At 39.6% G+C, this 72,089-nt stretch overlaps 2 protein-coding genes across 3 annotated transcripts; both read right to left on the bottom strand.

Annotated features, from left to right (window-relative positions):
• Nucleotides 1-12,384: 12,384 nt before the first annotated feature.
• tfap2b (transcription factor AP-2 beta) lies at nt 12,385-27,658 on the bottom strand. Of its 2 annotated transcripts, none has more exons than XM_074685892.1 (7): nt 27,587-27,658; nt 25,020-25,481; nt 23,592-23,646; nt 22,394-22,613; nt 21,903-22,021; nt 20,761-20,902; nt 12,385-14,241 (listed from the first exon to the last, which is right to left on the bottom strand). In XM_074685892.1, the coding sequence occupies exons 1-7, from the start codon at nt 27,632-27,634 to the stop codon at nt 13,950-13,952; spliced, it is 1,338 nt and encodes a 445-aa protein (XP_074541993.1). In that variant the 5' UTR covers nt 27,635-27,658; the 3' UTR covers nt 12,385-13,949. The 2 variants fall into 2 exon arrangements, with proteins under 2 accessions (XP_074541993.1, XP_074541994.1); XM_074685893.1 differs by lacking the exon at nt 27,587-27,658 and adding an exon at nt 25,764-26,211.
• A 14,781-nt stretch (nt 27,659-42,439) lies between these two features.
• tfap2d (transcription factor AP-2 delta (activating enhancer binding protein 2 delta)) lies at nt 42,440-65,107 on the bottom strand. Its single transcript, XM_074684605.1, has 8 exons — nt 64,906-65,107; nt 63,727-64,245; nt 60,254-60,314; nt 52,434-52,599; nt 49,442-49,560; nt 49,202-49,343; nt 48,361-48,474; nt 42,440-45,957 (listed from the first exon to the last, which is right to left on the bottom strand). Exons 1-8 carry the CDS (start codon nt 64,942-64,944, stop codon nt 45,741-45,743), a joined length of 1,377 nt encoding a protein of 458 aa, XP_074540706.1. The 5' UTR covers nt 64,945-65,107; the 3' UTR covers nt 42,440-45,740.
• Nucleotides 65,108-72,089: the final 6,982 nt, after the last annotated feature.

Genomic DNA, 72,089 nt, shown 5'->3' with positions numbered 1-72,089 from the left:
TAATAATAATAATAATAATAATAATAATAAATATAAATATAAAAGAATAAAATGATTTAAAAAAAAATATTAAAATTAAAGAAATTTAAACTCAGGATTATGAGGCAAAAAAGGCTGAATACTGTCTCTCTCTCCCCCCCCCCCAAAAAAAAAAAAAAAAAAAACCCTAAGGATTCTTAGTAAGGGTACTTGCCATAGTTTTCAGAATTATCCCTGAGAATAAAGTCATGTATTTCTAACTATTTCACAGAAAAATTACTCAAATACCAGAAATATGTGAGAAAAGAAAGAATTTTTCCTTTTTTTTCTTTTATTTTGTCAAAGTACACTGAGTTTCTCAAAAAAAAACAAAGTATCTTAGAAGTCTAAATCGTGACTTTTCCTCAGGACTCTAATTTTACAGTCAGGACACATCTCAGAACTCCTCTCAGAATTGTCAGATTGATCTTGGAGTTATTTCTTTTTTCCCCTCATTCTTTTAACGTGAAAGTTAGAAAAATAAATACCTGCCACTATCCTTACCTCCAAAGAAAGTTTTGCTTTTTTCTTTTTTTTTTTCCACTTGGCATTTTCCTCTTTTGTCTAGAAGTGCTTCTCAGCTCAAAGACTGTTCTCTACACTTTAAAGCAATCTGCAAATAACTTTATGTATTGGCTCAAGAATGCGTTTCAATCTCCTGAGAGACTCAAATAAGACACATGCAGAGGTCTACAGGTTTATTATCCTCTGTTTGCAATGAGACTGTACAGCACAGCGAGGTCATGTGACAGGCTCGGAGGTCAAACCCTGAGCAGATGCAGCAGCTACGTAAAGGCCACACGTCCCCTTATGGCAGCAGAGAGGGCGCGGGTCATCCAGTGGCGTGGAAGTGTCAATCAACATAAACCGTCAAGGTGGTGAAAGTCAAATGACTGAAACACTTCAGACACTTTCGAATAGCTCACCGCCACCTTTGGATGTAGAGATGTTCAAAGTAAACACATCTGAACCAATGCTCAGTGAAAATAAAGAGCTCGTTTTTTAGACCTTAGAGCCTTTGGAAACATTTATTTCTCTGTCGTCTTCAGTTTGTGTGTGTGTTAGTGTGTGTGTGTGAGTGTGTGTGTGTGTGTGTGTGAAAGAAGCTCTGCAGCTGAAGTGTGTCCTCCTCTGTGTAACCTTGACCCGTCTGGAGCGGCAGCCTTGCCTCAGCAGCAGCAGCAGCAGCTGTGTCACTTCAGCTCAGCATCTTCAGACCAACCTTAAGGGACCAGGACTGCCCGTGTCCCTGCCCGCACATCCAAGGCCCCCCCTCCCCTCCTCCTCCTGATACAGCAACCAGCCAGACCCCCCCTCCTCCTCCTTTTCCCTCCTCCTGCCCTGAGCAAGCAGCAAACACACGTTCACACACAGTGTCCGTCATGCATACTGATAAACGCGCTCGCTATCGACAGCAGCAGACAGCGGCCTGGCTGCTCGGCTGCTCGGCTGCTGACAAAGCCCAGACTCAGCCCGCACACCCGCCCGCCTTCTTGGCCCCGTAGACACAAGAACAGCGGTGGAGACAAACACTGGCCCCCAGCCACTTCCAGTCAGCTCTACATATGTCACATGTTAATGACATCAAGTCCGTGGCCACCCACAGACTGCGGTGGAGAGATGAAGCACTTTCTCTGCAGTCTTATCCTTTCGCTGTGGCATTCAGCGCCAACACCGGGGGCCTTAACCCTTCACTGTCCTGCAGGTTTCTGTCGAGCCTCCATTCACCTTTCTGCACCTTCTCCAGCCACAAGTCGCTCTTATATCATCACAGTGCTAATCCTGAAGAATCTTGACTGCAAATACTACAGTTTTTACCCACAATCCTTTGACATTATTACAGTTTTTAACGCTGAAATCAGATATTATAACTATCATTGTCCCACCTATTATCATCAATCATGTATATTATCATACACCTGTTTATTAGGTGCCCCTTTCAGCTTCTAATCTTTTCATATATTACATGTGAATTTTTATTTGAAGAGCAGTTATAAACAAACAGTATCACGGAGCACAGATCATTGGTGTCCTGTTGGCCAAAAAGTTTTGGTAACTTTTTCCACAACTAGTAAGAAGAATAATTTATTGTTTTACACATAAAAATATATTATTTTCAGGAGTCAAGACATTTGCCAAAATGACCTAAAGTGCAGTCGCAGGATGCCCTCACCCTGTAACTTATATAACTTACTGATCAAATAAATAAATAAATAAATAAAAAATAAAAAGCATTAAAAAATAAATAAATAATAAAAAAAATAATAATAAAATAATAAAAGAAAAGAGAAAAAGGGAGAAAAAAACAACCAAAAAAAAAACAAAAAAAACCAGAAAAAGCAGACCTTATCCCAAAATTCTGATTTAAAGCTTTGGATTATGAGGCAAAAAAGTCTGAATACTGATCAAACAGCAGTGGTCCCTCAGGATGGTTCAGTCCACAGGTGAACACACGCTTATGTTGATTTGACGCAGACATTCCTGCTCATAAAAGGCTTGATGATTCTTGAGTTTGTTTCTCAAAAGCTTTTCTTCTCTCTTAAAGTGCTCTGCTAGTTTTGTGATGCGGCTGCACCTGTATGCTTAGTTCGTAGGTGGTAGCTCAAACTTAAAGTTCTATTGTGATATTTCAATTTTGTTTGTGCTATCAGCACACACTGTACAATGATTTTTTTTCCTCACTCTGTGGTTTAGAAGATATTAGGATTGTCTGCTGTCCAATCAGAGGCACATCTCAGCTCACGTGACTGATGTGTGCTTGATAGCTTTTAAAAAAGTAGCTCTTAGTCCATGTCATATTCAATGTGGCTGTGTCTGTGGATTGGCTACATCAACACGCATTCAGTAACCCTTTGATATTCAGTATACTAGCAATAACCTGGTTGCGTTTACAGCCCTGTAAACACCAATTTCCATTTTTAAAAACCAGAATAAGCTCATGCTCTGTTTTTAAAAACTGGGAAATCTCTCCTGGATTACTCCTTGTCTAACCTGAATACTTGGTCATATGTATCCTCATCCAAAGTAACATTAATTTGTGTTCTGTGTGTGTTTTATCTGCAAGGCATCTTGGTCCTTTGAGTACAGGAAGTCCACCATGCTGCTGCTGCTGTTGTTGCTGTTGCTGCTGTGATGTGCATTGGGTCATGATATTGTCCGTGCGTCACTGTTTCCATGGAGATACCATGTAAACAGGAATTACCATGTTTGGTTATTCCAAATGTTTCAGAAACTAGAATATTGACCTTAACCTGGATATTGACTGCATGTAAACGTAGCCACTGTTTCAGAGTCAGATGGGTGATGGCACATAGACTACTTCCATATTTAAAGTGATGCTCCGGGATGCAATGAGTTGGGTCCTATCACAAGGTTTAGGGCAGAAATTACCCCTACAGCAGTGATTTTGTGCAGCAGACGCCCAGGGCGCTCGCACCAAACACCCCCCCCCCTGCTCCTCTGCCGGTTTCCTCTGCACTCAGACGGGGCCATATTTTACTTGACCAAAAACACAAATAAACGGACTCCCACTGAAAAACTCTGATATCGGTCTGCATTCACGCTTTATTTAGAGAATTTTCAGCGCGTTACTGGCTCTCATAATCACACATCTTTACGTTGTTATTGCATAATTCGTCCTGGCAGAATACCTGCGTTTGTTCATATCTGGCAAGCCGCGCGCAGACTGATACACTAAGCAGCGAGCGCCTTGTAGTCAGCTGTGGCTCTGCAGCGGAGGTAGCGCCGTTTTACGACACGATGAGATCTAGAGCCTTATTTAGCGGTGTTTTTGTGTGAAAGTAACACGCTGAAAATTCTCTAAATAAAGCGTGAATGCAGACCGATATCAGAGTTTTTTGGTGGGAGTCCGTTTATTTGTGTTTTTGGTCAAGTAAAATATGGCCCCGTCTGAATGCAGAGGAAACCTGCAGAGGAGCAGGGAGGGGGTGTTTGGTGCGAGCGCTCTGGGCTTCTGCTGCACAAAAACACTGCTGTAGGGGTAATTTCTGCCCTAAACTTTGTGATAGGACCCAACTTGTTCCATCCTGGAGTATCACTTTAAATACAGTCCATAGGCGGGCCGCTAGTCTTGCCTGGAAGTCAAGTCAGCTGTGTCCTTATAAGGGCAAAACTTATACTTCAAAAAAAAAAAAAAAAAAATCAAATTTACCATTGATTAGCACAATGGTGCTATTAGCAGGATGGAACTGCAAGGGCTCAACTACAGTGTGCTGAAAGGGACAAAAAAAAGCATGAGATTGAAAATAATCAGAATAAGAAATGCCAAGTATCTTCAAAAATAAATAACTAAAACAGAGATCAAATGATTTAAAAAAAAGAATTAAAAATCGTTTGTACAGAAACTATACAAAAATATAACTCAAGAAGTCAACATTAAAAAATGTGCAATGACAAAAAAGTGCAAACAAGAAAAATAGACAAACTGACTGGAGTTGTTAATGAGGTGCATGAATCATGTAATGTTAGTAATGTGTGAATTATATTAATTAATTACACTGCAAATAAATGCGTTATGAAAATTAACTTAAGATTAGCTAATTAGCTGACAGCCATTTTCAGAGCATCTTGAACAATCGTTTAAGACCCAAATAATCTTGTTTTCTCTGACTTTGTAAACACCGAAACCACCTAGGAAAGGTGGACTCTCTTCTTTTATGTCTCTCTTCCTGTTTTTGATCCAAAAAAACAGACAAAGTGTACTTTATTTGATCATATTCATCTCAAGCGCTCCATCCTTTGATTCTCTCCATGATCTCCGTCGTCTTTTCTCACGATGGCGCCGCTCTTTCTCTCTGAACTCCCTCGACACATCCTCAGTTGTAGCGTGAGCTGCCTGAACTTTTCTGACTTGCAGCGTCTCACTATGGCTGTGTCCGAAATGGCATACTAACGTACTACATACTACATGGTCGTTGTGTATATACTGTATACTACATACTATAAGTATGATTAGAGTGCCAACCGTTTACACTGTAGTATACTACTCGGTTTCCCATGATGCATTTCAAAACCTCCGACGACAAATATTGGAAGCACACATAAGTCTATGGAAGCACACCAGGCTATCAAATATCTCAGTTGATTCGCCATATTTGAAAGTTTTAAGAATATTTTAGGCGAGAAAGTCATCATGTAGAAAACCAAAATGTGGTCATTTGGGCCACAAATCGCACGGATACAAATTTAATTTCGACATTTCGGACATTCTGTTAAGAGCGCAAATATGCTATCGAAGAAACTTCCGGTCCGCTCCAAAACAAGAGCCCAATTTACAAAAGCGTTAAAGAACTTAAAGGAGATAAACGGGTGCTTTTATTTTGAAAACGGGAAGTTCGCTAGTGGTTTTTAGCTAACACCGGTCTCAAGACAAATTCATCTCTCTTCAAAAAATTGAAAAATGTTTACTGCTCGCAGACACCGAAGACGATCCGTCCATCGCCTCAGGCACTTTATTTCTATGTACTTACGTTTAGGTTTCCCTGTAGAGCTAAGTCCATTTCAGTTGCTTCTCATCTTGTCATCTCATTCTGTATTTACGTTTATAAATACAAGGCTCGCAATGCATTATGGGGCGTGTCAGTGCGACTAGTATGCCCACCTCCCATACTCACAATTTTTACCGATATAGTAAACATCCGGGTATTTCTCGCGCACACAATCATTTCATACTATTTAATGTGAATGCACTACATACTATTTTTGACGTCACACTTAGTATGAGTAGTACGTTAGTATGCCATTTCGGACCCAGCCTATGTCTCTGTCATCTCTCATCTTCTCCTCATATCCATCCTGAGCTCTCGTCCAAAGAGTGCACCGCTCTCACCCACAGTAGATTGAGAGTAGGATTTTGATTGAAAATCTCCTCCAGACCCAGCTTCCCCTGATGAAAAACACAGTTTACTGCTATAGAAACGGTCAACCATTGCAATCAAATTTCTGTCCGTAGACGGCATTGGCGGCGAACACGGACATTTAACTTTTGGCCAGTTGAAAAAATGTGGATTTTAGTTGTGGTCATGCTCTACAATTTTGTAATGTCCCAGAATTCAAATTCTTTATTTGGGGACCTTAAGCAGATATGAGATTAAAATTTGATTAATTAGATAAACTAATGTCAGCCATATTTGTATGCAGTCTGAGGCATCTAATTATCTGTCTCCATTGCTCCCTCTGTCCCACTTACTCAGCCAACCCAGGTGAGGCAGAAAACTCTTCAAACAGTCTGGTCCTGCTCGAAGTTTCTGCCTGTGCCTCTGTAGTCAGTGTTTCCTAGTGTTTGCACCTTGTGGGTTTACAGGTTTTTGTAAATGTTTTACTAAAAACAGTCTCAACTTGCTCTTGTTGAAAAAATTCCTGCATGTGTCAATTTAGTTTTTCAATCACTATGATTAACTGATGGATGGAAACCGTGGAAACTGTCATGGTAGCTTTACAAGCAGACTGCTTCAGAGGAGAATTTATCCCAACAACACAAATAAATCATTATAATATTTATGATACATGTTTTTCTTCCTGTGAAATAATGAATATTTGCAGCCTGGAGGCTTCCACTGCTAATTAATTAAGTGAACTAGACTGAAAAGGGAAAGTAAAAGTCATTATTCTAGAGTGTGAGTTCCTTATTTTCTACAAATTCGACTGTTTCATGCAAAAACTGGGGTAGATATTGCTTTTGTTGTTGCAGGGATTTGAGCCAAAAACAAGCATGCATGAGCCAGAAACATATTCACAGCTCTAATCCTGATCCCATTAGTGGACTCAGGAGTGAAAACAGTAAACAGAAGCTAAACTCCTCCATGTGCGAGGAAAGGAAACAGCGCGGCGTCTTTTGTCAAACATGACTGATTCACTCTCTTCTTTTGTGTGTGTGGGAGCGTTTGCCTTTCATATCGATCACATTTGTGCCAACTGTTTGTTTTGTCTTTTCATATAATGAACCCTGGGCCCTGGGTGAGGCCCCGGCGGAGCCTTCCCTCTGCGCTAAAGGGCTTTTTGTGAGACGGTGTCACGCTCCCTCGTTCCGGCGAGGCTCCGCGTTTCTTATTATTCATGGCTCTCTCCCCGTTTGTTGAGGAGGCCGGGATCAAACAGGCCGATTTGCCACGCCTGACACCCACTGCTGTGAGTGTGTGTTTTGTGTACGTGTGTGTATATGTGTGTGTATGCATGTGTGCGCTGGGCTCGGGCTCTCAGTAATGACAGGATTTGTTAAACAGTAAATTAATGAATAATGAAATATCCAGCACGCGCCTGCATCGCCTGGAGCACAGTGCCCTGAGCAGGAATTACTCCCGACCGGCACTCTGCTGTCTGCATGCTGGATAACCTGTGTGTGTGTGAGTGTGTGTGTGTGTGTGTGTGTGTGTGTGTGTGTGTTGGATAAGCATTTTTACAGCCCATTGCGTGACAGAGCGCTCTGGGGCTTTTGCTGATGGGGGCCGGCTCACTCACTTTCTGGCAGGAAGACGGACGGAGTGACAGAAACACAGACATAACCCAACACAGAACAGACTGTCTCCTGGAGTTTGAGCTTCACACGTTAGCCGCGCCTTCATTAGCTCAGTCCATGCTCATAACTGCATTACCCTGCTCCGCTCCTCTTATTAAAGTAACACTGTGTGACGTTTTCATAAAGACACATTTCGCTTCCCTTTATCAACAATTCATCAAACACGTAATTCATATTGTGCCCAGCTTGTGAATGTCCATTTGTCTTTTTTTTTAACTCTGCACAGTTGTTGGATCTTCCCCAGGATGTGATGCATTTTAGCATGTTTAGCATTAGCTCTGACCCCCAAAACTGTAAATAAGTTCAGTCAATCAAAAGGGGAACAGAGGCTAAATGTTGCTAACTGCTTAGCTATGTGGTGCTTTGAAGGTTTTAACACTTCCTGTTTAACTCCTCGTCCTTCTGTTATGTTTTATAACTTTTACTACTTGTGTTTTTGCCAAAACTTTAACAAGTTCGTTATCTATTTTTGTTCGTTTTTGCTGCCTTTGTTTTTGTTGTGCTAGCTGCCCTGCTAGCTATTGTCATGTGACTGTCTTTGCTTGCCTTACGATGTGTTTTCCTTTTAGTTTCTTCTGGTTGGAAGTTCATGGTTAGCGGTGAATACATGCTAACATGTATACAACACATCTGTTATTGGAATGTAGTACAGAAAACAGAACAGATTCAGTGGGAAATTCTTGTTATGGTTAAGTAATATGGTGCTATAAGGTGTTTTTATTGACCTATTATTGTTAAAAAGCACGTTTTTTAGGATTTGTAGACTGATGTATCACTTTTTTCTTGCCTTATCAGATTTTAGATTTGGTGGCCTGCACTGACCGGTGGAACTGGTATTGACCATAGACTGTATATAGAGTGGACAGTTTCTCACCATTGTACAGTTTTGAAGCCAAAATACCCCCGTTACAGGATCAGCCAGAGTTGGCGCAGTAGAAACTGAGGGATTCTGGGAGAATCTGAGTGGAGCCAGGTGAAAAAAATATTTATTTTTTCTTGACAATTCCCGAAAAAAACTACCCAAGAACGTCAGCTTTCAATTATCATGAAACATGACGTAAAACCTTGTTTTTAACCTCTTTTGATTAACGAAAACGAAACTTTTCAGAAAAAAAGAGGACTTTAATACAAGGCAGCCAAATGATATCTTCAAATCACCACAACAATCGGACGTGAGAAACATTTTTACGAGGTGTGTTGACCACAGTCCGTCTGGAATGACTGGAGAGCTGGAATTTTTTGACCTATACTGCAGCCAGCCACCAGGGGGAGCAGTTTTTGTGGCGACCTCATCGAGCCAAGCAAATGGACGTCCATTTTTTTTAACAGTTAATGCCTGGTACTTTAAAGGTTTTAACACTTCCTGTTTAACTCCTCTTCCTTATGTTACATTTTCCAGGCCATCACTTATGTTGCCAAAAGTTTAACAAGTTTGTTCTCTATTTTTGACGTTAATGCTTTATTTTCCCTCTCGCTGCCTTTCTGTTTGTTGTGCTAGCTTCCACACAAGCTATTGTTGCATGATTGGCTCTGATAGTCTTACTGTTTGTTTCCCCTTTAGTAGCAAATTTAAATCATTGTCTTCTGGTCGGACGTTGATGGTTAGCAGTGGATACATGCTAACATGCTAATATGCATACAACACATCTGCCATAAGAATGCAGTAAGGAGAACAGAATTGTTTCAGTGGGAAAGTCTTGTTATGATTGAGTACTATGGTGCTACAAGGTGTTTTTATTGGCTTGATATTGTTAAAAGCTTTTTTTTTTTAGGGTTTGTAGACAGAGCAGGTGATCACCCATTTATTACTGTTCAAAATTCCATTTTGCTTCCACACTTTTTTCTTGCCTTGTTGGGTGGCATCTTGCCTGGTGGATTTGATGGTGGTGGTATTGATTGACCAGTTTTATGGTTTTAAACTTTTGTATCTGTTTACCACACTAAAACAAAACAAAACAAAAAGTTTCAAAGCTTCTGCGAAGAACTTTTTTGTATCGTTTTTGGCGCCCCCTGTGGTCAAAGTTACACCTCCTGTCAGTTGTCTTCATGCACAAGGATGCAGCTCTATGAGCCGATGTTTTCTGATGAATCAGATAAGTCTACTCCCATAAAGTGAGAGCAGGCTTCCAACTTTTTTCCTTTTGTTTCTCACCTCTGCTCATGGCAGAACTTTGTTTTGATTAACAGCATGGCAGCCATGCAGCCAATCACATATGAGGATACAGGATCAAACCATTATGTGATAGCTGGGAGGGGGATGCCCCTAAATCATTCATATTTGCAAGATTAAGCTAAAATATGAGGCTAGAAATAATTATAAATAAGGAACCGTTCTGGAGCCTGGAGAGCTGACTCTTTTTAAGGAGCTGTGCCAAAAGAACGGGATCACTTGTTTTTTCTGACCCCTCACAATGGTTCAAAGGCTTTATTTGTTCCTTACAAATTGTCTGTCTAGTTTATGAGGGTCTTGTTCACTTTTGTAGGCCATAAAGAGGCATTACTTTAAGTTTCATAACCAGCAAAAAAATCACCACAGGAGCTTTAAAGTGCAACCCATGTGAGTTGTTTTTTTTTTTGTTGTTGTTGTTGTTTTTTGTTTTTAAGGAATGTAAAGATATAACTTCACCCCAATGACATCACCTGTCATTGGAGCTGGTGCAGTCATTTGCATCACATTTTGACAGATGCTGAGTGTTGGAAAATCAGAAAGACAGTTGTGCAAAACTAAAAATTCCTCCTTTGAAAAATAAACACTGATTTTTAGCAGAATTTGAAGTCACAATCTGTGTACCAGAAGTTTTAATAGTTCTCAGATAAATTATTGAAGTGCAGTAGAAGTTTTTCCTTCAAAAAGAAAATCAAAAAATTGCACTCACAACAAAATCAATGGATGATCTTTTTATCCTGCATGAATGAGAGAAATATTTATGAGCAGACTATTGAAATCTGCCTGCCCGGCATGCTGACTCACCTTTAACACCTGTTTTTTTTCCCTTTTATCAATTAGCACTTTATTTTAAAAGCCTTAATTCACACAATCAAATTCAATGGCAATGTTTTCCTTATGCTGAAAGAATACATTTTAACCATGCATAATTTTCTTTTTTTTTTTTTTTTTTTAACATATGAACTATATTTTTTCATTGGTTGTCCCTCTTTTGTGTTGAATATAAGAAATCATCCAAAACTACGACCCCTTTAGTAATGACTGTATTTACAGGCCAAGTCTCTTGAATTTTTTAATAAATATATTTTATTTAGTAAGTGTATTAAGTGTTATTTATATATATTTTTAAGTAAGTTTCGTAATAAGTTGAGTAATTTCTTGACCCTGTAGGCCTCTCAAGCTGTGTTGGCAGACTGGAGTAGAAAATAATTTTTCCTGTCCATGATAGAAGCAGATATAGCCTACATTTTTATGGCTAACAACCAATAAAACATAGAAATGACATTAAGCAATGAAGAAAAGTCAATTCATCTGCTATTTTACAAAAAATCATCCGTTTTAAGAATCTGTATTAAAAATACTTAACACTGACTCAATAATTACTTTTTCTGAATTTGAAAAATTAAGGATTACGTTTAAATTCAATCAAGTTTAAAAGCTGTAAGGTGTAAATGTCACCTGTCCTCGTGCTGATCGGTTCCTGTCATCCGTTTACAGAGACGCCATGTTTTTCTCCTGTGTGTTGTTTTGTTTTGTTTCCGTGTTTGTTTAACGCTGCAGCCAACCTGTCGTCGTTGTTGCAGCCGCTGATGCTCAGCAGCTTCCTGTCTTTGTTGCGCGCTGAATCGCTCGCGGACATGCGGGTGCTGAACTCTGCACCTGCGTCACGCGGCGTTCCACTCCACGGGTCACGCTGAGCCCGCGGGACACTTTCCCCCCTCTATCTCCCTCTTTCTGAGCTCCACATTTTCTTTCCCTCTGCCTCCCTTTCTCATTAGCTTTCTTTCACTGTCTCCCTCCACTTTTTTTCTCTCTGTGTGTCTCGCGCTCTGCCGTCATTAGCACACCGGCGGTAGATCCCCACCGCAGAAGCGGGCCCGCGAGGCACGATTCTATTCCCCGTGCGCGCGTGCGAGAGAGGGAAGGCTCTCTGAGTGTAGGGCCTCACTGTCCGGAAAATAGAGCCAATTATCTCTCTGGAATAAGACCGTATCCATCATGGTGTGTGTGTGTGTGTGAGTGTGTGTGAGTGTGTGTTCTCATCTCAGAGGTTTTGCAATATATAGACGGAAGGAATACTGATATTTCAAACCTTAAAAATCTGTTAAAGCACATTTCTTTTCACATTTCAACCCTCTACTTTAAGATTTTTTCAACAATTTCAGACTTTTAAATCTTCTTGTACATAAAAGCTATTTAACTTGACTGTTGGGCAATTTTATTGCAAGAGGAAAACTTGAAACACACTCATGGATAATAGCTTTATAGGAGATTTTTTCACTTGTACCTCACTCTGAGGGTTCATATCTGTTTTGCTAGCCTGTTAGCATTGCTTTAGTTGTCGTTGATGTTATTATTAGCTGAAGCTTTTGGCTTTTTTTGTTAAAGCTAAAAAGAAAGAATGAAAAAGCAGCAAATTTCCCTGAATCCCTTACTTTACCAGCTTTTGCTTCTGAATATATCTATCAAACCCTTCATAGCCCAAGCGTTTTCCTCACAGGTGTTCATTAATATTTAATGAGTTAACTCAAGTTAAACACCCTCAGCTAATGAATACAATATTTTACATTTCAAATTGATTGAACTGAAAGTGACTCTGACCTCTGACCCTGACAGCAGGACTCTTTTCCCCGCAGGAGGAAAAAGGCTCAGGCGTGCACACCTCTCATAATAAAACACATGGTTTATTATCAATGTGATAGAAATGAAATCACTGGACAATTAGAAGCATGTCTACCCATCATCATCATCATCTTTATCATCAACATGACAACAGCTCTATAAGAACAGAAAAACACTGGATGAGTCCTGCCCTCCCCCCACCCGCTGGTCGAATCACAGATAAATAGGCCTACTCCTCCAAAAGTAGCTGGTGCACCTATTTACACAACCATCCATTTTAAATTAATATAAATAAATATTTACACACATAAATTAACATCCTCCAGCTGCGATTTTGTGACAAGTAACCAGACAAACCTGTTTTACAGATATAACACTCATCACCCAAAAGTCAAACCCACAATGCTTTTCTGTGTGAGGACCTTTGACTGCATAAATGATGGACGGCGTGCCTCTGATGCTGCAGTACAAAAGTGAAGCCAAAATTTATTGCTGTTTGGAGCCGGAGTAATGGCGTCCTGCTCTCTCATTAAAAAAAAAACACAAACTTGATGAACAAAAAAAGTTGCAAAAAAGACGCTTGGGGTGATGGACTGTGATTGGCTGCTGATGTCATCACTTGGAGGTTGGAAACTGCGACCTAAAACAAACATTTACTTCCTGTAAAACTGGCAAAGACTCCTCACATCAGCAAAATCAGCTTCTAACACGTAATTCATTGTCTTTTTAAACTCCACTAAGTTGTTGGAGGTGTAGCATGGTTAGCATTAGCCTCATAGAAGCTACAAAACCCTGACAGTTATCAAAGAGCGGCGCAGCTCTGACCCCCAAAACTGTGAATTAGTTTAGCCAATCGAAAGAGGAACAACATTTGTAATAGGAAGGGGCTAAATGTTGCTAACTGCTTAGCTTTTAACACTTCCTGTTTGAATCCTCTCCCAAGTTTATTCTCTATTTTTGACCTTAACGCTTCACTTTTCTATAAACACACAGAAAAGTTTCTCGTAAAGGGGTTTAAGCAACATTTTACGACTTTTGTTGGTGTTTGTTTTGTTTCCTCTCTACTCTAATAATCCGTTACAAATCATTTTGTCGATAGCCGTCGTCAGAATACAAACCAAACTTTTCAGAAGAAAACAAAACTTCGCCATACAACTTGGATTTTGGCTTAAAAGTTTTGCCCAAGTCTCATCTGTTAACTCTGACGAGGCAAGCTTTAAGATCTAAACTGCAGCCAGGCATTAGGATGTTTTGGCTTCACTTCTGTGCAGCGGTTCCGTCATCCATCTTTTACACAGTCTTGTGAGGACAAACACAAGCACACACTCACACAGGGCACTCTCACACACAACGTCATTTGCTGGCTGCTCACAGAGTCTCAGTTTCACAGGATGCAGGCAGGGGGAGCGAAATGGATGTAACACGGTAACCATGTCCTCAGGGGAATGAAAAGAACGTAACACAGATGAAAAATCCCTCTGTGCTCTCTGACACTGGCCCACGGGTGTCTTCCTCCTCCTCCTCCTCCTCGGCCCTGTGTGTGTGGCAGGTCAGTGGCAGTGGTGTAAAGCTAGAAGTATCGCTGTAACGCCTCTTCATCCCCCTGCTTCATTTCCTCTGCTTCTCGTCTTTGTCGCCGGCCTTGCTGCCGTTGTCGCCGTGCCTGTTGTTGGATGGGTTGTTGAGAAACATCTTGTCGAGTCCTTTGAGAGCCTCGGTGAGGTAGTTCTGGAGGGTGGTGAGTGCGGCGCAGATGGCGGGCGAGCCGAAGCCGTGCGTGATGAAGGAGAAGTGGGACAGGCAGCTCTGGATGCCGGGCTCCAGGATGGGGCTGGGCCGGGAGTTGCCCAGGGGAGTCCGGTCCTGGGCCAGCAGGTCTGTGAACTCCTTACACAGCTGTCTGCAGAGGAGGACACAAAAAGAGACGTGAAGAGGGAGCTCAGAAATTAGCAAATGAAAACATGAAACTTTGATCCACCGACAAAACAAAGTTCAACTATCTATCTTCAGGTTTAAACTTGGCTTACATTTCACCTCTGCTTTCAGGACTGCTTTTATCTATAAAGTAAAATGATAATATCCCAAAGAAGTATAATTTTTGTAGAATGACAGAAAGTTCAAGAGAAGTTTCTCTTTTTTATGATACTGTAATTATCTTATTTATCCAACCCCAGTGAATGTTAAAAGCAAAAGTGAAGATTCAGCATATTGACACCAAACCGTCTAAAAACCAACAATCCCAGTCCCTTTGCAGATAACGCAACAAGCAAAGTAAGTTTTCATAATATCAATAACTTAAAAAGCCCTCGTAAGCTGTATCAAAATCAGACTTTTTCAAAATCTAAATGCAAAGGATCTTTACTGAAATCAACGGTCAATTGTCAGATTATTTTGAAGCACTGGTAGGTGTATCTTATCTCCTGCTCAGATTCATCTGATTTATCTGACACAGGGCGGGGTTAAGTGCACTTAAGGCTTTCTATAGATAAAGACATGTCTACTACTGATGTTGATAGATCTAAATTTGGTGACTTCAGTGGATCATGGACTTGGTTTTTGCTCAAAAAATGTCAAAAGTTGTGACTATAACCTTTGCCAAGGTGGTTATGTCTTTGGGAGAGTTTGTGTGTTCAGCTGTGAACAACATAACTCAAAAAGTAACAAACTGATCTTGATGAAATTTTCAGAAAATGTTCAAAATGGGATAAGGAAGAAGTGATTTCATTTTGGAGGTGATCTGGGTCACTGTCTGGATCCAGGACTTGTTTAAAGGATTCTTTATCATTGTGAGATAGGGCTGTTTCACCATATGTGTATATAACTCCACCATAAATGGTCGGATTGCTTTGCAAAACAATACAAGACAAGGTCACCATAATTTCTGACATATGTTAAAGTACGATCCAGATCCTGGCAATATTCTGGATACTAAGATCCAGAATATGAAATATGTACAGGGTCATCATAATTTTCAACACTGTCAGGAAACAAATTATCGTACAAACCTGCAACTAACACCAAAATGTAGCAGACAGTGTTGCGTGACAATCACAATATGCTTGGCGAAGGTTTGCGCTCTCTGAGGGCTTTTCCAGTTGGAGGCCAGGAATCTATGAACCACATGAACTGGTATTTACAACTAGCAACCAGTTTGTTTAAGCTAACTGCTGAGCCTCAAGTATTGATACTCTGATTAGACAGAGGGATCAAACTTCTTTTACTTCTATTTTATGAAGCCAAAGGAAAAACTGAGACGTTGCAGTGAGAAGATGTCAGAGAAGCTGTATTACAGTCGAACAAAATTCACTTTCAACTACATCACATCTGTGCCAGTAATGGTACGATACTTAAAGGTATTACAAACACACTACAGGGGGTACATGGAAAGATTTAATAATTTATCTCCAACTCAGTAGTAGCCTACTTCAGACTTCACCATGCGTCATCTGATTGCTAATCCTCCTCCTTCTCATGTAGGAGTCACCTTTCTGCTCTCTTTGGGACAGAAGTTGCAGTATGACGATCTTTGCTCTCATTCTCTAAAGTCAACAGAGGAGTTTTCCTCCAGGTTTTGTTTAACAAACCTCAGATGACCAATGACAAAAAAAATCTGGTGTTTTGTTCCTGATTTTTTAAAGTTTAAAGTCTTTTCAAAGGGGACTTATTCAACATTTTGTGGTAAGCGTGGCAAGAGTCAGGTTTATTATTTTAAGTTTTTGTTTCTTTATATTAACTTTTTATTTTTAAGGCAACATATCTTTAATTTCTCTGCTTTAGGTTAAAAAGAAGAAAATGCCAGAGAATCAAATCTTCCAATTAAAGAGATAAAACAAGATGATTTTCATTGGATAATCAGTTGTGTTACGTTCTGCTTTTAGAGAATCATTAACACAAGATTAAAAAGGTTGGAAACCACTGCTCTAAAACTAAATAATCCACAAATAAACTAATATGTCATTGCTGCAGATGAGTCAATACAAAGTGTGGGCAAGATTAAATCCAGAGTAGACAACATAAGATACCTGGTAAAGAATTTTAATGGTGGGAAATCTTGGAGCAAGAATAAATCCACTTCCTGTATCAGTCTGTATGATATAATCTAACCCAGGGCAAAAAAAACCTGCAACCCTGAGAGTTTCTATCATACACCTTGCAGGGGTTTTATTTCTAATTATTCAAAGGCCTTTTTGTTTTTACTCTCACTATTTTTCCCAAAACTGTATTAGCTTTTGTTTCATGGAAGCAACATGATGCACCCAAACAAAATACAAACAAAACAATATAATACAAAGTAATCACAGTGATAATAAAAATAGAAGCAGTGCAAATTGCAAATTATGCGTATATATAATCAAATTAATGATAAATGGAATTCAAAAAGAAGTAAATGTGAGAAAATAAATAATGATGATAACAATAAAGAAAAACTAACAAATAAAAAATAAAAAAGGGGTAAAACACCAGCTCCTTTAGACGAAAAAAAGGGTCCCACCTCCTATGAAATTCCCTCAGGGAGCCTCTTACTAACTGTCTGACCCTCTCCAGCTTCGCAAAGTGAACAACGTCCTCTACCCACAACACATAGGAGGGAGCAATGTTAGGCGTCAGGCTAGAAGAGTAGCAAAAGCTACAAAAGTTGTTTCTCCTGAAGAAAGCCAGTGTCATAGCATTCGGTTTAACTATTCAAATCCATTTTCTTGTGTTTCCCAGAATGCATTTGGGGTACAAAAAGGGAAAAGTTGCATGAAGTTGATGCAATCATTGGCTACAGTACATCTATACCTGAGTGCCAGCTTTGAGGGAGAGCAGGAGTTTTCAATTTGAGAGTGTATAATCCCCCTAAAAATGCCCTCTGGCTGAAGTACGCTCTGGTACAGTGAAGCTGCTGTCTGTGGGTAAGTTTTAAGACTCTGGTCAGTTTTTCTTCTTCTTTTTTTTTTTTTGGTAAATTTGCTTTTAAGAAATGAAGCTTTTTGTTCAGTTTAGAGGCCTGGTTCTTAAAACGCATTTCTGTCCTCATTTACAGACCCCAAAGACACTTAATGTAACGTGGAAGTGTAACGTATTCACATCTGTTATTCAAGTAGAAGTATCAATAGTAGGGTTTAAAAAGACTTTAGTTTAAGCTGAAGTATCAATTCTACTTTTTATTTAAGTAAAAGTGTAAAATCACTGGTTTTAAAACTAATTAAAACATGGGTCCCCAAACTTTTTCCCATCAGGGCCAAACAACTTTTCCCTTCTCTGATGGGAAAAGTGTGACGATCGCAGAGGTGTCCAAACGTAAATATGTATTGCTTCCCAGAACCAAATATCATTAACCCTTTCTGGGATCTTGACAGGAAAAAAATTAGAAAATAAAGAATCATACTATTAATGAAATATATAACACTATTTATGAAATAAATGATAACTAAATAACCCTTTACAAGTTTTTCACAGAAAAAAAGACCATGAAATATTAACTTTCTTGTAGACTCCACTGTTTGCAGCTCTCTCTCGTTAACTTCACTGTGAAAACCAGAAAGCAAGCAGGCTAAGAAACACCTTTCAGCACAATACATTTCACGATCAGTATGGTTTTATAACAAGATTTTTTTTTCTTTAAGGGAGGGGTTTCAGAAGGGTGGAATAGAAAGTTACGTTCTATGCATGTGTAAGTCTCGATCATGTGACCTGACTGAAAAATTAAAATCACAATGCGCCTCTGGTATTGTTCAGGGGGCCAGGCAAAATGTGGAGGCTGGCCGAATCCGGCCCTCGGGCCATAGTTTGGGGACCACTGACTTAAAGTATAAAAGTAAAACTAATGTAAGGGACACAAATGACATTAAGGAACAAAGCTTGGGACTAGATCGCTTTGAGCTAATCGAGCTAGCCAAAATGTTTGATTCCTTTATTTAGACACTATCACAACACCTGCAGTGTTTCCCCCCATGTAATTTTATTTTCCACTTAGATCCTGACCAAAGCATTGGTGATTTAAGGTTACTGTGGATTATTTTCTGAATTATTATGTTTTTCCCTTGAAAGCCACCGTACTTAGTATGTGCTGTGTCTTGTTTTGCGCCCGCAGAGTGCGGCACTGGATCTTCTTCATGTTACATGACTATTATTCTGGCTCGTGCTCAGACAGTGTTATGTTTGATGACAATCAAATTCACTCTATCCAAATTGTTTTTTATTTTTTGTGTGTGTTTGTGTTTATTTTTGTGATGACAGGCTGGAATGAAAACAAGCCGAAATGAAACAGGAGTGACGAGGCTATTTTTAAAATGTAGGGAGTAGAAAGTACAGATATTTGTTGTTCTTTGTTACTTGACACCTCTGTTAGTAAATGATTCATAAAACAAGTAAAATGCAAAACATACTACTAAAACCCTAGTGTGTTATACCTTATAGTTAACTAATGACAGTGCATGATAATTGTACGTTGTGTGGCCTTCACATCCTACATTTTCTGCAGCTTCACTGCAGGTTTGAAATAAAAAATGCACAGTCTTCACCTCGCTGTCCTTGTTAAATTTCAGCAAATCATCCTCTGGTTTTAGGCCCACATTTTATATTCAGGAGACCTCTCTCTGTCTCCCAGATTTGCACATCTCTCCCACACACACACACACATTCACTCACACTCACACACACCCTGTCGGAGGCCTAAGGGCAGAGCTGCAGCAAATGAGTGACAGGCTGTGCGGGCCGAGCCCAGCTGGGGTTAGGGGAGTAGAGAGGAGAAGCCGCGTCCCCGGGCTACACTCGCGGCCCTCGCTGTTGTTTTCTGACGACTTGAAACACTTCACTGCTAAATAATGAATTTCTAACAGGCAGCACCGACACGCAGTATTGGAACAGGTTTGAATCTGAGCATCAAACATCCACCACCAAACACACCGTACATACTGAGTACATCAGGGTGCAAACACACACCCTGACACACACATACACACACAGATAGGCAGATGGTTTATGCAGTGCAGGCCAGCAGAAAGCACTATTTATGCAAGCTAAAAATACAAGCCTCCTGAAGGGCTCTTTGGTAGACGATGGGACGGCTTAGTGCAACCTTTCAGCCCAGGAAACTTAACATCAGGGGAAACAATGGACACAGAACAGGACTGCCAATTAAAGGTGGAAGTTTGGCTTTTTTAAGGTAAAATTAGCTTTTTAATCAAGATTTAGATCCAGCCTGGTTTCTCTGTATTTCTTGGTTGCCAATTCGTCAAGAAAATCATCATTCAGGTGAAAAAATGGACACTGAAAATGCAAAATCCATAGTGCTTCCTGTTTTTTTTTTTTAGATAAAAAGGCAAAAATCCTCCTTAATTCTTCATTTTGAACCCACACTACCTCCTCTCCCTATCCTTCTTTGAAGAAATCTCCATTTCTCGGTTGCTTCACCTAATCAGCCGATCCTTGATTCAATCCCACAGTTAAAGGCCCATAAAATGGATTAATAAAAGTTACTTTACGAGGAGTAAAATGTAAAATGGATCGCTTTTAGGGCCAGAAGCAGAGGTCAAACATACAGTAGCTACCTCATGTTTTATAATGTCTGTGAGCTGTGTAAGGCAACATAAGATTCATTCATACATGAGCTAAAGGTTATTCTGTGCAATGAACCGCCTGTAAAGATGCTAAGCTGTGCACTTGCATACAAAGTGATATTTCATTGCATGCATTTTACATCTTCTCCTGAGATATGAAAATAAAATCTAAAGCATGAGGTGAAATTAACACCCTGCGACTCCTTGACTGTCGAGTGAATTTTTACTCAATTTAAATTAATTTAACCCCCTAATATCTCTGTATATCTCACTGCAGGTCAGATCCATATCAAGTTTGATGCCTTTTATTTAAAAAAAAAAATCTCTCTCTTTTTATAAATGTCACAGCATGTTCACTATGTATTCTGGGTTTGATATAGAGAGGTGGATATGGGAGGTTTGAAGCCTGAGGGAGAGGCCCTGAGAGGGGCTGCAGAGGCTCCAGGAAAATGAGAGGAGTGTAATTTCACGATAATTTCTTCCATGAGAAATGTACTCACATTCAGAGGATGACTGCCTTTTTTAACCCATGTGTGTAACCATTTAGTATTTTTAAAAACTTGAATACTTGGAAGTTTTAACCCACCAAAAGAGGATATTTAGAACCATACGTTTCTATCTTGTTTTGTAAATTTGTATTTTAACTTCTACCGTCGTCTCTTGAGCGTTTGACTTCTTTTTTTTCCTTTTAAGGAGTCGAAATACTTAAATTTCTTCTTGCAACGATTCAACAACAGTTAGTTTTATGGTTTCATCTCATTCCACCTGTCTCCTCCTCGATATTAAACTGAAGCCGTGTATTGTATTTCCTCTCTGACAGACCTTATAGAGACAATGAACGAACAGGATCTAATCAAACGCTCCATCACACTCACTTTGTCGCCAGCAGCATGTTTTTCCGCGTGTGCAGCTCGTTGGGGTCCGAGTGCTGCCGGTTGAGGTACTCGCTAACGGCTTTGGTGGGGAACTCCGTCTCGCAGATGTAACCGAAATCCCGGGCCAGGTGGACTGCTTCACCTTAGGGGGAGAAAAAGAAGCGAAGTCAGAGTAAAAATCATATTTTTTAGGCGGAAAACAACAGAGTGATTAAAAAAAAGTCTCTCCAACATTTTTCAAACCATCGATACACGTCAGTTTAATGAGACGTTATGAATCCATCCGCTAGTATCCCTCCGCTGCCATCCTATCATTCGACGGAAAACGTCGTTATAAATTTATTTAGCTATCTTATTCAGTTATTGAGAAAGATAGACATTAATGAAATTTTAGTTTAACGTTGTTTTAAATCGTGTGAGGTCTCTTCTGAATATTTAACTGACAGCTCACAAGAAAGTAGTCCCCAAAATCTGCAGTGACCCATAACTAGCAAGTTATGCTAGCTGGATGAGACGTCACAAAATAAACACGACGTAATATTACATTAGCCGAATTTTTGAGGTAAACGACTTATTTGGTTTTATTAAACGTGTTTAGCTTTAATAATTTTACTGTTACAGGGTTATAACTGAGGGTAGGCTCAATTAGCAGTTATTATTTCCAAAAGTGGAACTATTTTATTACACCTCTTGTTGACTAGTGGAAAAGAGCTTCAGGACAAACAAAAAATAAAAAAAATAATTTCTTAAAAACTGAGCTTCAAACTTGATTACAAAAGCCTTTTTGGTTTTAAAATATGTAAACTCTATGTCATCTTTTTGAATTTTCTTTATTAGCAAAATCTTTTGCACTTTAATTCAAATGAGCAGATATTTAGAGTGTTAAACTGGGCTACAAATCTAGAAAATATAGCTAAAATACTTATTATAGCCTCATTCTTGAAACATATTAATTTTGCATCCTAAAGCTGTTGATAAAGACAAGCATAAGTCAGTAAGGTCATGACCTTTGGAGTTATGAAGATGAAAACTAAACATGGTCAGGTAATCCTTTGACATAGCAAAAAAAAAAAAAAAAAAAAGAAAAAAAAAAGGAAAGTTTTCTTCTGGATTTATGGAGGTTAAACTTTAAACTCAGTCACCTTCTACTAAAGATGTTAATAATGTGACGTTTGCAGCCTTGCGTCTTCCAGCAGGTAAATTCAGTCCAATTTTCTCCAGCTTTTCTCGCAGACACTTTCCTCCATTTTTGGACTTTGCTCTGCAGAAACAAAGAAATTGTTAAATATGACACTCATTTTTCAGAATAAAGCAAATTAATTTAGGAATGCTTTCATAATATTCAACAACTCCCTCTTACGGAGAGTTATATTTAGCCTAATAAATGACCAATATTCTCTCCAGAGTTTGGAAACTTTATTAACCAGAAGTCATCAGCCTGTGCTCCAATTTGTCTCCAGAGGTTTATTCAATGTTAAGTAGGATCTGAGCTTTAAATGGCGCAGATACTGAGCCTTTAAAGCTTAGACCTTAATTAAAACATCCCCTGCATATTTAACGAGCCACGGGCTTTCTTGTTAACACATCCACAGTTCTTCTTCAGCGTCAACATGTTCTCAGGCTGCAGTCGTACCTTCTCAACACGCCCCCCAACAGGGAGGCGTTGAGGCACTCGGGCGGGGACAGTCTCCTCTGCACCTCCCCTACGGTCACTTTGTACTTGGAGGTGGAGCTGAGCAGGGACAGGCGGCCCGGTACCGAGCAGAACACCTCGTTAATGTTGACTGTCACTCCACCGATCAGGCCGTCCTTCCCGAGCATCAGGGAGCCCATGTTCTTGGGAGGCATGGGGACTGAAAGAGACGAAATTAGCATTGGTGAAAATCATTTTTACATCTCAAAACGTCACTTTTCCTTCTGCTTTGTCAAACTTTATAAGTGTGTTGAGACCTCGCGCGCTCAGAGGGCGGCCCTGGCCTAATGAAGCCCCCACGCGCTGGGCATTTGCTGTTATTTAATGTCGCGCGACATTCTCATTACAATATTATCGATTGTTGATTGGCTCGCGCTCCTAAATCGCATTAACCACCTCCCTGTCTTTTCTCCACGGCCGGTTTAACTCCCACCAGCCAACACTGGATGCTCCTTCATCCTGCGCGTTAATGCTCGCACTAATGGCGTTAAAAAAATAAATAACAAGATGAAGCCAGCCAGCCTCGTGCATGCATGCGTAGGGGCCAGTGTGAGGGGGTTTTGATGGCTCCACGGGGGATAATACCGCAGATTAGCTCTAAACGAGCTCACGAGATCTCCGTGAGCGGTGCCATTTATTACATCAGCGGCTTAAATGCCCCGCGGGGAGCTCAGTCACTCAACATCCCGTAACTAAATCACCGCACATCATCAGAGCGGCAGCGTGGCAGCCTGTCAGCGACACACTGCCTGCCAGTCAATACCCCGGGATCGTTAACCCGTCTTTCAACTTCTCGACCTGGGCGCCCAAAAACACAATTAGCTGCCATATATGAGGCGATATGATGCTCTTCCTCCAGTTTAACCACAAGAAATACACAGATTTACCCTTTAATTTCATATGGTTGTAGTTCTACTTCCGGGAATAATCCAAATTTCCAAGCAAGGAGAAAAATAACTTATTTTGACGAACAGAAAAACTTAACTTTATCGACTTTTCTACACTTTTCCAACCTGATTTTTTTATTTGACAATATTATTTTAGATATTTTATAAAATTCAATCATTTTAAATATTTTCATTAAATGTATGAATAATTGAACGATGACAGATATACATAAAAATTAGTATGCTCCTACCTTTCTTTATGACTGACTGATCCAGGATGTTTGTTCCATTCGTGTCTTCAATTGTCTGTTAAAACATGATAAAAACAAAACATTTACAGTTTGCTTTAAGAATATCCACACTTAAAAAAAACACTTCATTTTAATACAACAAACTCCAACAAGACAAATAAATACTCCAGGATTTGCTCCTTGTTTCTGCAGCGCAAACAAATCTGCCTGATAATCACTCCAGTCTTTTATTGGTAATAATGTGGCTCATAGAGAAAAATCTGCTCTTGCAATTTCACAGCTTACATCCATCACTCTCATTCATCATCCTGCGAGATCAACTCCCTGCTAAACAGACCTGATGTCGCCATAATTGCTGCACGCTCGTGCAAAACAGAGAAAACAAAGAATTTGTTCAAACAAATTTCTGTGGGGTTAATAAATGCATGACACAAGACAAAGAGCCAGGAATGAGAATCTATTGTGGAGGTTAAATGGCAAACAATTCATGATGGAGGAGCCCTGAGGGGGGACGAGGAGGAGATGAAATCCTACACAGCTGAATTTAGTCCTCTCTTCACCCAGCCTGTGCTATAGCTTACTGCACCTTGCAATGATGCTCAAAAAAATCACATTTTTTGTGTTTTTTTTTTTAACTATTTGAACCACATATTAGCATAAATAAAACATCAGAAATAAAAAAGCTGTAAATAATAACACAAAATTTTAGAATAAAAAAAATCAAAATAAAAAATGTAGAAGTATTTCAGCATATTTAAAACTTTTTTATGGTGCGTAGTAACTATAAATGTAACCTGATTTATACATAGCTTATAAGTTGAATTTTGCATTATTTTTCCTCATTATTTTCCACATATCAGCATCTTCTCATCAAAGAAGAAATCTCAGGTCCCTGCAGACATTGAGTTTAGCTGTGGGCCATTTGTGTTCAGGCTACAGCAGCGTAGAGTCCAGCCCTAAGGGAATTGCTCTAAGTTCACTGACCTTTACTCTGAAGGACCGGAAACATGCCGAGACGACGAAGAGGACAACTGTCAACAATAACCAATCCGTTCCTTAGTTTTTATTTATTTATTCATTATATTTGATTTAATAAAAATGTAAAGAAAGCTGCATATTTGGTATGTTTGGTCATGTAGGGTCAATATTTCTGTAATCTGAGCAAAAGAAAGGGTCCTTAGTGTCAGTATGAGTATTTAAAATGAATATATTTTCACTGCAATAAACAAACCAATCAGGTAGTGAGAAACAAAATTAATATGCGACACCTTTTCTGTAAAAAAAAAAAAAAAAAACGGTTTTCCCACCAAAATAAGACAAAACACACAAAAAATTATTATTATTATTTTTATAATAATAATAATAATAATAATAATAATAATAATAATAATAATAATAATAATAATAATAATTTTGACTCTGACTTACCTGAACATCCTCCAAGCCGTGCAGCCCGTGCAGCAGTCCGTCCCCCATCCCGGGATCCAGTCCCGGATGAGCGGAGTGCAGCAGCACATCAGGCCGCCTCACACTCCCGTAGTCCCGCCGTGGGTCCAGCCCGGATAGCTGCGGCAGCGAAGCCCGGGGCTGAGCAAGCAAACCGGACCCCTCCATCCGATCTCCGGTCACATCCTGACGCTGCCGAGCCCCCCACGCGCCCTGCTGGCTCTGGTGCAGGGAGTTCAGGGAGTACGGGTCGCTGACGTGGGAGTACGGGTCCTGGCTCTGGTAGTGAGCGAGCGGCTGGTACGGTGGCGGGAAGTACGGAGGCTGGAAGTCCGAGGAGGGCGCGTGAGACAGCGGCGGGGCACTGGAGTAGGGTCCCGCGTGCGATACCGAGCCCAGCTGGGACAGGCGCGAGCTGTGGCTCGAGACACCGTCATGCCGGTCCTTGAAGAAGAAAGAAAAGAAGAAATTTAAAGCAGCTCGTTTCTGAATTAGAAACTGAGGAAGTTTAACGAAATTACACAAACTGGAGGCCTGAGTCCAGACGCGTTTGTTAGAGAACTTCGCCTCTGGTGATGTAGCCAAAGTAGCCAAACAGGCTCTTAATTTCCTGAATAAAATTACAGCCCGGAGGAAAAATATTACACTCGTATTCAGAATGTATCAGAACGACACTTCCGTGCAACATCCACCTCTTGTGAAATAGACTAGGGGAGGAAAACTCACCGCAGTGGAGTATGAATGAACCAACATCTGTAAACCGTCTGCTGCTGTCAGGAGCAGGCTCAGGGTGAAACAGCAGGGCAGTAAAGACCGTGTTAACCCGGGAAAACCAAACTCATTCCAAGTGAAAGCAGCTTGTTTGTATCTTGAGGCTCGGGTCGGTCTAAAGCTCCACAGAACCTTCCTCCCCCCGGAGCTGCCGCCTCTCTGACTGTGAGCACCGAGCGCCCGCCTCTACCCCCGGTACTCGCTGTAATTGTTATTCATGACTGAGACTTACAGGAATATTAATGTGCGCGAGGCAGGGGACTGGGCGACACATGGAGCGTGAAGCCTCTCGCGCAACCGTGAGTGACGTTTAAATTCCGTGGAGAGCCCAATCGAGGCGCGAGCAGCAGGAGATAGAAAGAGGAGTCTCTCACTGGCAGGAGAAAGCGAAACAGGGTGACAAGACCCGTGAGGAATTCCCTCCATCACAAAAAATACACACTTTGGGGTCTTTTTATGAGCGGAATCTGACACAGGGAGAGTACACTGCGCTGCCTTTGGAGACACCTCAGCGTGAAGAGACTCTGGCGCCATAAAAAGCAGTCAAAGTCAAGTTTGTGTGTAACAATACCACTGGGAAATACTTTAAGAGCTCTGGGTCAACAATGACACTTCAAGACCAGGGTTTAAAGACGTTTTCCCCAGATGCAAACAGTCGCGTGGAGCTGAAGAGATGCAATAAAAGGTTTTACGCACAACAAATCATCATGGACTGAAAAATAAAAGTCACATTTCTACAGATTTGTAGACATTTTACAACAAAATCAAAATAAAAGGTGTCTCATGTCTCATGTTGTGTCGCAGCTGTCTTTTATTAGCCGGCTAAACACACACGAGACACACAACAGGGCGCACGCGGGGCTCGTGTGAACGGTGTCACGAGTCAAAAGAAGCGATTAAACTTTATATTGTAGCCCTCTTTGCCCTCTTGCTTGACTTGTTTAACAACATCACACAGCCTCCCCTCCCTCGCGCCGTGGGAGAAAAGCCATGTGCGGCACGAGACAAGGGGCTTCCCACCGGGCTGAGCCGAGGGGCCTCGCGAGCTGCCCTTTTCTCTCCTCGTGTGCTTTGTGCTCGAGCCCATTCAGCGCGAGCCGGAGCAGGACTTCGCCCCTGCGCGCGCGGTGGTATTCCTCGCTTCCTTTCGCTCGTTTTGAAAATTATTGTTCTGGGATGAAAGCCAAACGATTTACATACTTCTGACACATGTCGACCTCTTCTGACCCAGCTCGGTTTTTTCTGTAAAGCTGATCTAAAACCAGATATTGATTCATCATTGTACGTATTTTTTCTCCACTATTGAAGATTTTTTTTAACTTAATCTTACATTTATTTTTGTGAGTTAAAACAAATCAAACCCTAAGTTTTATTTAAATTCAAACACAGATTTTCAAAATAAATGCATCATTAAAATATATTCCCAAAATGTTGTAAGGTAATGTGAAATCTGCTTTTAATTTAGTATCAAATTCAAAGTATTTATGATAATTTTAATTTATGTTCTATAAATAAATACACTTGTGATAAAATTAAAGATAGCAAATGAACAAAAATGGAAAACTGTGCCAAAAAATCTGTCCAAACGAAATAATCACCTGCTGGAATTTTCCCAAATTCACATAAACAATCATCTCATCATACAGTATCAGGCCTTAAAGCCTCCTGCACAAACATCCCACTTGCACCAATAAAAGTGAATTATTTCCCAAAAGTTTAACACCAGAAATAAAGGCAAAAGGTTGTTTAACACAGACACAGATGGACGGTAACGTTACCTCATAAATATCTTCATACTTGACATTCTCAACTAGTTTCCACAGCATGGTCGCTTCTCCGGTGTCGGTAAACCGAATGCAGCCAAGTGAAGAAGAGACGTCTCATCTCTCTCTCTCTTTCCCTCCTCTCTCTCTCTCTTTCACACTCACACACTCACACACACACACACACACACTTTCTCTCCCCGCCCTCTGTAGAGAGAGCCAGCCAAGCAGCCAGGCTTTGTGAATGGATGGGGAAACCCTGCAAAGGCTTCACTCTGTAAAGAGTCAGACTACAGGAACAGCAGGATCCCTCCATGTCTGAGCAATCTGAGCAGGGGGCAAATAAAAAAAAAAAAAAGCAAATAAAAAACAAAAAACAAAGAGGAGGATGCATATTTTATTTGTCTGTAGTTTTCAAAATAAAAATACAGCTGGTGAACTGGTGATACAGATGGACAACTCTGGATGGCACTGATTTCAAACATGGAGCAAGTTTTCTTACAATAAATAAATTTAATTGAATTAAATCAATCAAAGCACATTCGCTGACCTGGAAGTCTAACCTCACTGATATCTTTTCAATAATAATCTTCCCCAAACTGGACGTTTTTGTCTCCTTCAAAGGATGCTTGACACTTGCACTAGTTGGTCCAAACTCTTTCGAGGTTGTGTAGTTAGATCTGGATTTGTATGTGACTGGGAAGGCCACTTCAAGTCATCCAAGGGTCATTAATCACAACCAGAGACCCCTTGTGACCTTTTATAGACCTTTTATATTGTATATGTGGATGACGTTGTGATACATCATAGTACTCATTGGTAAGATCTAGGGATTGGTACTACTCACATTTAAAACAATATGGTACCAATGGCTTTTGAGTGTGTCAGTATGTAACGCTCAGCCCATAACCTCGCCTTACATCGGGGAAAAAAAGGGGACTCGGTGGGCGCAAATAGTGTATAATAACTCTCTTTTTTTAATTTACACAATCTCAGAAAATAATCTTATAACCCCTCCCGTTTTTTTTACAACTAAATAACACGCCCCCCAAATCAGTATAAACCAAAAAAAAAAAATTACAAAAACCCTTCATATTAATTTGTTCTATAATAAAAACTCAAAGTTTTTAATTTAGCATATTTATTCCCAATCTTTAAACATGCAATGCTGTGTTCATGCCCAGCGTGGAAAATTGCCTACTCTTCCACTCCCTCACAGTCACAAGGATGCGTTCAGGTACCTGAACATGGTACCATCTGATTTTATGTGAATTGGTACTTGGTAATCGGTAATACAGACAGAATTTGGTTGGTACCTATAAAAGTACCAAATTTGGTACCCATCCCTAGTCAGACCTGAGACAAACACTAAGATCTCTATCCTCTTCAGACCTAGTGTCCACATATGTCAGGGGTGGCCAACCTGCGGCTCGTGAACCACTTGTGTGTGGCTCTTCGATCCATTCATAAAAGTATATACAAAGCTATGATTAGTGGTGTGCTGATCAATCTAAAATATTGACATACTGATGCCAGTGTTGGGTTCAGTATTGATCAATGTTAGGGTGTACAGATTGATACTTAAGTTTCAATTTCTTTTCTCTAGTACGAAATTTGAACACACAAACAAACACAGTAAATCTCGTTTTAAAAATTGGAAATGTTTTGATTTTCATTGTATGTCATTTAGTTTATGCATGAGAGGAAATGTGTTTGTCAGACCATGGCCATTTTTGTGGCTCTTTGTCTCTGACTGGTTGGCCACCCCTGACATATGTGGACATTACATTTCTGCCTCTCAGACCCACGATATGTCATTTTTTTTAAGTTTGACGGATTAGCCTCATTCAGGGACACTGCCATCATCATCTATTGGTGAAATCACAACATTACACACATTTTAGTGAAAAATCCCCAACATATTCAGGTTCAATAACACTACTAACAAACAGCTAGAAGAGAACTTGTAACACAAACAATCAAACTTCCTGTACAAAGACAAAGTTTAGTTATTATACTTATTAGGTCTTACTTATCCCAAAAAGCAAGGTGAATTAAAAATGCACACCAGGTGAAGTACAATGTTGATTAGAGGGTAACTCAATAAACAATAAAATAAAGTTGTGCCCATAAGTTTACATACCCTGGCAGAACTTGTGATTTTTTTTTTTTTTTTTTTTTTTGGCCATTTTCATAGAATATTGATAACACAAAAAAAATTGCTCATGGTTAGTGGTTGGGTGAAGCCATTTATTGTCAAACAACTGTGTTTACTCTTTAAATCTTAATGACAACAGAACCCTGATCAAAAGTTTACATACTCTGGAAATTTTGGCCTGATAAAATTCAAGGTAATTGAACTCTATAAGAAAAATTGTGTTACTCTGATTGTGTTATTCTCAGAAAAAGTGCCAAAAATCCCAAATTCTGTTGGGGTATGTAAACTTTTGAGCACAACTGTGCTTAATGATACGATATGAAACAATATGGTTAGGCATAACACCACGCAACACAACAGATTCTGTTAGCATGTTCTGTTAGCATGGCTGAAACATGGCCCATGATAATGATACAGATAATTTGAGTCAGAATCTCTGTGATAAATGTTAAATTGCCAAACAATAACCCAGCAAAACATTTTCATATCTGATGAAGTCAAGAACACAAAATGTCCTTAAAAGGTAACGTGAAGGGTCAACGTCGTTAATGCTACAAAGTATCATCAGTCAATATATTTGGATAATCTACTGAGCTTTGAGAGCTTCATACACCTCTCTTTTCTCAATTTAGTTTTTAAACGTGTCAATAATCTGGCTCCTGAACCTCTTTCCAAATTCGTTTAAAGGCAGAACAACAGCAGCAGAGTAACAAGAAGCACAGTGAATGGAAACTCAGATCAACATTTGGACTGTCAGCCTTCTCCGTTAAAGAGGGAAAACTTTGGAGTTCATTACCAACTGAAATCAAACTGAACAGACTTAAAATCCTTCACTGTTAAGGTCAAGTGCTGGCAGAAAGCAAAACAGAGGTGTAACCATCTTTAGTCTTCCATGTTTTAATTTCCTGTTTTGAACTGTGAATTTGTTGTTGTCTTTTAGGTTGATGTCTTTGAAATTTTACTGTTATCCTGTATTTTTCTTTCCATTTTATTGCTGGTAAATGCAAATTTTATGACCTAGTTTTTAAAGGTCCAACTAGGGACAAAAGTTGAGAATTAGCACGCTATAAACTCTCTGTGCAGCACATCAGATTCAAATATTGTCTCAATAATGTTTCTACCAGCCCAGTTCATGAGTTTTCTTTTGATTTTTGTTTGATCAGAGCATAAAACATGTCCACATCGAAATATAACCTCCACTGCTTTCCATTGATACTGCATTGAGACGTTAGGGCCCAAGATTTGTACGCATCAGTGGTTTGTTGTTACGTTGTCACTGACACATGTCGTCATTTGAACTCTAAAAGAAAGTTATAGGGTCTCACAGACATGACATGGAGCCAGCTGTGGAGTGTAACTAAGTTTAATCCAGGGGTGGCCAACCAGTCAGAGACCAAGAGCCACAAAAATGACCGTGGTCTTACAAACACACTTCCTCTCACACTTAAACAAAATGACATAAAATGAAAATCAAAACATTTCCAATTTTCAAAGTGAGATTTAATGTGTTTGTGTGTTCAAATTCATACTAGAGAAGAGAAACTGAAACTTAAGTATCAATCTGTACACCCAAACATTGATCAATACTGATCCCAACACTGGCATCAGTATGTAAATATTTTAGATTGATCAACACACCGCTACTTATAATTATATATATTTTTAATGAATGGATCGAAGAGCCACACACTGAAAGGCAAAGAGCCACATGTGGCTCGTGAGCCGCACGTTGGGCACCCAACCTGACAGAAATGTTTTTATTTGGTAAATAATGATATCTAATGTCAAGCACAAAGCATCATGGGTAAATTAGCAGAAACAGAAAATAAAAACAGAATTAGTCATGACTAACAAAAATGTAATTTCAATGCAGTAAATAATGCACCATCCTCCATCCATCCCTCATTATTGTGCAGTAAAGCAGACCCAAGTGTGGGTGAACTGCTCCCCCTAGTGTCAAAACTGGAAGCATGCACCCAATGATCAAACTGGCTGAAGTAACTGTCATCTTGATGCAAAATGAGAAAGATAAGATTTTGAAATCTTTTTAAAAGTTTTTTTTGTAATGATTTAGTGTAACAGAGTAGAGTAAATACAAAAAGCAGGAAGTATTTAACATGGAAACACCAGATGCTCTCAAACCTGACCATAACACATGCTCTGTGTGTGTGACACAGTTGGCACTTTGAAGCTCCTTTTGATGCTTGATAAAAAAAAAAAGTGGCTGAGGCACATAAACAAATCAGACATTAATCTTTAAAAATCACGTCTGTTCTCATGTTCTTCTGTACTGACCTGCTGCCAAACATTCACCCATCTTTCTGTCCCTCTTCTTACACATATCACCCCTCCCCACACACACACTCAGCGGGACATATGACTGTCAGCGATGACAGATGTCCTGACAGTCTGGAGGTCTGGAGGCATGTTTGTGCTTGTTGTCCTGCAGGGCTTTGACACACGATGTATCAGCATACACAACACGCTTACAACACACATGTCACAGAAACGCTGCTCGATCTGCTCCCTGCCATTTGTTTGCCTCGTTCAGCTTCACCTTCGCTTTTACTGGTTCATCAGAGGAGGGTGGTGTGTTTGACCCCACCTGTCCAGGTGCTTTAGGCTGCAGCTGTCTGTTTATACTTGAGCTTTTTTTAAAAATTTACTCAGAGTCACGTGAGGAGGAAAGTGAGCGTGGTGCTGAGGTACATTGATAAAGATTCATGCAGAGGAGAAAAGTAGGCTGAAAAACAGTGGAATAACCCTTTATGTCATACAAACGGACACAGTGAGATGACCCTTATGCACACTTCCTGACTTTGTTGATTGTTGACATCAGCCTTGAGTCTTCCCCTCTTTGTTTCAGATTCTGGATGTTGTCTGCACACTTTCACCTCTATGGTACAGTGTTTATTTAACAAAACACCAATGAAACACTCAAAAAACAACTTCCTGTTCCAGTGCTTTGACATTTCATACATCCATGCTGTTACCAAAGCCTAGAGAAGAAGGCCATTTGGAATGTGTTATCTATTAGGCAGGAACTTTGATTTCATCAAGATGAGATATGGAGATATAAACTTTTTTTTTCCTGCTTCAAAGATCTTGGATATAAAACTTCAATGATGCTTTTAAGCTAGTACACTGTAAAAAGTTGAGTCTTTCTGAGTGTCCTTGTCATATTTCTTGTCAGACATTGTCTGTATAAAGTATTTGTAGGTCGTAACAAACAAAAGTACCTTCGTATTACAATATTGCAAGCCAAAACTGAGGACAGTCTTTTGTAATGAGTAAAATTAGTATTGAATTATATTTCAAGAAATATGAGCATCTGCAGATATCTTTATTTATTCCAGTCAGACATGATACCTGGCTTTCATCTTTGAACTGACTTGTAATTTGATAAATACACATGGTATTTATAAAAGTAGAGTTTTTGCAGTGTAGTAATGGGGGCAGTTTGATGCTTAAGACCAGTGGTTCTCAGGCTTTTTTCAGTGATGTACCCTGTAATGCCACATTATGTAATAACGCCGCATTATGTAACAACGCCACATATGTAATAATGTTTTGAATGTTCACTTCATTTTGTAATAATCTGACACATTTGAAACAAAATTCTAGAACACAATATGTAATAAACTTTTCCACATTGTGTAATAAGTTTTTACATATTGCGTAAGAACTTACTACATAATGTGGTGCTACATACCCCCTATGAATGTTATTTATTTATTTATTTTTCCTGCAACGTTCCCCCCAACACATGCAAAAGCAGGTTTGGTTGAAAAAAGAAGTTAAACACATACTCAGTTTGCTCAGTTTATGAACTTAATCTTATACTGGATTCAAACATTGGTGTCAGAGGAATTTTGCTTGGTGGTTTTTTTTTTTTAATATACATTTTTGTATCTTGCGTACCCCTTGGAGTGACTTCCTGTACCCCCTCAGGTACTCGTACCCCTGTTTGAGAACCACTGCTTTAGACAACAACATTACTGAATGAATAATGCATTAAAAACACCTATATACCATTGATTTTGACATTCCCACTTTATTCATGCATGTACATTATAATGGGAAAGATATGATGAAAAAGCAAAAACATCCAGAAAGGAAAATTACACATCTGCTGTCGTATTCAACTCAAGCAAGTAGAATAATTGACCAAAAAAAAGAAAAGAAAAAAAAAAAAAAAAAAAAACCTAAGTCATTGCAAATGTCAGAGACTACTGTCATAAATTATTACATTTAACAAACTAAGGCTGAAAATCTTTGCTGTGTGCGATATCTTGAAAAGTATTGAATGTTGGCTTTGGATTTTCCTGCATTTACTTTTCAAAGTCGTTCTAGTAACGATAGTTTGAGGTTCAAACAAATTTGTTGAATGTTGGTCAGACTCAATTCATGTCTCACCGTGCTGAATTTTTCCTGTATTTTATTGTATGTTAGCCTAAATAGTGTAACATTTTGTTTGATATATGCAATAAACCAGAGGTCTGCAACCTTTACTTTCATATGAGCCATTTAGCCTCAGCTCACCTGGATTAAAGTCATTCAGGAGCCACAAAATCTACGTTATCTTCACATTAAAGTGTGTGAAATTATATCCTTACTTTGGGAAAGTTATTTTAACAAGAAGATTTGGGAATTTTTAAAATTGTACATATGATTACTTTTTTTTTTCTTTTGATTGAATTTACAAATATTCCAAAATTTTTGAAATAAAATAAAAAAAACAGATTTGCAAAAAAAACTGGCATTGTATAAATTGTCAAATTTTCCCAAAAATCGCAATAACAGAAACAGACATTTTAAAAGTTGCAAAATTTTAAAAAACTCAAAAAAATTGAAGAACTTTCAAAGAATTTTGAATTAAAAAAAAAGGAGTTTTAAAAAAGTTGCCAAAAAAAAAAAAAAACAATTTTCAAAAAATGCTAAAATAACAAAAAGTTTGGCTTTTGATACCTGCCCAAAATTTCCAAAAATTTAAAAATAAAAAGTAAATTTCCCAAAATTTTATATCAAATTTTCCAAAATTTTGCAAAAGTTATAAAAAAGTTATAGAAGTCATTTCAAAAGTTGCAAAAAGTTCAAAATTTTTTCAATTGTCAAAAAATTGCAGACCCCCCCCCCCCCCCCCCAAAAAAAAAAAAAAAAAAAAAAAAAAATCCAAAAATAAAAAAAATGGAGTTTCAAAATTTTGAAAAAATACTAAAAGATTTTGCTAAAATTAAAACACAAATATTTCAAACTCTATCCATTTCAAAAAATTTTGAAAGATGTCTGTAAATTCATAACATATATTGATACTTTTCTGTAACTTATCACATTTTCTTGTTTGCCAATTTTCTGCATTCACTTATCTCATCAACGGTATAGAACTTAAGGTTAGTTACTGGTGCATGGAAAGTTGGTAGTAGAGCGGTGGCAGGCTTTATTGACAGATGTGATGAAGATTTAGTTCAACTAAATGTTAACACATGATTTTATTTAGTGTCAGTGTCATTAATTATCGATACCCTCTGTAAGAAAACTACAAATTCTTTACCTTAATGATATTTTTTAAAGCTACAAGGAGCCACTGCAAAGGAGTCTGAAAGAGCCACAGGTTGAAAACCCTTGCACTAAACCCAGACTTATTTGGCTGCAGTTCAGCTCCTGACCACTAGGTCGCACCAGAGCCCCATAGAAAAGAGACAAAGATGCAGCAACATGGAGACTTGATCACCAGAATCAAACTGTAAAAGCATGTTATTATAATTAACAAGGCAAAAAAATATCTTTAACAATCATTTGGATTAGCAAAGATGATGGCTGCATTCCATTTAGCTTCTTGGAACAAGATAAACCACTATCACAGCTTTCTTTCCTTCCATTTCTTGCTGATTTTACTGCTTACTAACATTTAGAGTCAGGGTTTTCTTGTAGATCGAGGATATTTCGACCAGTAATGGCCCATTTTTAAATATTTGTTTTTATCTTTGAGCTTGTAGAATAATAGTGAAATCAAATACCCAACAAATGCCAGCTGCAGAGGTGGATCAGCTTGAAAAACCAGGTCTTCCCTGTCTCCCTGAAAACTCTCACAGGTTTAGGTGAATTACACAAACCCGTGTGTGTGACTGACAGATCGACAGGGACAGTCAGGACAGCCGCCGAGGACACAAAGGCCTCCAGTGTTCACGGGACTGAGCAGGGATCAGGACGGAGGAGAAGAGGTTTTAGCGGAGTATCATCATTTGGAGGAGGAGGAGGAGGAGGAGGAAGGGGAGGAGGAGGGTTAAAGCTTCAGAGGAGACAGACTGCAGAGAGACAGGGCTTAGAAGTTGTCAGAGTTTGGTATTCGTGACTGTGGGGCTCAGTCAGCGGGAGTTATGGTCCCTCAGAGACCTCACACTGTTTAACTCACTTCTATAGAGATGGCAGGGTTTATTGCACGCATTTCTGGGTTGGAGACGTGCGTTTTTGAAACAATCTCTGGATGTTAAACCTCAATTTAATGCATAAATATTCACCCTGCATGAGGATGAGTCATGAGCGTATGTTGATTCAGTCTCAAATAAACAACATCCTGTGACAAAATAGGAAAACACGGTGATAAGAAGGCCTCATTGTGTTGCAATCAATACCCTTTGTGAATAATGCATCATGCGTCCCATCACATTATGCATCGCTGATGTCAAACTTGTGATTCATTCTTGCACGATTGTCAATTTACAGAAACACCAGCACAGGCGATGAATCGATTTCATTCTCCAGCTCGTTTTTTTTTTTTCCATCAACATGCTTCTTATTATTCCATTTCAGGGTCAGAAGAGACGCGTATCCGTAGATTACATGTTCATCACACAAATAAAAAGAAGCAAAAGCATGATTAAGTTGTATTCTGCGTGCGGTGGGTTTACATACGTGTGTGGGTGTATTTACAGTATGTTCAGGCTTATTTGTTGCTCATATCCTCCTGTGAGACGCAGCAGCAGCCATCAAAGAGTTTGCTTTATGTGCAACACTGTTACATCTTCACAGTGAGGCGTAAATACATCCACACGGCTTCATTCTATAAACGAAATTTCTATCAGACATTGGTATTAACTCAAATAATCCACACATGAAAAGAAATCACAACATTCAGGTCCATTGATAATGATTATGAATTAAGTACGTTAACACAGGAAAAAAGTATTGAACACGCTAACTGAGACTCATTTAATACTTAGTGGAGAAGCCTTTGTTTGCAATGACAGCTTCCAGAAGCTTCTTGTATGTTTGAACTAATGGCCCACACTGCTCAGGTGTGATTTTGGCCCATTCCTCTGCACAGATTGTCTTTAAATCTGGAATATTTTCTTTTTATGAAACCATTTGAGAGTCAACTTTGCCGTGTGCTTTGGATCGTTGTCCTGCTGGAAGGTCCAGCCACGTCTCATCTTCATCATCCTGGTGGATGGCAGCAGATTCAGATCAAGAATTTCCCCATACATGGCTCCATTCATTGCTCCGTCAGTTATATGAAGTTTGCCAACACCATGAGATGAGAAACAACCCCATGCCATGATGCTTCCACCTCCAAACTTCACTGTTGGTGTAGTGTTTTTTGGCTGATGTGCAGAGCCATTTCTCCTCCAAACATGGTCTGTAGTATGACAGCCCAAAAGTTCAGTTTTGGTCTCATCTGACCAGACAACATTCTCCCAGTATTCTACAGGCTTGTCAAGATGCTGTTTAGCAAACTTTAAACCAGCTTCAACATGCCTTTTCTTGAGGAATGGAGTCTTGCGGGCTGAGCGTCCATAGAGGCCATGGCAGTGGAGTGTATTGCCTATTGTTTTCTCTGTAACAATCGTACCTGCTGCCTCCAAGTCTTTCTGGAGCACTTTCAGGGTGGTCTTTGGCTGGTTGAGTACTCTTCTGACTCTCTTTCTGACTCCCTGGTCAGAAATCTTCAAGGAGCTCCTGTGCGTGGCCTGTTGATGGTAAGGTGGTGCTTCTTCCACTTGTGAATAATGGCCCCAACGGTGCTGACTGGACTATTCAGGTGCTTTGATATAAGTCTGTAACCAGTTCCATTCTGATGCTGAGCAACAATCAGGTTGTGAATGTCTTCAGAGAGCTCTTTGCCTTTACCCATCATGAGGTGTGTGGTATTTAACTGCTTGGTGAAAAAAACACCTTTTTTATAGGACCATCAATTTGCTCTAGCCCAGCTGATGTTGGTTTGCACTAATTGGAAGTTCAAGTAATAATTACTGACAGATTTCAGGTGGTATGGTGCATTTCCTTGCCAAAGTATACAGCCTTTCCATGGTGTGTTCAATACTTTTTTCCTGTGTTATCGTACTTAATTCACCATAATCATTATTTATGGACCTGAACGTTTTGATTTCTTTTCATGTGTGGATTATTTGAGTTAATACCAATGTCTGGTAGAAATTTTGTTTGAATTGCAGCTTTGGAAATAAATGTGATGAGAAAAAAGTTGACACATTCTATACTTATTTTCCCCACTGTATATCAGATTGCTAATTCTGTTTTAGAATCAGTAAAGTGTAATTAAAGCATGTAATCTGATAAACAAAAGCATGACGGCGGCCTACATCTATATCACTTTGTTGCCCACGAAGTGCAAGAAAAACAATCTTTCCTCGCTGTCTTGAATCCAACATTTTGATCCCCTTCATGTTTTGAGAATCTTACATTTCAGTCATATTAGATTTCTTGTTGAGACAGACTGCCTCTGATAGGAAGTGGGGTATATGTGATATTTTGGCAGCGTGGCTTCATAATATATTAGGTCAGGTGCAAAAGTTGTCAGAAATCAAAGTGATTAGTTGTTTTTCGTGATATAACACTTGGCAGTACTCGGGAAGAAGCTGGAAACCCCATGCTGTAGTTTGTGTTTTGATTTTAAGAGAGGATTTTGGCTCAAGATGTTCTAATGAGTAAAAGCCTGAAGCAATGAAAACGCTCCTCTCCTGCTTCCTTGACAAAACCTGAGTCTGATGAATAAATACCGAGCAGTGAAATGAATAGTGAATCATTGAGATGTGTTCTCGTACCACTCCTCCTGATATTGTCACTTTGATTTAAGTAATGGCTGTGGATTAAAAAACAAGTCATTTTTATTGAACAACTCCATGTGACATACAGACAGTAGAAAGACATGGTGGGATTATTATGAAGTTTGGCTCCGTACATCCAAGGAATCTGGAAATACACCTGGAAACAAGCTAAGCTAACGTAAGCAGCAATTTGGAGCCGTCCCACTTTGTCTTTATGCTGCTTTACTTAGCTCCTCACCACAGAATATACAGACTTTATATATGTCATGGTGAAAACAATGGCTAACATTTGCTAGCTTAACTTGGCTTAAGCTAACATTTGTGGTGGCTGTCAGTCCAAGGGGCAAAATCCGATTTGTAAAAAAGAAGCCTTTGTGGAAGTGCTAAAAGTTGCTGTTCATTGAGAAACCACTTGAGGCTGGCTGCAGAAAGACTAGAAATCACGTACACACCCAGCCATGAAAACTCCTCTTATATTTACACTATATTTACATTATATTTACATTATGTTTACATTATATTTACAGCCTGGTTCAAAAAACAACATCAGTCTGAATTGTGATTTCGCCATCAGCACTGTACGTGGGTGAATTTTTTTTCTAACTCTGCAGTTTAGAAGATATTAGGAAAGTTTGATTGTCCAATCAGGGATGCAGCTCAGGTCATGTGACTGACGGGTGCTCTGTAGCTGTTAGAAAGGAAACTCAAAGCCCGAGTCATATCCAAGGTGGCTGTGTCCGTAGACTGGCAGATGGTATTCACTGTATCAGGAACAGACAGGTGAGGTTGCAGAGACTATGTCCATGTTTTATACAGTCTATGAGTGAGCCTAGCATGAGGTAAAGAAAGGGAGTTGACGTTGGTTTTTGGTGTTTTCGCTAACTAACCTTGCTAACTGCTATCCTGGTATCCTTGGACTAACAAGTTATATATATATATATATATATATATATATATATATATATATATATATATATATATATATATATATATATATATATATATATATATATGGCTTTGTTAAACAGTTAAATGGTTTGTAGTTCTTCTGGAGCCAGGCTCAGGTGAGCACTAGAGGATCTTGTTTTTAGAACCTTCACCTGATCTTCATTTCTGAAGACTGGAGGCTAATTTAAAAATCTCTTTAAAACTGCTTTAACTTGGCTAGCATAACTGCCAGTAACATGTTGGGAGCTTTGCCTAACCTGTATACTCTTTACTAGCACTGCATTGTTGTTGTTAGCTAGCTTTAGCCACATCTGGCATCTTGTGTCCACTGCGTTGTCAAAATGAACCATTCAGTTTGTTTATAATATGTTTGTTCTTATTATTACAAATATAATTACAAAAATATATAAAGATTTGTACTTGTTTTTATTACTTTATTTACTCCAACCCACAGAAAATAAATACAGGCTTTAAGTGAGGGTGACACATAAACACAGAAATAAACACTCAGTGCTACTCAGTTATTGTTTCTTACATTTGCAGCAGCTCGGTGTCCTGTGTTTGCTAAAAGTTTGAAAAAAAAAACGTTTTGCTTTTTAAAACTTTCGTTTGAATACATCTACACCAGGGATGTCAAACTCGTGCCATGGAGGGCCAAGAGGCTGCAGGTTTTCTTTCCAACCAAAAACTCCACCAGCTGATTTCACTGATTACCTCACCTTCAAGTAGAGAGCAGGGACTAATCAGTAAAACCAGCTGGTGAAGTTCTTGGTTGGAAAAAAAAAACCTGCAGCCTCTTGGCCCTCCATGGCACGAGTTTGGCGTCCCTGATCTACACTCTCAGCTAGCCCTGCAGTGTTGTTACAAGCTAAGCTAGCACCAGTGGCAGCCATAGACTGTGTGATAAATGGACGTGGTCCCTGTGACATCACCCGTCTGTTTCTGAAATGGATTTTTGAAGCAAATCATCTGGTGCGGCCATATTGGAAGTGGGCGGGCTTTGAGTCTCTGCACCAACAGCTATAGGACACCTGTCAGTCACGTGAGCTGAGCTGTGCCTCTGATTGGGCAAACTTGGGATCTCAATATCTCTAATGTCTGGTGGCAGATTAGCATTCTTTGTCGCCAAGGTAGTGTTTAGAGAAAACCCTTATTATTATTTTTTAAATGTGTTACTGCCTGATTTTGTGTTTGAGTTCATTTAAGTTTTCTTTCGGCGCACAAAGTTTACAGCCTGTATGAGGAAAGGTGGTCGCTAACATTTTGTTAGCTTTGGCTAACGTATTGCTCTGCTGGGTCTGTGTCATTCAATCTTGTTAACTGTTGTCTTAGAGAAAACAAGAACATTTTTTCTGTCCTTTTCAAAGTTTATAAAGTGTTCACCTGCCAATATTTGCCACATGTCAGTTGCATTTGGATCATTTTGCATTTCTTTATTCAAAGCAACTTTATTTACTACTGACATGAACTTATTATCTCAAACAAAACATGGCCACAAGTTAATTTTTGAATTATGTTTAGATTAATAAGTTTAACTTGTGGTGTTAGAAAGCAGAAGACAATCACTACATCCATAAATATATCTTCAATCTATATATTCTGAGTCCAGAAGTGATAAAATACATTAAAATCAACGTAAACGAGGGAAAAAAGCATCAAATCCTGGCGGTGCAAAAACAGCAAACTGAAAGTTTTTGATGTATTTCCTTGATAAACGACTTGAGTGATTACCAGATTCGTTGATGACAGTCATCTGTCAGCTGATAAATCAAATATCTGAATAAATGTTTCAGCCCTGAAGCGAAATGTTGGCAGCGATGTCAGCATGAGTTTGGTTGAATTACACAAGAATCCTTTTTGTGTCTGAACTGTTGCTCATTTTTCTTCAACCTTTCAATATTTCCACTTCATCGGAAACATCGTCCGACGTCTGAATGTGCTGAAATATTCTGTCACAGTAAGGAAATGTTGGTGTTTCAATGCGTTGTCAGTTGTTTAGCGAGTATTGACTGCATGTGTGTATTTTAGGGTGGAAACACCATCTGTCAAAACCCAGAGCGAACAAAACGAGCCCGGCTTGGACTGTTTACAGGATCTCTGCACCCATGTCTCATTACACCCATTATATTTTCCACCTGAGGCTTTTCTTGCATGGATTCGGGGTGACAAAGCGGCACAGGCAGGCTTGACTCTAAACGCCTCCTGTCTGATTTCTGTATTTTCGTGTTGTGCGGTGAACGTGACCTCCTTTTAAATGACGGGAATATTAAAGAGCAAACAGACGCTACAGAGCCCCGGATGGAGGCGCCGGCAGGCAGCTGCTCCGCTCTCTGTTTTATCATCAGACATTTTCTTTTTCTATTCTGAAATATAAATAAGCAGAGGAGCTGACAGAAGTCGCTCAAACTGAAAGGAAACACACACAAAGGGGCTCTTGAACTTTTCTGTAGGTAAGGAGTTGTTTCACAGAATCAGAGGAACTGGGACTTTGTTTAATTTTAACTATGAACTCGTATGGATAATTCACACCTGCTGTCTTTGATCTGCTCCTCCTCTTTTTTAATGTGTTTCACCTCCTTCTCCATCTCCATGTGTGTGTGTGTGAGTGTGTGTGTGTTTGCAGTGCATCTCCAAACAGAGCCAATAGTAGAACACGTAGCAACTGTCTTTATTGAACACCAGCATTTTAGAAGGTAGGGATTTAACATATATATAGTTGAAAGCCTACAAGAAAAGTAATTTAAATATTTATATATATCTTTACAAATGTTCATGAGCGACTCGGAGAGCTCGTGTCGGCTAAACTTGCGATCCAGGGGAGTGTACAAAGAGAGACATGCACAGGGGGAAGAGGAACGACGGCGACCACAGAGTCGCCTGTTACAAAATGGCTGAGTTGGACCCTCCTCTTTCGCTCTCTCTTCATCTCTTACACACACACACGTTCACACACACACACGAACACACACACACCACAGTGTAGCCCATAACCCCAGGCAGTGGTGTCACATCCAGGAGCAGTCTCACGGTTAACACACTGGTTGTTATGGCACTGATTGTGCGGCGAATAAAGTCAGCACGGTGGGATTCAGAGGCGCTCACAGGTTGCAGGAGGAGGTCGTGAAATGTGTGTGTGTGTGTGTGTGTGTTTTTTGAGCTGTGGTAATTAATCTGTACGTCAAATAACAGCCACCTTATAGACACTATTTTTCCTGGCTGTTTGACACTTTTGTTTACATTTTTTTAAACTAGCATCAAAGCTCTTCCTCTAAACTTCTCAGTTAACCTGTTCTACTTTCAAGCACACTGTAAAAAAACAGAAATGTTATCAAGTGTTTTTGTCTTATTCTCAGTAGAAAATGTCCAGAAAAATGTCTTATTTCCATTTATTTGCTTGAAAATTTGCTTTTAACTAGAATAAAGTCTTAAAACAAGTAACTTTTCTCTTGTTCCATCAGCAGATTTCTTTTTTTTTTTAATTGTTACAAGAAAGTCGGACCTCATTTTTGTCTTTATATAATTTGAAACAAGACATTTGTCAGGACTGGTCAGGTGACTGTGGCTCATATTATGTCTAAAAAGACATTTTCTACTGAAAAAAAGACAAAAACACTTGATAAGACTTCATTTTTTTGTAACGCAATTTCTCTCTGGACAGTCACTGTCCCTCTTCATCTTTCGTCCCCCGGGCTCGGTAGTTGTGAGCGGCGGCGGACCTCAATCATGAAGGATGTGGTAGCTTTAGAGAAAAAGTGGCATAATATTTGCTAGAAAATGGCAGATTTTTTTTACTTGTTATAAGCAATTCAGACCTCATTTTGTCTTTAAATAACTTGAAACAAGACATTCATCAATTATCCCCTGGGCTCAGTAGTTGTGAGCGGCAGCGGACCTCAATCATAAAGGATAAGGTAGCTTTACAGAAAAGTGGCACAATCCATTGTTTTCGACCCCCATATATCAGCATTCCCTGCTTTTTCTTCAGCTTTATATCCAGGAAAAAAAGTCTAATGTTGTCAATACTGTGGATGATAAAGAGAAGGGTGTTCTTTAAGTATTTTAAAAGTCATTATAGTAAAATTCTCAGGATCTCATTACCCTCTCTGTCCCAAATGCTCAGAAAGAAATTAGGAAAAGGGCCTGTAACGCCCATTATGTAATAATGTAATTAATTTTCACTTCATTTTGTAACAACACCGTATTTCATTATGATTTGCCACTTTTTGTAAAAAAAATTCTAGAATGCAAAAATTCTAGAATGATGGAATAAGTTCTTACTGATTACATCACCTATGACAGAATGTGGGTTCCAGCATGGAATCAGTAAGAACTGATTACATCATGCAGCAGAGTTTATTACATATTGTGTTCTAGAATCTTTTTTCAAAATGCAGCAGATGATCATGATATGTGGTGTTACTACATAATGAAGTGAAAATTTATCACATTGTTATGTAATGTCCACTATCTGCAGAACAACTTAAAGCTGAAGAAGCTGGTTCCTTAAATGTTTTTAAAGCTAAAATAAAAAAATGAAGGCTGATTCTGTAAGATGTCCATGTTTTAGCTCGGTTGATTGAACAGTTGTTTCCTAAAACGTGGTTTTAATCCATTATTTTTTGTTTTGTTGACTGAGCTTTGTCTCTTTTTGTGCTTCCTGTGCTGCTGCCTGTCTCAGCAGAAAAATATTTTTTTTTCCATCTTAATGGGACCAAGCTGGTTAAATAAAGGTTAAATAATAAAAAGGAAGACATATTGTTTTTCTCTGTTAGTTTGAAGTTTTTTAGAGTATTGGGTTAGTGTGAGCATTTTTTTGTTCTTACAAGTGTGTCCAATCAAAAGTAGTGACAGTATCTATCTAGTTATCTTCACTTTTCTGCTCAAATTTTCCTTAAACCTCTTTCACTTGTGCTTTTTGGGCTCGTTATAATTACTGTTACTGTTGTCTTGAGGCAAAAATGTTGGATAAACGATTGTGCAGGCTATTTGCCCTGTTAGAAAAACATGGCCTTGTAAAAATCCTGCCAGTTAAGCGTAAGACTGACACCAAACTTCGCCACTACCTGATGATGAGTCATGCTCAGCCTCTGTGGGCCGCACACACCTCACTTATTTGGGGACCATATGTTGCATTGTCACTTCTAATTCCCTCATTTGTGAAAGTTGTGTTTTTATTTATCAATAATGTTAAAAAATAATTCTAAATATCAACATATGTGATAGAAAAATGTGGGTCCCATTGTGTGTTTTAGCATATTTATCTCGTAGACATGTTTACGTGTCGGTGTTGAAGTTGGCGGTGACAGAAGAAATGTTTTCTACCACTAAAGGAGAAGTTTGAGGTTTTTAATCTCATAATCTGTTATATTTTGTCACTAAGTAAAAAAAAAATCTGACTGTAAATTACAAAATATGAGAAGTTTTGGCTCATTCAACTGAAAATTTAAGCTAATTAAGCTAATCAAGCTAATCTTAGCATCTGAGGATGTCTTCGTAATTTAATCAAAAAGACCAAATTTATGGGAAATACTACAAGTTTGAGTTTGGTGAAGGTCAGATTCCCCAAAAGGCCTTCACTGTGTGTGTGTGTGTGTGTGTTTGTGAATTTGAGTGTGTGTGTGTGTGTGTGTATAACGCTGTGTCAGCACTGGACCTCCCCTGTCCTGTGAAACCGTGATGTCAGCATGTCTGCCTCTTGTTTTTGGGGTAAATAAATAAAACAATAAAAGTCTTCGATGAGTAACAGCCACCTCCATCACAAGGCTTGTCATGACACACACACACACACACACTCTTTCTCACACACACACACATTTGAACACAGGATTCTTCTGGTTGGACTTACTTTAGAAAATAAGATAAATAAATTAACAATAAATATGAATTCCTCCAAAGAAGACGACTGATCCCTTTCTGAGACACACACACACACACTCATGAACACACACAAACACACTCCTAAATGCAGCGCTCCAAGGCACGGGGACTGGCTGTGGGGGGGCTACTCAGTCTTTTCTGTTTTTCCGTCTTTGCTCTGCGGCTCGGCTGTTTTCCGGAGCTGCGTCTTTTCTGAGCTGTTGTTGATCTGTGGGTCGTTGGGTCCGCTCGTCTTGCCGCTCGAGTTTTTGTCCAGGTAGTTGAGCATCTCGCTCAGGACGGTCTGGAAGGTGCTGAGAGCTGCGCAGACTGCCGGCGTGCCAAACCCGTGAGTGATCAGACTGGGAGGAGACATTAAGAAAAGAGACAAATTAGTTTGATCCAGAGGCAACAAAATAAAACAAACTCTGAGGTACAGTTAGATGCTGCTCCTTCCTCCTCACATCTGCAGAGAAACGCTCCTCTCTCTGCTTCATCGAGCTCCTAATCCTCCTAAAAGAGCATCTTTAGACAGGATAACCTCCTCCAGAGCAGAGTTTAGATGTGCTGTGATCTTCTCTGTACTGTTTCTGAAATCATTGTCTGTGTTTGGCTCAGACACAGAAAAAGCTGAAGCAACAATGATAATAATAAATCCTCTTCATCACTTCTGGATCAGCCCAACTTCCTGTTTTCCTTTAGCTGTTGTTGATATTTCTCAGGTTTAAAGCTCCACTGAGCAGTTTTAGTCAATTCTGGTAACCCCTGTGGTCAAAGTCTATAATTACAAGCCATTTTTTTCAGCAAACAGAAAAAAAACGTATCAATCATAAACAATCTTTGCTGTGAGATGTGTCCGAAATGCTACTTCTGCAATTAACTTTTAACCCTCCAGATCCCAGTGTAGCACCAATGCTATGATTAGCATCTGAAGTTTTGATTAGCGGTAAAGTTGAAACCAGAAAAGAAAGATCCATCATATATTTTGGATAAAAAACTGGGACTTTGCTTTTTCATATTGTATTTTCAACATGTTTCCTTCCACTAATGTGTTTGCAGAAATACAGTATAAAGCATAAACAACAAAAACTTTAAGAGCCAGATTGGGGTTGTTCACATGGCCAAAATGTTTTTGTATTTAGACAAATACTTTTTGTCTAAATCAAAGAATTAAAAAAAAAACAATTAAAAATAAAATAAATTTAAATAAAATAAAATAAAATAAAATAAAATAAAAAGAAAAAATTACACACAGTATGTGTAATTTTTTTTTCTTTTTTTATGGGTTTTTAGCAGTTTGTGTACTGAATCCGGACATCGATCTATACATTTAAAGACTTAAGACCAGGAGTTGGACCAGTGACTGCCACTACAGGAACACAGAGTTTTACATGTTTAAAGCTCCTCTGAGGAAATGATTTTTTGTGTTACTACTCGGACAAACCAGTACACTGCAAAAACTGAAATCTTATTAAGTGTTTTTGTCTTATTTTCAGTAGAAAATGTCTTTTTAGGCTCAATATGAGCCACATTCATCTGACCAGTCCAGAAAAATGTCCTACTTTAATGTTATACCCCCTTTCAGCAGACTGTCTGCTACAATTTGGTGTTAGTTGCAGGTTTGACAGTGTTGAAAATGATGATGACCCAGTACATATTTCATATTCCTGATCTTAGTATCCAGAATATTGTCAGGATCTGGATCGTACTTTTACATCAGTCAGAAATTATGGTGACCTTGTCTTGTATTGTTTTGCAAAGCACTCCGACCATTTATGGTGGAGTTATATACACATATGGTGAAAATGGTCCTATCTCACAATGATAAAGAATCCTTTAAAAAAGTCCTGGATCCAGATGGTGATCCGGATCACCTCCAAATTGTGAACACTTCTTCCTTATCCTATTTTGAACATTTCCTGAACATTTCATCAAGATCTGTTTGTTACTTTTTGAGTTATGTTGTTCACAAACAGAAACTTTACATTTTCTGGACTGATCAGTTGAATGTGGCTCATATCGAGTATAGCAAGACAATTTTTACTTAAGATAAGACAAAAGTACTGGATAAGATTTCAGTTTTGTTCTGTCTTTCACCAAATATTTCACCCTTTACATGGAAAACGTTAAAGAAATAGTGCACAGTTAGCCAAACGGACGCCTACCCCCTGTTAGCGGTATCACATATATGAAACAGCCACATAAAAATACTCATTGATTGTTTTGATGATTTTTCTCACCTCTGTAGATCATAAAAAGGGATTTCTGTTAAATTCAGTCTGATTTTTGAACAGCTAAAAAATCCACACAGGAGCTTTAACTTTAAGGATTAGTTAATCAGAGGCTGTTAAAATTAAAAACAGGCTCAGGATGTGATGAATCTGTGTAAACAGGAAGCTGCGCACAGAGCAAACTGTCTGGTCAGCTCCACGATGAACCTGCTGCTCCTCAAACTGTCATCACCGCGCTCAGACTGCTGAGCTCCCGCTGGGATCTGACTAAACTCTGTGTATTCTGCAACGAGTGACGCCATAGATGTGACATTTGTGCTAACAAGCCTCCTCCTCCTCCTCCTCCTCCTCATCCTCCTCTTCTTCTTTTTCTGGTATTGGTGCCAAATAACAAACTGCACAGCTGCATCTTTCCCCGAAAATGGCAACGCGGACGCAGCCAAAATGAAGCACAGCAGTTTTAAACCGTCACAAAGACTCCACTCAACACTTCCCCAAATGAGATGTGTGTGTGTGTGTGCATGTGTGTGTTACCTGAAGTGTGTGAGGTGTCTCTGGATGTCCAGGTCCAGGATGGGGGTGGGTCTGGAGGAGCCCAGAGGAGAGCGGTCTTGGCTCAGTAAGTCCTGGAACTCCTTACAGATTTGCCTGATGGACAGAAGGAGGGAGGGGAGGAGGGTTTACCATCTGTCTCCAACACAAGGCGAGCAACTCGGGCCTTTTTTCTCAGCGCATCCTGTTCATTTTGGATCATCACACAAATAAATTCCTTCCAAGAAACACTCGGAGAAAAACGGGCACACGGAGGAGAGGAGAAAGTTTCATGTCAATCCAAGATAAAGTGGAGAGTGTCCGATATGACACTGACTGCTCGGTCAGAGGTGATAGTCTGCAGCGATCCGGGCTGTCTTTTTGGATTTAGATGAAAATAGTTTATCGAAAAGCAATTTGTTGAGCTGGTGTGGGAAGCGCCTCGGCTGTGTTGACTGAAAACACGCCTGACAGCCTGAAATCTGGGCGTGAAGCGTTCAAACTTTTCTCTAAGTTTTCACTCCTCCATTTTTACACCATCCCTCTCCTGAACCAAACTTCCCTTAAGCATCTGTTAAATTTCCCTGCATTTTCAGGCTCTCACAGATTCTCGATGCCTGCTCGCCGTGAAGCTTTCTTGCAGCTGAAAACGTTGCTCAGAGCTCTGTTTATCAAAGCATTGCTTCCAAACTGATCAATTTTCCTCGGCTGTGTTGCCAGCTGTGGAAATTGATCGAGAAATTCACCTGCACCTATAGACCTGCAGACAAACAGCATCTAAAGTCTGGGCTGCTTCACGTGACGCTGAAATGTAAGAGGGTCTTGTTTTCATCTGTGCTCTTACTTCGTTGCCAGGACCATTTTCTTGCGCGCGCTGGTTTCTTTCGGCTCACTGTGCTGCCTCGCCAAATGTTCCCCCACCGCCTTGCTGGGAAACTCTGTCTCACAGGTGTAGCCGAAGTCCCGCGCCAGGTGGAGCGCCTCACCTGAGCACAAAACAAATCAAACCACTGATGGAGTAATGCTCAAACGGGAGTGGAAACTTTAATAGAGAATGAGAGATCTGGGACAAAAAGTTCCCTACCTTCCACCAGGGATGTGAGCAGAGTGACGTTGGCAGCTTTTCTCCTTCCTGCCGGCAGGTTGAGGCCCAGACGGTCTAGTTTCTCCCGAAGACACCGGCCTCCGTTCTTCGACTTTGCTCTACAGGAAGTAACACAACTCTTTTAAAAACAACATATCAGCCTAAAATCTTTACATCAAACATTTCTATGAGCTGTATTTACTTAAGGTTTGCCACAGCCCTATTCAAATGAATTGGGGAGACAGAGTTTTTGACCTATACTGCAGCCAGCACCAGGGGGAGCAGTTTTTGTGGCAAACTCACTCAGAGCTGAGCAAGATGACACCCTTGACTTTTAAACAGTCTTTGGACTGGATCAATATTAATGAGTTTATAAAATTGTGCAAGCTGATTTTATTGGGTTGAGTCATTTTGCCTCAGCTCACATGGATTAAAGTCATTCCACAAAATCTACTTTAACTTCGCAATAAATAAATAAAAAAAAGTGGTCAATATTCTAAACATAGTGAAAATGTAGTGAATTATTATCTAAAGAAGAATTTTGGGGGTATTTATGAAATTGTACATGTGTTGTCTTATTTTGGTATTTTTTTAGTAATTTTGCAAAAAAATTTTGAGAATGCGAAAATTTGCAAAAATGTCATGATAATTCATTTTTTTGCCATTTTATTTTTGGAAAAATCATTTTTTATATATATATATTTATGATTGTATTAATTTTTTAAATTTTTTTAATTCAAAATATTCTTAAAATGTAAAAAATTTGCAAAAATGTTGTGCATTTCTTTTTCTGCCATTTTATTTTTGGGAAATTCGATTTTTTAATATATTTTTAGAATTTTAATTAATTTATTTTATTTATTAATTAAATTCAGAATATTCTTAAAAAAAATTAAAAATTGCAAAAATGTCATGAAATTCCTTTTTTTTTGCCATTTTATTCTCGGGGAAATTCAATCTTTTATGAATTTTCAAAATGTTATTTTATTTTTATTTTTTTAATGAAATTTCAAAATATTGTTAAAATGTAAAAAAAATTGCAAAAATAATAAAAAAGAAATCTATAAAATCTGCAAAAATGTCTAACAATTTTGAAAGAATTCTTGAGTTTGATAACATATATCAAAATGAATCCATCAACACGGAAAAAAAATCTGCATATTCTTCCAGATTTGCGTATTTGAAGATTAAGTTTTCTGACCAGGGGACCAGATTTAGTTGAACAAAATGTTAACGCATTATTTTATTTAGTGTCAGTGTCGTAAATCATCAAAACCCTCTGTAAGAAAAATAAAATTTCTTTATTTTATTTATATATTTTTAAAGCAACAAGGAGCCACTGGAAGAGGTATTAAAAAGCCGCATTTTGCAGATCTTTGCTTTACAGAATATTAAATGTAAAAATTCATATCTGAGGATAATTTAATTAAATTTGTTTAGAAAAGAAAACACTTTCCCCAATTTTTTAGATTAAAACACAGATGAACAGTGCCATATTTTAAGATGTCACCTGTGCCTCTTTACATCCTGGTAGTAGAGCTTTTCTGACACAGCCCTGAGCTACAGCTTCGACATTAAACTTAGCCAGCAGTTTGAGCTCAAAGTAATAAAAATATTGAAAGTTGTTGAACTCAAAAGTAGTTGACGACAACTTTCCTTTTCATTTCCAAGACAAAAAACCTGCTTTACTTATTTCTTTCTTGTCTCTTGTCCCAAATATAATCATCCTTCTCTTTCAAAACTTGGTTTTAATCACGTCTTGTGTGTAAAGACGGAAAAATATACGTCTGTTTGATGTGACAAAGGCGTGAAATTAAGCATAAAATCAAAGGGTGTAAAATTAAATCATGTCGTCTGATTATATGTTGAGTCTTCTTTCTTCATTCCTCGTTAAGGCAGCATGTCCCCCTGAGTTTCCCCTGTCACAGTTTGAGCGCTCTACCCAAAGTGAGGAACAGTCGTGTCTGTCAATTTCTCATCTTTTATGTGAAGTTTTTAAAATGTATTTGCTCAAACTCCGTCCAATAAGGAATCCTTTTGGGATGCAGTTTTTAAACGGAGTAACAGAAACAAACCCAACAGACGAAGCTTACGTATAAATCTACAGTTTCTGTATTTTCTGATTTACTCCAGATGAAGATCAGCTCCTTTATTCCCCCTTTGTGGATGCCTCCTCTTGTAGCCTTGGCCATATTCTCTCTGTTCCCTCCCCCCTCTTTCTATCCTTCCTTTCCTCCTCGTTCCTCCCCCCTTCCCTTTCTCTCCGCCTCATCAATAATACAGCGCTGGCAACTCTTGCTTTCCTCTGCTTCCTCTGATCCTGGCATGCTTTGGCCTGGTCTCGCCTCCCTCTGGCTCCCTGGGCATGGCGGCGCGTGCAGCCACGGCCCCTCGTTTCGCCTACAATGCTCTTTGTGGATTCCATCTTCACTACATTTCAACGAAACCCTTCCTGTAGCACGGTCCCTTGTTCTTCTTTCACATTATTTTGTTAAGCAAAAACAACCTCACCGTAAATCCACACCTCGCACTCCTTCAGCATTTTCATGACTTCTCCTACAAGTTGTAGATTTGTTCGGCTGTATCTGGTGTTTTTTTTTCTTCTTCTCCTTCCTTTATTACACTAACACGCTTTTACTCTTACACAATCCTGCTCCTGCTGCAGGATGGACTCCCTGTTTTTGAAGTTTTGAGTCTCTGATTCTCCCGGGATGATGTTGAGAGTACTACATGAGCACCTCAGTGAGGTCTTCTGCTACAAAAAAGATGAAATGCCTCCACAAAAAAAAAAAAAAAAAATGCAGCAAGCTGAGGTTTGAATTTAAATATTTGCTTTGTCAGTTGCACTAAAAGACGTCTTAGTTTGATTTTTCTTCAAGTCGACGAATCAGTTGTTGTTCAGGCTGTTTGTGTGGATGTAGGTATTCCCTTGTGTGCAGATGCATCCCTCCTGTGTGTGTGTGTGTGTGTGTGTGTGTATGTGTGAGCTGACCTGCGCAGTATACCGCCCAGTAAGGAGGCGTTGAGGCACTCTGGTGGGGACAGTCTTCTTTTCACCTCTGCGATGGTCACTTTGTACTTGGAGGTGGAGCTGAGCAGCGACAGGCGGCCCGGTACCGAGCAGAACAGGTCTGTTGGGTTCACCACACACGTCCCGCCTGCACATGAGCACAACACAGGTGTTACGACAGCACGGGTTACAGGTGTACGAACAATGAGGACGAAAGCAGAAAACTTAAGGGAAGCAACTGGGCTGATTTTATTGGGCTGATATCGTAGAGTGACTGTGGCTCCGTCTTTGACCATTGTACCATTTTGAAGCCAAAATGCCCCGTCTGAGGTGACGCCATCTTGCAGCCAGAGACTGCGCAATTTAGAATCTGTGTGAAGCCGTGTGACAAAAAAAAAAGTCTAGTTTTTTACTATTCTCGAAAACAACCACAAACCACAAAATCATAGTGAAACGTGACAAAAACCCTAATTTTTTTAACGTCTAATAACCAAGGAAAAATAATCTATTCAATAATAAATAGGACAACACAACACAGCCTAACAATATCTTTATATCACCACAGCATACAGACATAAGAAACGTTTCTACGAGTTTGACCACAGCCCCATTCAAACGAATTGGGGAGACAGAGTTTTGACCTATACTGCAGCCAGCCACCAGAGGGAGCAGTTTTTGTGGCGGCCTCACTTTAAGCTGAGCAAGATGACGTCCATTTTCTTTCACAGTCCATGGACCGGTTTTAGGGTGAAACACAGAAGTTTTGCTGCATTTCAGCCTCGCGTTTACACGGAAACAGTGTTTCAGCCGACCTAAAACGCAAACTTTTGGAAACGGCCTCCAGAGTGGGATTTTTCTGGAATGCTGCCGACACCATTGCCATGTAAACAGTAAGCCGGCGTTTTCAGTAGAAATTCTGACGTCACACTCCGCTCTGCATGAGCGCATACAACAGGACAACAGTACCGTTGTTAGGATTGTGGCGAACTACCGTGTTGTGCTTGTGCTGCTCAATCTGCTAAATCTGCTGACTGTCTTTATTAAAATGAACATCTGATGCTCCACTTCTGCTCTTGGTATTCACCAATACACCAGATGATCAACTCAACTCTACTTTGGTTGAAATCTCCCAAAAGCTGTTTCTGGACTAGACATTTATAGCGCCAACTACAGGCCTGGCATGCTTACTACAGTGTTTTCAGTTTGAAACGTTGTCGTGTATACGGAGCCTTAGACTTTTTTCACAGTTGTATCTTCTTTTTAGCCTATTTGTTATATCTACTTTAGCTGGAAGTTATTTGAGCAGTGTTTTCCTTTTTTGCAATTTTCCCGCTGGGATTAATAAAGTACTTCTGATTCTGATTCTGAAATTAGGTACTTTTATAGGTAACGACTAGGGATGCACGATATTGGATTTTTGCCGATATCCGATATGCCGATATGCCGATATGCCGATATATCGATATATCGAAACCCCTTTTGGCCGATACCGATACCGATAATCACAAGTGTGTTTGTTTTTTTCCCTGTAAAGAAAGCTAAGTCTATCCTGTACTGGAATTTATATGTTACTCTTATTGTGACGGTCTTATTTGTTTAAGAAACACATAAAACAAGACAAAAAACATTTGATTTTACCATAAATAAGAAATGTATTATTTTTTCGAACTCAAGACATTCAGTATTGAAATACAGAAAAATAATTTCTTTAGATCACATGAACTTTAAATGTACAATGTATTTTTAAACATAACCAAGTTGCATTTGATTATTTTAGAGCTACTGTAACAACCTGGTGACAGACACAGAGCTCTGCAGTGAAAATAAATGAAGTGCTACATTTTATTTAAGGAGCTTATTTTTCAGATGGAAAATAATAATAATCCTAACTGAATAGCACCTTATCGGCTGTGCTTATCGGCAGAAATTTTCATATCTGCCGATACCGATAAACGTGTTTTTAAGCTTTTATCAGCCGATACCGATATTGTGCCAATAATATCGTGCATCCCTAGTAACGACCAAATTCCATCACATGATACCATGTTTTGGTAACTAAATGCATCCTTGAGTCTGCGGAAGAGAAGGCAATTTTCCATACTGGACATGAACACAGCACTGAGAAATAAATATGTTAAATTTAAAAAACTTTGAGATTTTATTATTAAACAAATTAATATTTTATACCTCATTAAAGCACACAAAAGTACTGGATATCAGCACCATTGAGGACCGATACCTATTGCCAGTGACCAGGCATTGGTACCGTATCATTTCATACGTGAGAGGTACCCATCCTGAATGGACTGGACCAATATGAATGAGCTTTTATACTTATACTAACTCAAATTATTGTGTTGATATAAGCTTTACAGAAATTTCCGGACGTCAACGTACATTTTTTTTCTTCAATGAGTGCCATTTCAAACATCTTCTTATTAAATAGAGAAATTCACAGCTGGAGATGATTCAACAGAAAAAAAACAAAACAAAACAAAACACTAAAAAGTTTGTTCAGAAGAGACATTTTCTCCATTTTCTAGATCAAAACACAGTCAAACTGAGCCCTATTTTGAGATGTCATCTGTGCTTCTTTACATCCTGGTAGTAGAGCTTTTACGAAACTGACCTCAGCCACAACTTCGACACTTTACATACCCAGCATTTTGAGTTTAAAGAAATAACAAGACTGAAAATTGTTGAACCTAAAAGTAGTTGACAAAGTTTGGCTGTTTATGCGTTTACATCCTGACTGGCCCTCTCTGAATCCAAACACACTTTGAGCCCATCATGTAAACAAACCACATTTCATCAGCTGAGAGCAGGAGGCCAGCGAGAACACTACTTCAAATTTCATTTTAAAAACTGAAAAACAGGTTGGTGTAAGGTGGTTTACCAACAGTATGCATCGGTGATGAAATTAGCAACTCACTGTTATGACCTTAACGCCCCTGTTTTAGTTATGTTGCCTGGGTTGACGTGTCCAAAGAGAGGAGTAGCTGTTAATAACAGGAACCTGAATACAGTGGCGACCGGCTGGAGTTGGAGTCTGTATTGATTTTAAGAGCTTGTTTAACAAAGTGGAGATAACAGGAAGTTAATATTATCTACGTGCCGTGCCTCGACTTGTGTTTTGCTCTGTTTGCTTCTCCAGCTCTAATTTTCACACTGTCTTTTGTCAGAGTCGGTAAACTTTCCCATCCTCCCTCCTCCAAACTCGGAATGAAAGATACAGCCTATTTGGATCTTTTTAAACGCCCTGTGACAAAAATGTTTCACCCGACTGTCACCTCTCCTCAGACTAAGACAGACAGCCTCGTGTTAGGCTTTTCAGAACATGCTGTGTGGTTTTTAAATGCCTCATTTGTCCAAAAAGTCAGCTATGGGACTGTATCATAACTAGCTCCAGCAGTGGAGTTAGCTTTGGAGAGGGCTGACATGAGGTTATGCCTGGTAACTGGCTGTGTGCTATTTGCACGTATACACACTCAAACTAACACAGGAGTGGGTACATAATGGAGGAAGTGTTTCTGTAATGAGGCTCCATGTAAACCAACATGATGCTGAAATAATGCAGGACAACAGTTAACAAAACTGAGGGCATCACAACTGGTTATCTGTAAAAACAACCAACTCTTACCCAACTTTTTACACGTTATTGTGTGTAAATAAAACGTTTAACATCATATTCATAAAAATCAAGTCACACCAGACAGTTTATACTCTTTATTTTCTGCTTGTTAAGTCATTTAGACATTAAATTTTAAAGTATGGGAACAAAAAAAAAGAAGAAATTTAGTTAAGTTACGCTAAGGCGAAGCTAAATTCGTAAGCTAACTGACCACTTTCCAAATTTCTTTGACGGGCATCTAAATGTAAAATAATCTCAAGTATAAAAGTTGAAAAGTAATTTTACTCAACTCAAATTATCTTTTTTTTTTAATCATGTGCTTTTTGTCCCTTTCAGCACACTGTAGTTACACTGCCACATGTCTTCCTGCTTCCTACTGCTAAAACTTAAAGCAGCTAATTTAATTCAAAACAAAACCTTCAGATGGTGAAATGAATGAATCAAAAGTGTTTCGCATTTTGTGTCACAACTGCGTCACAAAAAGGCAAAAGACAACACGGCTCTACAAACAAAAATTAACTTTACACTGCGATTAAAATGTGATTAATCGTGACAAAAACACACGCACTGGCAGGTTTTAATAAGACATAAAGATTCAAAAGTACCTCATTTCAACTTAAACTCTACAAGTAACAGAGCGCTTTATATTTCTACTACAAGAGCTGCTTTTTCCCTTTACTGCCTGTACGGCTTTCAGGTTCCTGAATGTATCAAATAAAAATCCTTTTTACTCTTTGGAAAGCCTCAACTCACAGAAAAGACATGAATGGTGTAATGTAAGAGTTATAAAATGAAAGAGCACAAAGCCGGGATAAAAAATTTGAAATACTCAGTGATGGGTTGGTACCAATTTTCGGTGTGTTCATGTGGTGATAAATACTTGTTTTTTTTAATAATAAAAAGTCAAAGTTTTTCAATTCAACATATTTATTCTTAAATATATAAACTTGTAATGCTGCGTTCATGTCCAGCATGGAAAATCGCCTTCTCTTTTATTCCCTTGCAGTTAGAAAGATGCGTTTAGGTACCAAAACTTGATTTTACATTTGGTAAATACTGTGCCTAGAGTGCAACTCATCTTTTATTTCTTATCCTTATTATTTGTTATTTGACTCATTAAGAGCTAATCAATCTTTTTTATATATATATATATATATTACACATCGTCTTGACATTTGAAACCCATTTAATTTAGGGGAACTTTTTATTTTACATGACAACAAAGTGTGACTAGTTCACAGTTTTCCCCCCTCTTTTACATCCTTTGCATTAAATTAGTTTAAATGAAACATGTTTGAATACATTTTCACCACAGTTTAAGTAAAGAGCAAAAAAGTTTGCTGCACAAAATGCAAACTCCATCTGTGAGATCAAGCATCCCCTCTCACCACTTGCAATAACAATGTGTTTCAGTTCTCCATCCCTTTCACAAGTTAAATATTAGATTTTTTCTGTTTTACTATGTGCATTTAATTTGATGTCTGTTTCAGCTCAATATTTGTCTGATTCGTCAGCTTCAACCCCAGGAGGAGGAAACAAAACCTTCTTTTTAATCACCTTCCACCATCCAGCATGTTGATTTCATTAGACTCCTGCATGTGTGAATAAATGATCGCTGTTGTGATAGTGAAGGCTCTTTCACATTATTAATTGCATCTGAATCAGTGGTTGTTGAGTCCTCCTGGAATAAATCCACTGCTCTGAGTGGGCCCATTATTATTAAACTTTCACTTGAACTAACGTCCCAAGCAGCTGAAACGCAAGGTTTCTGTCTGATGTACTGTAGGCTATATTCTATTATTCATCTGCCTCATTATCAAATCTAACAGCAGGGCGTGTCGCTTTGTTACTGGGCCGTGCTGGGTTTGATGGAATGAAGAAAAGGACGCCATTTAGGCCGAGGAAGAACAACGCTGCAGGCGAAGATTGGCTAATCTTTTTAGGGCAGTGTGGACAATTTGGCCACCAGCTAAGCTTTAAAAATATGACCTATATTTTAGCTCGAAAAAAAATCTATTATTCAGAATCAGCAGAGATGTGCTACTTTCGTTTTTCTGGCCGCAGGAAGGCTGTCAGACCTGTGGCATCAAAAACATGTCATCCGGGTTCAGCACCACGGACAGCGCCTCGTGCCCACAGCACAAGTGTGACATCATAATGGTGTGGCAACAAAAGCCTGTTGTAGTCCGGCGGGCAGCGCTTTCATACAAGGCTGTATGGGACTTGTATTTCACCCTGGCAGTCAAAAGTAGACGCTTGGGGATCGATTGATACTATTGGTTAAGCCTGGACTCCAGTGTGTGTGAGTGTGTGTGTGCGTGTGCGCGTGTGAAGTCCAGCTCGTCTGTGTCTTTCTCCATGTGACACAAACCGGGCAGACCTGTCTGTCAGCCTCACGCGCTCTGACAGGGGCGCGCGTCTCTGAAAGCCGCGGGTTCACATCATATTAATTCCCCTAAAAATGTTTTGATTCAAAGTAGTTTGTATTTTATGTTGCCAAGGGCAATCGAAAAGAGCTATTGCCGGTAGTGCAGTCAGTGGAGCGCGCGGGCCCAGAGGCGATAACGGTATTTAAGCAACGGAGAGTAGCCTGGGGCTGCGGCGCGAGCGGCGGGCGGGATCACACGCGGAATCAAGCGCCTTTTACGAGTTTGCCACGAAAATTAAAGAAAAAGAGACACGGGCCAAATGTCATTCTCCTCATATTTTAACAACAATGTTTATAGCTCCTAAAAAAGCCCGCCAATGTCTTGACAGAAAAGAGAGAGGAGGCGTGCACGTGCTGTAGTGGCGGGGGCGCGCGCTTGACAGATCAGCTTGATCTGTGAGGCTGCTGCTGCTGCTGCTGCTGCTGTGTTAGAGCTGAACTGGAAAAGGGATAGAAGGGTGATTAAAAACACAGACGACTCCTCCTAAGTAGGATCCGCGTTTCTTGAGTGATTTTCTTTTGAAAAAGGTTATGTGAATATTCATGCCGCCAAAGCCGCAGTCAGAAAGAACAACATTAATATGATCTCGGCTGAATCCGGGGCCCCGCTCGGCATTAGCATATCAAAGCGTCCGCCCGAGGCGAGAGAAGCTATCGATACGGGAGCGGGAGGTAAAGCAAAGATTATTGGTTGTGATGGTTGCAGCGGCTGAGCTCAGGGCCAAATACGGCGCACCATTAACCGAAAGTGATAGCGGAGGGATTCCCGCGTCAATCCGAGAGAAAAGCCCCAACACCTAGGCTGAGCTGATGAAAAATTAAACCCGAGACACAGCCTTCCTCTCTGTATGGAAAACTACACATAGTCCTGACTTATAAAAAAAAAAAAAAAAAAAAAAAAAAGACAACAACACAGGAGCAGCCAGATCCAAACTGTGATGATCCCAGGCCGAGTCCAGGTCCACATCCACCCTTAAAGCCTCACCAAGAGACACCTTTAAATCAACTCTAATCAAACACACTGGAAAAAAAAAAAACACAATCATCCTACATATTGATCACAGCTCCGCCTACAAATAAGAACATAAATTACATACAAAAATATAGAATATGCCCTGGAGCTAGCAAACTTGGGTTAATTATTAAAGCAGCTTTATAGAAATAAAGGTTATCCTTGATTGCCCCTTTAGTTTAAAGACATTTTTAGTCTATTAAAACGTTTTTTTTTCTGCTAATTTAACGGAAGTGTGATGGATTTGATTATTTTTAGCACTCATCCTCTTATTTATTTTGTAAACAAGTGTTAGAGGTTAAATCTTGTATGTTTTCATTCTGATAGTGGAATTTACTCCTGATAGGCTATGACATAAAAATGTAAATATTAAGAAAGCAAGCGAACAGAAAAAGCCACAATCTATCAAATCAGCTCCGTTTCAGTTCATTGGTGATGTTTTAATTTTTATCAAAAGATAAAAAAAAAAAAGCGGCAGAGGAACTGTGTGTGTTGAGTGACAGTGGAAAGGAAGCGCCTGTTCAGTGTGTTAGCGTTTAAACAGGCGCGGAAATGGGGCCGCTGGTGCTGTAACATGTTGACAGCAGACAAGAAGAGGGGAGTGTTCCGCCTGTTTGTCTGTCTGCTCGCTGTCTTGTCGCGTCGTGTCGAGCCGTGAGAGCTTCACGGCCCTCCGGTAAGCTCGACTACAACAACACGCGGTGGAGAATAAACAAGAAGGGGGCCCTTACCTCTCCGGATGACGCCCCCTTGGCCGTTCAGCACGAGCCCACACTGCGCTTCCACGGAGCCCTGCGGAGACAGAGCATCATTAGAGCGAGCAGGGAGGTGAAACCACTTCACCCACAGTTCCTTCCACTGCTGGAGCTCCGAGTTACACAGCTGTCAGCATCCACAAACACGTGAAATTAACAGAGATTTTTTTTTTCCTTGAAAAGTTGTGATGCTTTCATGGACATCCGGACAAAAAATGTACTATACATTTCTAACAGTACACACAAAGAGCTCTTAGTCACATATAAGTAGGCCTACATTTAGGTCTATAACATGATGCATCATAATATAATGAAGATGGCAGCACCTAAATTGACTCAAAATTAGTAAAAATAAAAAAATAAAAAAATAAAATAAATAAATAAAAAAAACAATGTTTTCCAAATATTTGACCCAAAATGCCACAAATCGTTCAGATGGGTATGGGTAATTTTTAATATCATTCAGAATTTTACAAATGCAACATCGTCCAAAAAAAAAAGAAAAAAAAGTTTTTTGTGTCTACTTCCGGCCAACTCTTTTTTTTGTAAGATCCTTAAAATGCAGCACATTTTCCTCCCTCCATGGCTTTGATTAGGTCTGAATTATTTGTCCACTTCATATAATAATTATTATAGTGACAAGAATCCTTAAATTAAAGATCAAAGACTGAATTTAACACTGAAAGATGAATTAAAAGTCTAAACAAATGTTATTTTAGGAGTTTTTCTTATTAAGATCAGGGATTTCTGGTCTTAGTGAGTTCTAACTTATTTTAGATTAATTAGTTTGAGTAAATTTTAAATGCCTCAGTATAATCAAAAATCCAAAATAAGACCAAAAGGTCAAATATAAAGTCTAACTAGTTATTTCCTTCACAGTTTGATTTAAAAATCAGCACATTTGACAGTCTGGCATGTTATAATATCTGATTTTTAATTTGAATAATGTGGAAAATTAAAATTAATTATTTTAGTCAGTTTGAAATAAGATTTTTTTTTTTTTTTGAAAATTTCTTTGGGCTGTATTTCTAATAATAAATCGTATTGTGATTCCTCAGATGTATCCCGTGACCCTTTGGGGCAGTCGACCCCACAGGTAAATGTGCAGCACCGAGCTGTCACATGACTTTTGATAAATTGTCCATGTTTCACCCCGTTTGAACCATTTCCTTTCCAGCTGTGGAAGCTTTTTGTTAGAAAGTGTGCGTCACTTTGCAGCTTTGAGGAAAATTGAGGGCAGAGAAGAAATAAAGGATGCAGCTCACGGATCACCCAGAAACGAGCTTAATTTGAAAGGCTCCAGGCTATATGCGAGGACAGCAGCACTCATCCAGACTGAGGAATGAGCGCGAGTGTCCTGCGTGTTTTTGCAGCCACCAACCTGTTGGGGATCAATCTGTGGCACACACACACACACACATACACACAACAACAAGACGCACCGAGTCATAGCATACGTGCATGTATGGAAACCTGCATGTTCAGTGCATATCAGACTCGCGTGCTATCAACAATGTCATCAAGAAAGGAGAACACGCGCTTTTTTATTCAGAAAACACTTAATCCCCCGTGCGAGCCTCGAGGCCTGGCCCACGCAGAGCCCCCTGATTAAAATAAACCTGAAAAAAAGGAGCTTGTTGTAGCTCTTTCTTAACCAGCTCCTGCTCTGTTTCTTTTCTTCCACTCCGAAGCTAAAGTGATTATAAAATCAATATACAAAACGCAGAGGTCTTGCATGAATTAGCTTAGCGACGGGAGAAAGGTGTGGCAGCTGCTTTTGTTCAGCATGAAAATCTCTTTAACGCGCTCAAAGATGCGACCGGGCTGCACGAGACCATAGGCGCATCTGTTCCGTTCATACATCCGCCTCGTGCGAGCTCAGGTTCACGAGCAGTTTCTTTCTTTTCCTCAATAAAAGGTCAGACCTGTGCTCTTTTATGTGCCCCAAAGCTTTAGGAAAATAAGGCATTAGCTTAGCCGTGAGCGTATAGTCCACATATGTTAAAGTATAGAGACTTAAAAAATACAGTAGTTCTTTTTTTTTTTTTTTTTTTTGACTTTTAGATATAATAAAAAAATAATTTTAAATATAAGAATATTTTTTTTGCATAAGCAAGTTAGGAAATTTAAATCAGACTTCTACTTTGAAATTGGACGTTCAAAAATATTAATTTAATAAAATAATAAAAAAAATATTTTAAAAAATGTATTAGACTAAATATTTTTAACTATTTATTTTTTCATATACATATACAATTTTTAGGCTATTGCCACACCCTTTATACTGGCTATGATAAATAAATCAGTAAAGGGGATCGTGTTATTGCCATCCAAAAATTAAACAATTTGATCGTTTTTAAAGAATTAAATCACAATATATAAATTAATAAAATTAAATTAAAAAATAAAATTAAAATAAAAAGTAAAAATCAGCAAGGAATAGCTCACGATACTTGTGTTTTTTTAATGTGTTTTACACTAGCTCAGGCGTAATTCCCCTGATCTGAATTTGAACCGAGTTTGTAAATAGTTAACGTGACTGAAATAATGTGTCGCCGTCTCAAAATGTGTTTAACCAGAGCCGTGATTTAACCAGCTCAGATGTCGCTGCATAAGTAACAAAGTTGATTGACGTTAAGTCTGTAATTGGATAAACTACGGTGCTTTATGGCGCTGGAGCTGCTCATTGTGCCCTGAACCCCGATCCGTTAATCCGCCCTTTACCGGAGAATAGAGCAACCAGCGGCTTTTCTTTGCTTCAACAGACAGCCGGACACACACACTCACACACACTGAAACACACACACACACACACACAAGGAACCGTGCGAATCCGTTTTCATCTCGACCATTTCTTTACATCGAAAAGAATTATGTAAAATATGGGTCACGTGTGCTGGTGGGAAAATAAAGGGCGGATTTCACAATAGGATTGTATAGACTGCCAGTCAATTAACCTTTAGAAAACAGGCCTGCCTTTCAGAGGCTCGGCGCCGTGTGCACTTGACATTTACTTAGCCTGTTGTACAGTCACGTTTGGTTTGGCTGGAAAATTATCTCAAGATGAAATCCAATAATATTATTTCTCCCTGGTAGGGCCGAGTCTGGGGCTGGGGAGGATGCAAGACAGCTTTGTCAATGCCAAATTCAACAGACAGTTGAAGCAGACAGGGAGACAGACAGACAGACATCTGGCGCTGTCTTTCTGTTCAATATTTTTGGAATTGCTGTGTTGCTGGTACAATAGAGGGGAGGAAGGGGAGGGAGGGGGTCAATAGTAGGCCAGTGGGGCATGGATACTGGGTCAGCTATGGTGGTTCTGTTAGAGAGTCTTGTGGACTACTGTTAAGAAACCAGAAACGGAGTTTTGGAGTAAGAAAAGGGGGCACTTTAAGGTGTTAGGACTGTGGTTTGAGGTTGGAAGTGAGAGTAACGGCGGCCTCCGGTACCTGCAGGTCGTCTGACGCCGACGAAGGAAGACCAAGACCGGCTCCGGGTAGCAGCCTCTGGTCCGGGTGGTGCATACCGACGCCGTAGGCCTGGGAGCCGTGTGACGTCATCAGCGACAGGTCATGGCGCCGGTAAGCGTCGAGGCAGCCGAGCTCGCGCCGCTGCTGCTCGTCCAGGCACGAGGACTTGAGGGCCGAGCGCGCGTTGTGCAGGTTGATGAAGTCGGCGGGCTCTCCGTGGTGGATCTGCTGGTAGTACTGGCCCGAGTGCAGCGAGTTCAGTCCGTAGGCCTCCGGGGCCACGGCCGGGTGGGAGTGCTGGAACTCGTAGTGGAAGGACTGGTGGTGGAGGGGCGTGTACTGGTGGTTGGCCGAGAAATAGGGCGAGGCGAACTCCGTCCCCGCTGGTGCTGGGTAGGTGAGCGGGGAGGAGGAGGAGTAGGCGACCGAGGAGTTGGCCACGGACTCCAGGCAACCGAGCTGCATGAGTCGGTAGCTGTTTGATCCGTCGTGACGTATCTACAAGATAATAAAGAGACGGGGAAATATATGAGCCGTGTCATTTAGCATCAGCCGGAGTCTCCTCTCTCGCTGCCTCCCAAACACACTCCAAAAACACATCTCACACACTCAAAGCGGTTTTTTTTCTTCCTACTTTAAACCACCTGAAGGAGATGTCACTTCCACACGCCCGGGAGGGGAACGAGCGTACGGCAACAGGAGCCATCGGTATTTTTTCCCTCCCTTTGGCGTGCCTGTCACTCTGCTCGCAGCGGTTTAAAAGGCGTGCTGTTATATATTATTATTATTACCGAGCTGCCGGCGAATTTACTGTCCCAGCTCTGGCGCTCATTGTGGATGGGAGGTAAGCAGAGTGAGACACAGCGGAGTGTTCCGCCCTGAAATGTTCTAATCACACTGTTACCGGCTCACACATGAGCCACACTCCTCATAAAAAGCCCCGTTTCACCTGCAGCTGCACTAACATGCACGACTCTTATCTCCTATCATACATTTAATTTTTCCCCTCACTTCATAGCTGCAAAATTCTCCACTTGGAGCTTTCATGCTGCCTTCAAATGCCCCCGAAACTCAGCCTAAACCAAACATAATTTCTTCCTCTACGCTGCGGCTGTAATTCCATGAATTAAAGGATGTTAAGAAAATAATTCAGCGTACCTCTGCGTCGTGGACAAGTCCGGGGAAGGTCGCTGACATTGTGCTTTCTCCAAAGTAACCCGTGTTTTTTTTTCCTCCTTTTTCTGGCTCCGGTCGAATAATAATTACAAGAGTAAAAATGCGTTTAAATCCTCAAAAAGCGAAAGAAATAAGAAAGTCCCCCCTTGCGCGCTCTCGTTAACGGCAGAAAGCAGGCGGAACGCGAGCGTCTCCCCTCTGCACGGACGGGGCTGGCTCACGGATTTTGTACTTGCAGGGTATTTCTCGGCTGATGTCGTAGGTCCCTTGGTAATATAGAAGTTTTGAAAATTAAGCATCAGCACTGAGGAATGGGAGGACAATAGACGGAGCGGAGCATCCCAGGAGACAAGGAATAAATATTGTATCTTCGCCTTAATAAGGAACCAAGAGCTTCTTTCAACAATTTCGACGCTTTTTGTGGACATTTTCCTTTTTGACCCGTTTGTATTTTCACCAGGTCTTCTCCTCGCTTTCGTCGTGTTATTACTTTTTATAGTCACAACGACGTTTTTTGTTACTTAAAATGTTTGGATTTTCAACGGAAATGTAAGTTTGCTTTGCAATATTACACAGCAAATTTCGAGAATTATCAGCGGTACTAAAATTCAATATTTCTCACTTCTTTCTGGGGTGATCTTGTTCTTATTTCAGTAAGCTTCGATGAGGATTTTCATTCAGATACGGACTGTTTTCGATGCTTTCTGCATGCCTTTTTCCACGGAGAAGCAGGAACATTATTGGAGTTGTTAAGGCTTGTGTATTTGGCTAACGTGCTGTATTCTGATTTCAAAATAAAACAACCATCACATATTTTTTGTTAGCAAAATTTATTCGTTGATTTCACATCGCAGTTGATCAAATACGATCCTCAGGACATTTTATGTAATATTTTAGCTCATATTAACAATGAAATCCAGTACATTTATTTTATAAATGAAATGAAGGATGCTAATTTTAAGTTTTTTTTTAAAGCATGAATAGAAAACAGCTTTTGATGAACATTATTACTATTATCACTATTACTGTTGTTAGCATCATTATTATGACTATTACTTTCAGAGGCAGGGGGGTTTGAGGGGGTTTAGTACGAGTGTTGTCTTTGTACAGAATTGACAGGAGCACGAGACCTTTTCTCTTTAGAAATCGAATGAATGTGTATGTGTGAGGAGAGGCGCGTGCATGGAGAGTTAATAGAAATATTGATGATGACACATGAGGATGGCATGATAATTATTATTTTTCATTTTCATATGATTTTCATTTTTGGAGTTTCAGATAAGGATGTGATTTTTTTTTTTTTTCGGTCAGTCGGTCAACCTCATGACTCCATCCTCTTCTCTTTCTGCCTTCCTCCTCGTGCTGTAACTCACCTGAGCACGCGCCCTCGGGGTGGTCCTGCCCTACTTGCTGTTGTTGTGTTGTCGAGTAAGATTACAGAGGTGGGGTTTGTTTATGTTTATTTGAGAGCTTGTCATAAAAATAAACAAAAATCAGGGGGAATATATTCTATCAGCCAAACAGGTTATTCATCTGTGGTTATATTTTAAAGGACAATAACAGCAGAACATGTGTATGGAGGAAGTAGCCTGTTTTATCAGAGTGAAAGTACAGCACAGCCCATTGCTGCCTTGCCCTTAGGCCACCCGGAAAGCAACAGGAATACAAAATGTAAAAAAAAAAAAAAAAAAGCAGAGGCTTAAAGCTTGTGGTCACAGCCTAGAGAAGAGCAAAGCTGGGAGGTAAAGAGAAGGAGAGGAGGGGAGGAAGCTGAAGGAGGAGAGTCTGTCAGATTTCAAAACAAACTAGCAAACAGAGAAGGAGAGACAGAGAGGGAACAAAGAGGGAGAGGAGATAAGCCATAATCAGTCTTGTTTTGGATGTTTTTCCCCCTGCTCAGCTGTAACTGTAACCAAAGCGACTCCCTGATATTATTAAAGTGCAGACTGTGACCGTGCTGACGCCGGGACGCTGGGATTGACTCTGCACTTTAATTAAGCAACTATTTCCCCTCCCATCTGTTACTGCATGCGTCTCCCTCTGCCATGATCTGCCATAGAAATAATTAATAATAATAATAATAATAATAATAATAATAATAATAATAATAATAATAATAATAATAATAACAATAATAATAATTTGTCTTTAAATGCTGCCATGTCTCATACTGAGAATATATTTTGCCCCTCATCCCTGGTCACGTGGTAAAAAAAAAAAAAATCCCCCCAAAACAAGCTTAAATATTCTACAAGATCTTTTTTCTTCTTGATCAAGTCTATTTACCCCAGTCACATCTGAAAAGGAGCCCTGTAACAAACACAGACGGCCCGGGTGGTGCAGAGTTCCGCCTTAAATAGCATCCTTTAAAAAAGTTCTCAAGGCCTTTTATATTTTAATTAACCGTTACCGATTGTTTTGCCTCGGGGCTCGACGGGAAACCTCTGCACGACGAGACCGGTGAAGGCCGGTTGTCGCACGCCAGGTATTTGAAAACGAACAGAGAGAGAAAGGGAGGAAGAGAGGGGGCGAAAGGGTGGAGGGAGGCAACAAAGAGAGAAAGAGGAGGAGGAGGGATGAATGGGAAGGCCACCAGGCAAAGAGGTGGAGAGAGGAAGAGGGCTTTGGTGTCAGCTCAGGTATGATGCTAAATGTAAGATAATGTTTTTTTTTCTGCATCCATTCAGGTTTGAGAAGAAAATAACGTCAACAATCAGGTCCACTGAGTGATAGCAGCTTAACCTGTTAATTAACTTCAGGTAGACTGAGAATAAGAAGAGATAATCCAATAAAATGTAAAACATTCAATCCACTATATTGTTCAAGTCATTAGGCGGGTATTGATTGTCTACCCCCTGATATGATCAAATATGGGTATAAACCCAAATCTGCAATCTGATTTAATCTTGCAGGCCTCTGATTGCTGTCTAATTATCTCAACCAAAGGTCACTGGAATTTGTAGTCTACCAGATCAGTAATTGGTTGTCTACATCAATCAATGGCAATGTTGGTTTTCTTCTCATCATAGTAGCACAATTTAAAGTCTATCCCCAAAATTGCACACTGTGGTTGTGTCTAAATGAGTCATCCATTAACTGTCAAAATAACCTCAAATCTAAACATTTAACCAATTTTAGTCAGTTGTTCAACTTTCTTAAGTTGGTGGTCTACCGCCAAAGATAACAACGTTTAAGGTCAAACAGAATTCTACTCAAAAGGGTATCAAAACAATAGATTATATTTTAATCTTAACATATGTAAGTACCATTTATGATTGAAGTCTTGTGAGGTTGCTTTTAAAATTGGTGTTCTACCGCCAAGAGCGTGGTTCATTAAGTCGACTTTGCAGATCTTTAAATTGTAATTTAGGCTTTTGGGATAGAAATTGGTGATCTTCTCTCCATAAACAAAAAGTTAGTGCATATAAATAATAAAAACACATTGTTGATCAAACAGATCTGTAATTCAGTTTTAGAAGATGAATAAAATTGGTGTTCTACCTCAATGAAAATTGTTAGGCTACCCATGAATCTGCACATCCAACTAGTCTAAATCTCAAATCTCAGGGCCAGTACACTGCAGTCTATCTAGATAAGTCACTTCAAGGCCTTTTTAATTGGTGATCTACCATCAGAAGCGTTCACAGTGCGCATGCGTCACTCTTTTTTTTTTTTAAAACTGAAGTTGTTTTTGAACACTGTTATCTGAGGACCTGATATGTGTATTCAGGCTGCCAACCCGGTCGAGGCACCAGTTGCACGGTAGACGGTCCTAATAGGGCTTAACGCCGACGAGTGGCCCCGCTTTACCGGCGGGGCTGGGAGCGCAGCACCAGATGCGCACTGATCTCCGGACAGGAGCCAGTCCATCTGCCGCCTGACGAGGCAGGGAAAGGCCCCGAAACCCCGCACAGCCCACAGCCCAGAGGCGAGAATTTAGATCAGCCCTGAGCTTCCTGGATGGAGCGCTGATCCTGCAGAGAGACAGGGAGAGGGAGTGAGAGGAGGGGGCCCTGGTGTCTGCGGTTTCAGAGCAAGTGTCAGAAAATAAGACGGTATGGAGAGGAAGAAGATTAGGCTTTAAACTTGTGGTCACGTGGCTTTGACGCACCTTTGATCCACAAATGAAACCTTTTTTTTTTTAAACTCCAGAGATATTTGTAAAAAAAATCATCCAACTGTTATCATGTCTGGGATAATTAATAGGAGCAATTTCCTCAAGTAAAAAAGTGGAGTCTTAGAAAAACAGTTCTCCTAAAGAAAAGGCACTAATAAAACTTTTTTTTTGGCACCGTCCATTGCAGCTTTACGTTTATTCCGATCATCTTGCGTGAAATGATATTTTAAAAATATCATTATTTATGATGTAAACTGTTAAAAGGAAATAGTTACATCTTTTTCTGCTCTTTTATTTGTCTCTGATTGGTTCAACTGCCTTAATAGAGAGCAACTACTTATCTATAATAGATCACTATATAGCCTGCAGTCATTTAGCCTATTGCTACCACAACAAATCCCCTTATAGTCTCCTTTTAAGTATATTGTGTCGGTTTGTAACACTTCCAGTCGTCCTAAGTGGTGATGCGTTTAATGGCTGTAGGGATTTATAGGCTGCACGCTCAGGCTTGCGTGTAATTTCTCGTGGCTTGTAAATACTGTCAAGTGAGAAGTCAGTTTACAAATTTCAGCTCATTGGTTTACATTAATGTGTGTTGTGAAGTCAGAGGCAACTAAAAATTCATAACACTGTCTGCTTGCAGTCTGTGTGCACATGTGTTGGCCTTGTTTATGAGTCTGTTTTGGTTTTAATCAGCTCCGGTCAGACACCGACCTCATATGGCCATGAGCGTCCGTTAACTCGGTGCAGTGGAAGTCTCTATGTGTGTGTGTTTCCTGAGTGTGTGTGTGTAAGAGGGGAAGAGGGGGGGCTGCACCTTTCCAGCCAAAATAACGACTGGCATAATGAAGGCGAAACATAACAAACGGCCCAGAAGATGTTTGTCCAAAAGCAATTAAGAAAATGGTGTGTGACCTACATACAGGAAGCGCCTCGGAAGGAAGCACAGGTTAATATGCTAATATGGATCTGCTAATTGTGGGGATTTACTTGTCGGTTTGTGGAGGGGAGGGTTTGTGGAGTGGGAGTGGGAGGGGGGCGTCACTACTCTTCTTTAAGCCTCCAAGATCTGCAGTAAATTAATTTCTCCCCATGATGCAGTGCGTGAGGTGAGGAGAGCAGAGGAGGCAGGAAACAGGTGGTCGATGATACATATAAAAGCAAGTCAGAATATAATCCCATATTGATAGGAATAAAAAAGAAAATCTGGATTATCTCTCACTTTTCCTTCCTGTATTTTCCAGGATTTCTTTTCCTTTCTCATGGTTTTAAACAAATATCATCCAAAATGCATCCACCTCCTGTCAAGTGCACACATCATATTAATTATTATCGCCCCGGGGTGACTCCCCTCCTCCTTCCCGCCCCTACCCACTCACAAACAGAGCCTGTAGGACGTTTAGGCTACTTCAAGGACCCTGCATCTCTCTAGGAAACATTAATACTTTAAAAATAAAACTGCCCCTGAATGGGTGCTCGGGCTTTCCGTTCACATGAGGCAGCCAACGGGTATCATTGCCGGTTTGTGTTGTCAATTAGCGCGTTTAATTGTTGTTCTTTGTTGCTGTAATTACTCCTGAAGTCAATGCTTGAGTTCAATTCAGGGCAGACACGTGTCAGCTGCTGCGAAAACAGTGAAGAAAAGGCCAATCTGCTGCTAACGGACAGTCCCCTACAGACATATTGGACACATATAATCCTCACAGGCCTGTGCGTTATAGCAATAACAGTCATAAAACAACACTTTTTCTTTTTTAAAACAGTTAAAAAATTAAGATTATGACGATACATCCCCCGTATGCCTACGCATATTTGTCAAAACGAGCCGTTTATGTTAGCTAACATGTACAAAGTAGCTAGTTTCGTTGAATTAACCGTTACGTTTCTAAATGAAGAAGTAACCAAAATTTATGCTGTAGCCCATAATTATTTTGCTTCAAATAATGATAATGAATCCAAAATTTAAATAAACTGTGGTTTAATTAAAGAATTAAGCTGTTAAATCGTCGAATGATGAGTTTTTCTGCGCTATCAATCAATCAACAGACGCCCTGCTAGCATAAATGGCTAACTGCATTTTTGAATAGACGTCACATATCAGCCATAACTGATGCTATAAAATTGATCTCCCAAACTTAACTTCAGCAGCTGTTGGATTAGACGCCTAGTTGTGTGTGTGTGTGTGTGTGTGTGTGTGTGTGTGTGTGTGTGTGTGTGTGTGTGTGTGTGTGTGTGTGTGTGTGTGTGTGTCTGTGTGTGTGTGTATAGCCAGTGTGTGTGTGTGTGTGTGTGTGTGTTTGTGTGCGTCGATCGATCTTCATTAACTTCTTTTTTCAAGACTTTCTGAAGTGCTCCTGAAGATCACACGAAAGCTAAAAGTCTTTTGACTATTTCCCATCCTTCTTTCGGGTAGGTGGGGGTTGGGGGTAAAGAGCACAGATGGGAGGAAAAGAGCAGAGTGTACTTTCAGATTTTCATCATCTCCTCTTCCTCACTCTTTTTTTCTTCTTCCCTGTCTGAGATCCAGCAACATGACATGCAACAGGCAGCTTACAAGAGCTGAGGAAGACTTCTGTAACTTATAAATTAATCAATTATCTCACTGGGTTCTGTTTGTTTAGACACATGCTGTGTCTCAGTTGTGAACGTATGTGCCAGTGTTACAAAAAGACATGCAGGATAATGCATGGTGAACTACATGTGTGATTATTTTAGACATGGCTGCAGGCTACTTTCTTCTCCATGTCCTTTTTGTACTCACTGCTGCAACGTTTAATTGATGTCAAACCTTATTCTCTCAACAAAGATGGTCACACGTGTACTGTATTAACTTGTAACAGATGTGAAATTCAACACGAAGATAAAGAGCTAACACAGGTGGTTGAATTTGTCAGTGAATGCAGCATTTTGCTTCATCCAGTATTTTTGGTGACTTCCTGAGACACCGAATTTATAATTTTACACACAAGCCTGCCTTTACTAAGACAATGTGTTTTTTTTTTTAACTTTCATTTCTTCTGTTACAATAACTAAATTTATTGATACTTTG

The sequence above is a fragment of the Halichoeres trimaculatus genome, unplaced genomic scaffold (assembly GCF_033239565.1).
Source record: "Halichoeres trimaculatus isolate MK-OKI-2021-1 unplaced genomic scaffold, fHalTri1.1 fHalTri1_scaffold_13, whole genome shotgun sequence".
Classification (NCBI taxonomy): domain Eukaryota; kingdom Metazoa; phylum Chordata; class Actinopteri; order Labriformes; family Labridae; genus Halichoeres; species Halichoeres trimaculatus.
Note: the sequence above shows the minus strand (reverse complement) of the source record. Positions and strands in the feature narration are given on the sequence as shown.

Excerpts from the sequence above, each read along its gene's own strand:
- tfap2d (XM_074684605.1), bottom strand. The coding sequence starts at position 64,944 with ATGTCAGCGACCTTCCCCGGACTTGTCCACGACGCAGAG. Across the intron at positions 64,246-64,905 it reads GACTTGTCCACGACGCAGAG|ATACGTCACGACGGATCAAA; the intron begins GTACGCTGAATT and ends ATTATCTTGTAG. Across the intron at positions 49,344-49,441 it reads GCTCACATCCCTGGTGGAAG|GTGAGGCGCTCCACCTGGCG; the intron begins GTAGGGAACTTT and ends TTTTGTGCTCAG.
- tfap2b (XM_074685892.1), bottom strand. The coding sequence starts at position 27,634 with ATGCTGTGGAAACTAGTTGAGAATGTCAAGTATGAAGATATTTATGAG. Across the intron at positions 22,614-23,591 it reads TCAGTCAGTCATAAAGAAAG|TCCCCATGCCTCCCAAGAAC; the intron begins GTAGGAGCATAC and ends CGTCTCTTTCAG. Across the intron at positions 20,903-21,902 it reads ATTAACATCTTTAGTAGAAG|GTGAAGCAGTCCACCTGGCC; the intron begins GTGACTGAGTTT and ends TCTCCCCCTAAG.